Source organism: Pseudorca crassidens, chromosome 6, assembly GCF_039906515.1.
Source record: "Pseudorca crassidens isolate mPseCra1 chromosome 6, mPseCra1.hap1, whole genome shotgun sequence".
Classification (NCBI taxonomy): domain Eukaryota; kingdom Metazoa; phylum Chordata; class Mammalia; order Artiodactyla; family Delphinidae; genus Pseudorca; species Pseudorca crassidens.
The window spans coordinates 110280890-110352978 of NC_090301.1; positions in this window are offsets into that span (position 1 = coordinate 110280890).

Here is a 72089-nt window from a genome sequence, read left to right on the forward strand (position 1 = left end):
AAAGAGGCACAACGTCCACAATGATGCACTTGGCCAAAAAGGGCGTATGCTTTTTTTCCTGAATATATTCAGGAAAAAACGCATACGCCCTTTTTGGCCAACCAAGCAAGCTTGCAAAGGAAATCTGCACTACAATGAAGTCTCACTTCCCCTCGGTCAAAAGGGCCATCTGAAAAAAGTGTAAAATCCAGAAAGGCAGGACAGGCCATGGAGAACTGGGAGCCTTGATATGCTGATGGGCGGGATGTAAATTGCCAACAGACACTCGGGAGAAGTGTATGGTGTTTCCTGAAACATCTAAAAAACAAAGCAACAGAGCCTAGGGCACTTCCACTTATGGTCCTATAGCTTAGGGAAATTAAAATCAAAAAGACACAGCCACCCCAAAGTTTGGGACGCCTCTGTTTACAAGAACCTCGTTTACAGTACAAGTTCAACATCGCAGAAAGTGAAAAATGGATAAAGAAGTTGTGGTATTTACTTACAAAGCAATATCACTCAGCAATGAAATCTATGTCATCAGGCCCTTAGCAGCACAATGAGTGGATTCAGGTATGATGATTCTAACTGAAATAAGTCACATAGAAAAAGAAACATCATAAGATATCAGTAATACACGGAATGTAAACTTGGCTACACAGGAACTGAATTACAGAATAGAACAGGGTCTCAAATTTAGAAAACCAACTTATGCTTGCTTAAGGGGAAAGGTGAGTTGGGGTGCTGTATAAAACCAGAGATTGAAATGAGCACAGATAAAGTTCCTTAAGCCAAATATGGAATAGACAAGAGCTACTCCTTGCTCAACGAAATGGACTCAACACCGCATATTAAACGCCTAAGAATGTACCTGACTAGTAAGTATCTTAAAACCTATGGATTGCTATGTCTCCGAAAGAGAATCAAGCGTGTGTACAGGGGCATAAACGCAGCAGTGATAGGATTGGAGAGGTTCGGTGAGCAAATGAAGACCCTTTGAAGTCATATTGCATGGTACCCATTCCTCGGGTTTCAACTACCCAGGTTTAACGTATTCTTCCTTCAGCTAAAACATGCATGTGGAACCTAGAGTATGATCAACCATGTGATCGGGAGACGTGTTCAAATATGTCTCAGTTTTCGTACCCTGGTACTCGGGTGCAACATTCCAGACGCTTTACTAACACTCTCCCGACTTGGAGAGTCAGTCCCTTTAACCTCCTGTTTGGCCCAGTTTGCAATTTCTGCGGAAGATGAACAGGAATAGGGAGAACCAATGAGAGACTAGCTGGAGGTGTCTGGACGGGCAAATTTAACTCTCATTTCCCACCAGGAAGAGGAAATAACCAAAGGCTCAGCGTGCCGTGCCGGAACCAGATTAGGGCCTGAAGCCATCCTGCGGTGTTGCGGCCAGCTCAACAGAAAGCGAGTTGAAGAAAGGAGCTCAGGGGCACTGTAATTCACAAACCTGCAGAGTTATAAATGACAGCTATCGTCCAAAAATATACTGAAGTAAGGCTGCCAAGAGGACTTGAAAGCGGGGCAGAATTGCAGGAAACCGATTTCAGGAGGTAGACTGGAATTGCATTGAAAGCATAGGAAAAGAGGCACAACGTCCACAATGATGCACTTGGCCAAAAAGGGCGTATGCTTTTTTTCCTGAATATATTCAGGAAAAAACGCATACGCCCTTTTTGGCCAACCAAGCAAGCTTGCAAAGGAAATCTGCACTACAATGAAGTCTCACTTCCCCTCGGTCAAAAGGGCCATCTGAAAAAAGTGTAAAATCCAGAAAGGCAGGACAGGCCATGGAGAACTGGGAGCCTTGATATGCTGATGGGCGGGATGTAAATTGCCAACAGACACTCGGGAGAAGTGTATGGTGTTTCCTGAAACATCTAAAAAACAAAGCAACAGAGCCTAGGGCACTTCCACTTATGGTCCTATAGCTTAGGGAAATTAAAATCAAAAAGACACAGCCACCCCAAAGTTTGGGACGCCTCTGTTTACAAGAACCTCGTTTACAGTACAAGTTCAACATCGCAGAAAGTGAAAAATGGATAAAGAAGTTGTGGTATTTACTTACAAAGCAATATCACTCAGCAATGAAATCTATGTCATCAGGCCCTTAGCAGCACAATGAGTGGATTCAGGTATGATGATTCTAACTGAAATAAGTCACATAGAAAAAGAAACATCATAAGATATCAGTAATACACGGAATGTAAACTTGGCTACACAGGAACTGAATTACAGAACGGAACAGGGTCTCAAATTTAGAAAACCAACTTATGCTTGCTTAAGGGGAAAGGTGAGTTGGGGTGCTGCATAAAACCAGAGATTGAAATGAGCACAGATAAAGTTCCTTAAGCCAAATATGGAATAGACAAGAGCTACTCCTTGCTCAACGAAATGGACTCAACACCGCATATTAAACGCCTAAGAATGTACCTGACTAGTAAGTATCTTAAAACCTATGGATTGCTATGTCTCCGAAAGAGAATCAAGCGTGTGTACAGGGGCATAAACGCAGCAGTGATAGGATTGGAGAGGTTCGGTGAGCAAATGAAGACCCTTTGAAGTCATATTGCATGGTACCCATTCCTCGGGTTTCAACTACCCAGGTTTAAGGTATTCTTCCTTCAGCTAAAACATGCATGTGGAACCTAGAGTATGATCAACCATGTGATCGGGAGACGTGTTCAAATATGTCTCAGTTTTCGTACCCTGGTACTCGGGTGCAACATTCCAGACGCTTTACTAACACTCTCCCGACTTGGAGAGTCAGTCCCTTTAACCTCCTGTTTGGCCCAGTTTGCAATTTCTGCGGAAGATGAACAGGAATAGCGAGAACCAATGAGAGACTAGCTGGAGGTGTCTGGACGGGCAAATTTAACTCTCATGTCCCACCAGGAAGAGGAAATAACCAAAGGCTCAGCGTGCCGTGCCGGAACCAGATTAGGGCCTGAAGCCATCCTGCGGTGTTGCGGCCAGGTCACAAGAAAGCGAGTTGAAGAAAGGAGCTCAGGGGCACTGTAATTCACAAACCTGCAGAGTTATAAATGACAGCTAACGTCCAAAAATATACTGAAGTAAGGCTGCCTAGAAGACTTGAAAGCGGGGCAGAATTGCAGGAAACCGATTTCAGGAGGTAGACTGGAATTGCATTGAAAGCATAGGAAAAGAGGCAGAACGTCCACAATGATGCACTTGGCCAAAAAGGGCGTATGCGTTTTTTCCTGAATATATTCAGGAAAAAACGCATACGCCCTTTTTGGCCAACCAAGCAAACTTGCAAAGGAAATCTGCACTACAATGAAGTCTCACTTCCCCCCGGTCAAAAGGGCCATCTGAAAAAAGTGTAAAATCCAGAAAGGCAGGACAGTCCATGGAGAACTGGGAGCCTTGTTATGCTGATGGGCGGGATGTAAATTGCCAACAGACACTCGGGAGAAGTGTATGGTGTTTCCTGAAACATCTAAAAAACAAAGCAACAGAGCCTAGGGCACTTCCACTTATGGTCCTATAGCTTAGGGAAATTAAAATCAAAAAGACACAGCCACCCCAAAGTTTGGGACGCCTCTGTTTACAAGAACCTCGTTTACCGTACAAGTTCAATATCACAGAAAGTGAAAAATGGATAAAGAACTTGTGGTACTTACGTACAATGCAGTATCACTCAGCAATGAAATCTATGTCATCAGGCCCGTAGCAGCATAATGAGTGGATTCAGGTACGATGATTCTAACTGAAATAAGTCACACAGAAAAAGAAACATCATAAGATATCACTAATACACGGAATGTAAACTTGGCTACACAGGAACTGAATTACAGAACAGAACAGGGTCTCAAATTTAGAAAACCAACTTATGCTTGCTTAAGGGGAAAGGTGAGTTGGGGTGCTGCATAAAACCAGAGATTGAAATGAGCACAGATAAAGTTCCTTAAGCCAAATATGGAATAGACAAGAGCTACTCCTTGCTCAACGAAATGGACTCAACACCGCATATTAAACGCCTAAGAATGTACCTGACTAGTAAGTATCTTAAAACCTATGGATTGCTATGTCTCCGAAAGAGAATCAAGCGTGTGTACAGGGGCATAAACGCAGCAGTGATAGGATTGGAGAGGTTCGGTGAGCAAATGAAGACCCTTTGAAGTCATATTGCATGGTACCCATTACACGGGTCTCAACTCTCCAGGTTTAAGGTATTCTTCCTTCAGCTAAAACATGCATGTGCAACCCAGAGGATGATCAACTGTGTGAACGGGAGACGTGTTCAAATATGTCTCAGTTTTCCTCCCCTGGTACTCGGGTGCAACATTCCAGACGCTTTACTAACACTCTCCCGACTTGGAGAGTCAGTCCCTTTAACCTCCTGTTTGGCCCAGTTTTCAATTTCTGTGGAAGATGAACAGGAATAGGGAGAACCAATGAGAGACTAGCTGGAGGTGTCTGGACGGGCAAATTTAACTCTCATGTCCCACCAGAAAGAGGAAATAACCAAAGGCTCAGCGTGCCGTGCCGGAACCAGATTAGGGCCTGAAGCCATCCTGCGGTGTTGCGGCCAGCTCAAAAGAAAGCGAGTTGAAGAAAGGAGCTCAGGGGCACTGTAATTCACAAACCTGCAGAGTTATAAATGACAGCTATCGTCCAAAAATATACTGAAGTAAGGCTGCCAAGAGGACTTGAAAGCGGGGCAGAATTGCAGGAAACCGATTTCAGGAGGTAGACTGGAATTGCATTGAAAGCATAGGAAAAGAGGCACAACGTCCACAATGATGCACTTGGCCAAAAAGGGCGTATGCTTTTTTTCCTGAATATATTCAGGAAAAAACGCATACGCCCTTTTTGGCCAACCAAGCAAGCTTGCAAAGGAAATCTGCACTACAATGAAGTCTCACTTCCCCCCGGTCAAAAGGGCCATCTGAAAAAAGTGTAAAATCCAGAAAGGCAGGACAGGCCATGGAGAACTGGGAGCCTTGATATGCTGATGGGCGGGATGTAAATTGCCAACAGACACTCGGGAGAAGTGTATGGTGTTTCCTGAAACATCTAAAAAACAAAGCAACAGAGCCTAGGGCACTTCCACTTATGGTCCTATAGCTTAGGGAAATTAAAATCAAAAAGACACAGCCACCCCAAAGTTTGGGACGCCTCTGTTTACAAGAACCTCGTTTACAGTACAAGTTCAACATCGCAGAAAGTGAAAAATGGATAAAGAAGTTGTGGTATTTACTTACAAAGCAATATCACTCAGCAATGAAATCTATGTCATCAGGCCCTTAGCAGCACAATGAGTGGATTCAGGTATGATGATTCTAACTGAAATAAGTCACATAGAAAAAGAAACATCATAAGATATCAGTAATACACGGAATGTAAACTTGGCTACACAGGAACTGAATTACAGAATAGAACAGGGTCTCAAATTTAGAAAACCAACTTATGCTTGCTTAAGGGGAAAGGTGAGTTGGGGTGCTGTATAAAACCAGAGATTGAAATGAGCACAGATAAAGTTCCTTAAGCCAAATATGGAATAGACAAGAGCTACTCCTTGCTCAACGAAATGGACTCAACACCGCATATTAAACGCCTAAGAATGTACCTGACTAGTAAGTATCTTAAAACCTATGGATTGCTATGTCTCCGAAAGAGAATCAAGCGTGTGTACAGGGGCATAAACGCAGCAGTGATAGGATTGGAGAGGTTCGGTGAGCAAATGAAGACCCTTTGAAGTCATATTGCATGGTACCCATTCCTCGGGTTTCAACTACCCAGGTTTAACGTATTCTTCCTTCAGCTAAAACATGCATGTGGAACCTAGAGTATGATCAACCATGTGATCGGGAGACGTGTTCAAATATGTCTCAGTTTTCGTACCCTGGTACTCGGGTGCAACATTCCAGACGCTTTACTAACACTCTCCCGACTTGGAGAGTCAGTCCCTTTAACCTCCTGTTTGGCCCAGTTTGCAATTTCTGCGGAAGATGAACAGGAATAGGGAGAACCAATGAGAGACTAGCTGGAGGTGTCTGGACGGGCAAATTTAACTCTCATTTCCCACCAGGAAGAGGAAATAACCAAAGGCTCAGCGTGCCGTGCCGGAACCAGATTAGGGCCTGAAGCCATCCTGCGGTGTTGCGGCCAGCTCAACAGAAAGCGAGTTGAAGAAAGGAGCTCAGGGGCACTGTAATTCACAAACCTGCAGAGTTATAAATGACAGCTATCGTCCAAAAATATACTGAAGTAAGGCTGCCAAGAGGACTTGAAAGCGGGGCAGAATTGCAGGAAACCGATTTCAGGAGGTAGACTGGAATTGCATTGAAAGCATAGGAAAAGAGGCACAACGTCCACAATGATGCACTTGGCCAAAAAGGGCGTATGCTTTTTTTCCTGAATATATTCAGGAAAAAACGCATACGCCCTTTTTGGCCAACCAAGCAAGCTTGCAAAGGAAATCTGCACTACAATGAAGTCTCACTTCCCCTCGGTCAAAAGGGCCATCTGAAAAAAGTGTAAAATCCAGAAAGGCAGGACAGGCCATGGAGAACTGGGAGCCTTGATATGCTGATGGGCGGGATGTAAATTGCCAACAGACACTCGGGAGAAGTGTATGGTGTTTCCTGAAACATCTAAAAAACAAAGCAACAGAGCCTAGGGCACTTCCACTTATGGTCCTATAGCTTAGGGAAATTAAAATCAAAAAGACACAGCCACCCCAAAGTTTGGGACGCCTCTGTTTACAAGAACCTCGTTTACAGTACAAGTTCAACATCGCAGAAAGTGAAAAATGGATAAAGAAGTTGTGGTATTTACTTACAAAGCAATATCACTCAGCAATGAAATCTATGTCATCAGGCCCTTAGCAGCACAATGAGTGGATTCAGGTATGATGATTCTAACTGAAATAAGTCACATAGAAAAAGAAACATCATAAGATATCAGTAATACACGGAATGTAAACTTGGCTACACAGGAACTGAATTACAGAACGGAACAGGGTCTCAAATTTAGAAAACCAACTTATGCTTGCTTAAGGGGAAAGGTGAGTTGGGGTGCTGCATAAAACCAGAGATTGAAATGAGCACAGATAAAGTTCCTTAAGCCAAATATGGAATAGACAAGAGCTACTCCTTGCTCAACGAAATGGACTCAACACCGCATATTAAACGCCTAAGAATGTACCTGACTAGTAAGTATCTTAAAACCTATGGATTGCTATGTCTCCAAAAGAGAATCAAGCGTGTGTACAGGGGCATAAACGCAGCAGTGATAGGATTGGAGAGGTTCGGTGAGCAAATGAAGACCCTTTGAAGTCATATTGCATGGTACCCATTACACGGGTCTCAACTCTCCAGGTTTAAGGTATTCTTCCTTCAGCTAAAACATGCATGTGGAACCTAGAGTATGATCAACCATGTGATCGGGAGACGTGTTCAAATATGTCTCAGTTTTCGTACCCTGGTACTCGGGTGCAACATTCCAGACGCTTTACTAACACTCTCCCGACTTGGAGAGTCAGTCCCTTTAACCTCCTGTTTGGCCCAGTTTGCAATTTCTGCGGAAGATGAACAGGAATAGCGAGAACCAATGAGAGACTAGCTGGAGGTGTCTGGACGGGCAAATTTAACTCTCATTTCCCACCAGGAAGAGGAAATAACCAAAGGCTCAGCGTGCCGTGCCGGAACCAGATTAGGGCCTGAAGCCATCCTGCGGTGTTGCGGCCAGGTCACAAGAAAGCGAGTTGAAGAAAGGAGCTCAGGGGCACTGTAATTCACAAACCTGCAGAGTTATAAATGACAGCTAACGTCCAAAAATATACTGAAGTAAGGCTGCCTAGAAGACTTGAAAGCGGGGCAGAATTGCAGGAAACCGATTTCAGGAGGTAGACTGGAATTGCATTGAAAGCATAGGAAAAGAGGCAGAACGTCCACAATGATGCACTTGGCCAAAAAGGGCGTATGCGTTTTTTCCTGAATATATTCAGGAAAAAACGCATACGCCCTTTTTGGCCAACCAAGCAAACTTGCAAAGGAAATCTGCACTACAATGAAGTCTCACTTCCCCCCGGTCAAAAGGGCCATCTGAAAAAAGTGTAAAATCCAGAAAGGCAGGACAGTCCATGGAGAACTGGGAGCCTTGTTATGCTGATGGGCGGGATGTAAATTGCCAACAGACACTCGGGAGAAGTGTATGGTGTTTCCTGAAACATCTAAAAAACAAAGCAACAGAGCCTAGGGCACTTCCACTTATGGTCCTATAGCTTAGGGAAATTAAAATCAAAAAGACACAGCCACCCCAAAGTTTGGGACGCCTCTGTTTACAAGAACCTCGTTTACCGTACAAGTTCAATATCACAGAAAGTGAAAAATGGATAAAGAACTTGTGGTACTTACGTACAATGCAGTATCACTCAGCAATGAAATCTATGTCATCAGGCCCGTAGCAGCATAATGAGTGGATTCAGGTACGATGATTCTAACTGAAATAAGTCACACAGAAAAAGAAACATCATAAGATATCACTAATACACGGAATGTAAACTTGGCTACACAGGAACTGAATTACAGAACAGAACAGGGTCTCAAATTTAGAAAACCAACTTATGCTTGCTTAAGGGGAAAGGTGAGTTGGGGTGCTGCATAAAACCAGAGATTGAAATGAGCACAGATAAAGTTCCTTAAGCCAAATATGGAATAGACAAGAGCTACTCCTTGCTCAACGAAATGGACTCAACACCGCATATTAAACGCCTAAGAATGTACCTGACTAGTAAGTATCTTAAAACCTATGGATTGCTATGTCTCCGAAAGAGAATCAAGCGTGTGTACAGGGGCATAAACGCAGCAGTGATAGGATTGGAGAGGTTCGGTGAGCAAATGAAGACCCTTTGAAGTCATATTGCATGGTACCCATTACACGGGTCTCAACTCTCCAGGTTTAAGGTATTCTTCCTTCAGCTAAAACATGCATGTGCAACCCAGAGGATGATCAACTGTGTGAACGGGAGACGTGTTCAAATATGTCTCAGTTTTCCTCCCCTGGTACTCGGGTGCAACATTCCAGACGCTTTACTAACACTCTCCCGACTTGGAGAGTCAGTCCCTTTAACCTCCTGTTTGGCCCAGTTTTCAATTTCTGTGGAAGATGAACAGGAATAGGGAGAACCAATGAGAGACTAGCTGGAGGTGTCTGGACGGGCAAATTTAACTCTCATGTCCCACCAGAAAGAGGAAATAACCAAAGGCTCAGCGTGCCGTGCCGGAACCAGATTAGGGCCTGAAGCCATCCTGCGGTGTTGCGGCCAGCTCAAAAGAAAGCGAGTTGAAGAAAGGAGCTCAGGGGCACTGTAATTCACAAACCTGCAGAGTTATAAATGACAGCTATCGTCCAAAAATATACTGAAGTAAGGCTGCCAAGAGGACTTGAAAGCGGGGCAGAATTGCAGGAAACCGATTTCAGGAGGTAGACTGGAATTGCATTGAAAGCATAGGAAAAGAGGCAGAACGTCCACAATGATGCACTTGGCCAAAAAGGGCGTATGCGTTTTTTCCTGAGTATATTCAGGAAAAAACGCATACGCCCTTTTTGGCCAACCAAGCAAGCTTGCAAAGGAAATCTGCACTACAATGAAGTCTCACTTCCCCCCGGTCAAAAGGGCCATCTGAAAAAAGTGTAACATCCAGAAAGGCAGGACAGGCAATGGAGAACTGGGAGCCTTGTTATGCTGATGGGCGGGATGTAAATTGCCAACAGACACTCGAGAGAAGTGTATGGTGTTTCCTGAAACATCTAAAAAACAAAGCAACAGAGCCTAGGGCACTTCCACTTATGGTCCTATAGCTTAGGGAAATTAAAATCAAAAAGACACAGCCACCCCAAAGTTTGGGACGCCTCTGTTTACAAGAACCTCGTTTACAGTACAAGTTCAACATCGCAGAAAGTGAAAAATGGATAAAGAACTTGTGGTATTTACTTACAAAGCAATATCACTCAGCAATGAAATCTATGTCATCAGGCCCTTAGCAGCACAATGAGTGGATTCAGGTACGATGATTGTAACTGAAATAAGTCACACAGAAAAATAAACATCATAAGATATCAGTAATACACGGAATGTAAACTTGGCTACACAGGAACTGAATTATAGAACAGAACAGGGTCTCAAATTTAGAAAACCAACTTATGCTTGCTTAAGGGTAAAGGTGAGTTGGGGTGCTGCATAAAACCAGAGATTGAAATGAGCACAGATAAAGTTCCTTAAGCCAAATACGGAATACACAAGAGCTACTCCTTGCTCAACGAAATGGACTCAACACCGCATATTAAACGCCTAAGAATGTACCTGACTAGTAAGTATCTTAAAACCTATGGATTGCTATGTCTCCAAAAGAGAATCAAGCGTGTGTACAGGGGCATAAACGCAGCAGTGATAGGATTGGAGAGGTTCGGTGAGCAAATGAAGACCCTTTGAAGTCATATTGCATGGTACCCATTCCACGGGTCTCAACTCTCCAGGTTTAAGGTATTCTTCCTTCAGCTAAAACATGCATGTGGAACCCAGAGTATGATCAACTGTGTGAACGGGAGACGTGTTCAAATATGTCTCAGTTTTCCTCCCCTGGTACTCGGGTGCAACATTCCAGACGCTTTACTAACACTCTCCCGACTTGGAGAGTCAGTCCCTTTAACCTCCTGTTTGGCCCAGTTTTCAATTTCTGTGGAAGATGAACAGGAATAGGGAGAACCAATGAGAGACTAGCTGGAGGTGTCTGGACGGGCAAATTTAACTCTCATGACCCACCAGGAAGAGGAAATAACCAAAGGCTCAGCGTGCCGTGCCGGAACCAGATTAGGGCCTGAAGCCATCCTGCGGTGTTGCGGCCAGCTCAAAAGAAAGCGAGTTGAAGAAAGGAGCTCAGGGACACTGTAATTCACAAACCTGCAGAGTTATAAATGACAGCTATCGTCCAAAAATATACTGAAGGAAGGCTGCCAAGAGGACTTGAAAGCGGGGCAGAATTGCAGGAAACCGATTTCAGGAGGTAGACTGGAATTGCATTGAAAGCATAGGAAAAGAGGCAGAACGTCCACAATGATGCACTTGGCCAAAAAGGGCGTATGCGTTTTTTCCTGAATATATTCAGGAAAAAACGTATACGCCCTTTTTGGCCAACCAAGCAAGCTTGCAAAGGAAATCTGCACTACAATGAAGTCTCACTTCCCCCCGGTCAAAAGGGCAATCTGACAAAAGTGTAAAATCCAGAAAGGCAGGACAGGCCATGGAGAACTGGGAGCCTTGTTATGCTGATGGGCGGGATGTAAATTGCCAACAGACACTCGGGAGAAGTGTATGGTGTTTCCTGAAACATCTAAAAAACAAAGCAACAGAGCCTAGGGCACTTCCACTTATGGTCCTATAGCTTAGGGAAATTAAAATCAAAAAGACACAGCCACCCCAAAGTTTGGAACGGCTCTGTTTACAAGAACCTCGTTTACAGTACAAGTTCAACATCGCAGAAAGTGAAAAATGGATAAAGAACTTGTGGTATTTACTTACAAAGCAATATCACTCAGCAATGAAATCTATGTCATCAGGCACTTAGCAGCACAATGAGTGGATTCAGGTACGATGATTCTAACTGAAATAAGTCACACAGAAAAAGAAACATCATAAGATATCAGTAATACACGGAATGTAAACTTGGCTACACAGGAACTGAATTATAGAACAGAACAGGGTCTCAAATTTAGAAAACCAACTTATGCTTGCTTAAGGGGAAAGGTGAGTTGGGGTGCTGCATAAAACCAGAGATTGAAATGAGCACAGATAAAGTTCCTTAAGCCAAATACGGAATACACAAGAGCTACTCCTTGCTCAACGAAATGGACTCAACACCGCATATTAAACGCCTAAGAATGTACCTGACTAGTAAGTATCTTAAAACCTATGGATTGCTATGTCTCCAAAAGAGAATCAAGCGTGTGTACAGGGGCATAAACGCAGCAGTGATAGGATTGGAGAGGTTCGGTGAGCAAATGAAGACCCTTTGAAGTCATATTGCATGGTACCCATTACACGGGTCTCAACTCTCCAGGTTTAAGGTATTCTTCCTTCAGCTAAAACATGCATGTGGAACCCAGAGTATGAACAACTGTGTGAACGGGAGACGTGTTCAAATATGTCTCAGTTTTCCTCCCCTGGTACTCGGGTGCAACATTCCAGACGCTTTACTAACACTCTCCCGACTTGGAGAGTCAGTCCCTTTAACCTCCTGTTTGGCCCAGTTTTCAATTTCTGTGGAAGATGAACAGGAATAGGGAGAACCAATGAGAGACTAGCTGGAGGTGTCTGGACGGGCAAATTTAACTCTCATGTCCCACCAGGAAGAGGAAATAACCAAAGGCTCAGCGTGCCGTGCCGGAACCAGATTAGGGCCTGAAGCCATCCTGCGGTGTTGCGGCCAGCTCACAAGAAAGCGAGTTGAAGAAAGGAGCTCAGGGGCACTGTAATTCACAAACATGCAGAGTTATAAATGACAGCTATCGTCCAAAAATATACTGAAGTAAGGCTGCCAAGAGGACTTGAAAGCGGGGCAGAATTGCAGGAAACCGATTTCAGGAGGTAGACTGGAATTGCATTGAAAGCATAGGAAAAGAGGCAGAACGTCCACAATGATGCACTTGGCCAAAAAGGGCGTATGCGTTTTTTCCTGAATATATTCAGGAAAAAACGCATACGCCCTTTTTGGCCAACCAAGCAAGCTTGCAAAGGAAATCTGCACTACAATGAAGTCTCACTTCCCCCCGGTCAAAAGGGCCATCTGACAAAAGTGTAAAATCCAGAAAGGCAGGACAGGCCATGGAGAACTGGGAGCCTTGTTATGCTGATGGGCGGGATGTAAATTGCCAACAGACACTCGGGAGAAGTGTATGGTGTTTCCTGAAACATCTAAAAAACAAAGCAACAGAGCCTAGGGCACTTCCACTTATGGTCCTATAGCTTAGGGAAATTAAAATCAAAAAGACACAGCCACCCCAAAGTTTGAGACGCCTCTGTTTACAAGAACCTCGTTTACCGTACAAGTTCAATATCACAGAAAATGAAAAATGGATAAAGAACTTGTGGTACTTACGTACAATGCAGTATCACTCAGCAATGAAATCTATGTCATCAGGCCCGTAGCAGCACAATGAGTGGATTCAGGTACGATGATTGTAACTGAAATAAGTCACACAGAAAAATAAACATCATAAGATATCAGTAATACACGGAATGTAAACTTGGCTACACAGGAACTGAATTACAGAACAGAACAGGGTCTCAAATTTAGAAAACCAACTTATGCTTGCTTAAGGGGAAAGGTGAGTTGGGGTGCTGCATAAAACCAGAGATTGAAATGAGCACAGATAAAGTTCCTTAAGCCAAATACGGAATACACAAGAGCTACTCCTTGCTCAACGAAATGGACTCAACACCGCATATTAAACGCCTAAGAATGTACCTGACTAGTAAGTATCTTAAAACCTATGGATTGCTATGTCTCCAAAAGAGAATCAAGCGTGTGTACAGGGGCATAAACGCAGCAGTGATAGGATTGGAGAGGTTCGGTGAGCAAATGAAGACCCTTTGAAGTCATATTGCATGGTACCCATTACACGGGTCTCAACTCTCCAGGTTTAAGGTATTCTTCCTTCAGCTAAATCATGCATGTGGAACCCAGAGTATGATCAACTGTGTGAACGGGAGACGTGTTCAAATATGTCTCAGTTTTCCTCCCCTGGTACTCGGGTGCAACATTCCAGACGCTTTACTAACACTCTCCCGACTTGGAGAGTCAGTCCCTTTAACCTCCTGTTTGGCCCAGTTTTCAATTTCTGTGGAAGATGAACAGGAATAGGGAGAACCAATGAGAGACTAGCTGGAGGTGTCTGGACGGGCAAATTTAACTCTCATTTCCCACCAGGAAGAGGAAATAACCAAAGGCTCAGCGTGCCGTGCCGGAACCAGATTAGGGCCTGAAGCCATCCTGCGGTGTTGCGGCCAGCTCAAAAGAAAGCGAGTTGAAGAAAGGAGCTCAGGGGCACTGTAATTCACAAACCTGCAGAGTTATAAATGACAGCTATCGTCCAAAAATATACTGAAGTAAGGCTGCCAAGAGGACTTGAAAGCGGGGCAGAATTGCAGGAAACCGATTTCAGGAGGTAGACTGGAATTGCATTGAAAGCATAGGGAAAGAGGCAGAACGTCCACAATGATGCACTTGGACAAAAAGGGCGTATGCGTTTTTTCCTGAATATATTCAGGAAAAAACGCATACGCCCTTTTTGGCCAACCAAGCAAGCTTGCAAAGGAAATCTGCACTACAATGAAGTCTCACTTCCCCCCGGTCAAAAGGGCCATCTGACAAAAGTGTAAAATCCAGAAAGGCAGGACAGGCCATGGAGAACTGGGAGCCTTGTTATGCTGATGGGCGGGATGTAAATTGCCAACAGACACTCGGGAGAAGTGTATGGTGTTTCCTGAAACATCTAAAAAACAAAGCAACAGAGCCTAGGGCACTTCCACTTATGGTCCTATAGCTTAGGGAAATTAAAATCAAAAAGACACAGCCACCCCAAAGTTTGGGACGCCTCTGTTTACAAGAACCTCGTTTACCGTACAAGTTCAATATCACAGAAAGTGAAAAATGGATAAAGAACTTGTGGTACTTACGTACAATGCAGTATCACTCAGCAATGAAATCTATGTCATCAGGCACTTAGCAGCACAATGAGTGGATTCAGGTACGATGATTGTAACTGAAATAAGTCACACAGAAAAATAAACATCATAAGATATCAGTAATACACGGAATGTAAACTTGGCTACACAGGAACTGAATTATAGAACAGAACAGGGTCTCAAATTTAGAAAACCAACTTATGCTTGCTTAAGGGGAAAGGTGAGTTGGGGTGCTGCATAAAACCAGAGATTGAAATGAGCACAGATAAAGTTCCTTAAGCCAAATACGGAATACACAAGAGCTACTCCTTGCTCAACGAAATGGACTCAACACCGCATATTAAACGCCTAAGAATGTACCTGACTAGTAAGTATCTTAAAACCTATGGATTGCTATGTCTCCAAAAGAGAATCAAGCGTGTGTACAGGGGCATAAACGCAGCAGTGTTAGGATTGGAGAGGTTCGGTGAGCAAATGAAGACCCTTTGAAGTCATATTGCATGGTACCCATTACACGGGTCTCAACTCTCCAGGATTAAGGTATTCTTCCTTCAGCTAAAACATGCATGTGGAACCCAGAGTATGATCAACTGTGTGAACGGGAGACGTGTTCAAATATGTCTCAGTTTTCCTCCCCTGGTACTCGGGTGCAACATTCCAGACGCTTTACTAACACTCTCCCCACTTGGAGAGTCAGCGCCTTTAACCTCCTGTTTGGCGCAGTTTGCAATTTCTGTGGAAGATAAACAGGAATAGGGAGAACCAATGAGAGACTAGCTGGAGGTGTCTGGACGGGCAAATTTAACTCTCATTTCCCACCAGGAAGAGGAATTAAACAAAGGCTCAGCGTGCCGTGCCGGAACCAGATTAGGGCCTGAAGCCATCCTGCGGTGTTGCGGCCAGCTCAAAAGAAAGCGAGTTGAAGAAAGGAGCTCAGGGGCACTGTAATTCACAAACCTGCAGAGTTATAAATGACAGCTATCGTCCAAAAATATACTGAAGTAAGGCTGCCAAGAGGACTTGAAAGCGGGGCAGAATTGCAGGAAACCGATTTCAGGAGGTAGACTGGAATTGCATTGAAAGCATAGGAAAAGAGGCAGAACGTCCACAATGATGCACTTGGCCAAAAAGGGCGTATGCGTTTTTTCCTGAATATATTCAGGAAAAAACGCATACGCCCTTTTTGGCCAACCAAGCAAACTTGCAAAGGAAATCTGCACTACAATGAAGTCTCACTTCCCCCCGGTCAAAAGGGCCATCTGAAAAAAGTGTAAAATCCAGAAAGGCAGGACAGTCCATGGAGAACTGGGAGTCTTGTTATGCTGATGGGCGGGATGTAAATTGCCAACAGACACTCGGGAGAAGTGTATGGTGTTTCCTGAAACATCTAAAAAACAAAGCAACAGAGCCTAGGGCACTTCCACTTATGGTCCTATAGCTTAGGGAAATTAAAATCAAAAAGACACAGCCACCCCAAAGTTTGGGATGCCTCTGTTTACAAGAACCTCGTTTACAGTACAAGTTCAACATCGCAGAAAGTGAAAAATGGATAAAGAAGTTGTGGTATTAACTTACAAAGCAATATCACTCAGCAATGAAATCTATGTCATCAGGCCCTTAACAGCACAATGAGTGGATTCAGGTATGATGATTCTAACTGAAATAAGTCACACAGAAAAAGAAACATCATAAGATATCAGTAATACACGGAATGTAAACATGGCTACACAGGAACTGAATTACAGAACAGAACAGGGTCTCAAATTTAGAAAACCAACTTATGCTTGCTTAAGGGGAAAGGTGAGTTGGGGTGCTGCATAAAACCAGAGATTGAAATGAGCACAGATAAAGTTCCTTAAGCCAAATATGGAATAGACAAGAGCTACTCCTTGCTCAACGAAATGGACTCAACACCGCATATTAAACGCCTAAGAATGTACCTGACTAGTAAGTATCTTAAAACCTATGGATTGCTATGTCTCCGAAAGAGAATCAAGCGTGTGTACAGGGGCATAAACGCAGCAGTGATAGGATTGGAGAGGTTCGGTGAGCAAATGAAGACCCTTTGAAGTCATATTGCATGGTACCCATTACACGGGTCTCAACTCTCCAGGTTTAAGGTATTCTTCCTTCAGCTAAAACATGCATGTGGAACCTAGAGTATGATCAACCATGTGATCGGGAGACGTGTTCAAATATGTCTCAGTTTTCGTACCCTGGTACTCGGGTGCAACATTCCAGACGCTTTACTAACACTCTCCCCACTTGGAGAGTCAGTCCCTTTAACCTCCTGTTTGGCCCAGTTTGCAATTTCTGCGGAAGATGAACAGGAATAGCGAGAACCAATGAGAGACTAGCTGGAGGTGTCTGGACGGGCAAATTTAACTCTCATGTCCCACCAGGAAGAGGAAATAACCAAAGGCTCAGCGTGCCGTGCCGGAACCAGATTAGGGCCTGAAGCCATCCTGCGGTGTTGCGGCTAGCTCAAAAGAAAGCGAGTTGAAGAAAGGAACTCAGGGGCACTGTAATTCACAAACCTGCAGAGTTATAAATGACAGCTATCGTCCAAAAATATACTGAAGGAAGGCTGCCAAGAGGACTTGAAAGCGGGGCAGAATTGCAGGAAACCGATTTCAAGAGGTAGACTGGAATTGCATTGAAAGCATAGGAAAAGAGGCAGAACGTCCACAATGATGCACTTGGCCAAAAAGGGCGTATGCGTTTTTTCCTGAATATATTCAGGAAAAAACGCATACGCACTTTTTGGCCAACCAAGCAAACTTGCAAAGGAAATCTGCACTACAATGAAGTCTCACTTCCCCCCGGTCAAAAGGGCCATCTGAAAAAAGTGTAAAATCCAGAAAGGCAGGACAGGCCATGGAGAACTGGGAGCCTTGTTATGCTGATGGGCGGGATGTAAATTGCCAACAGACACTCGGGAGAAGTGTATGGTGTTTCCTGAAACATCTAAAAAACAAAGCAACAGAGCCTAGGGCACTTCCACTTATGGTCCTATAGCTTAGGGAAATTAAAATCAAAAAGACACAGCCACCCCAAAGTTTGGGACGCCTCTGTTTACAAGAACCTCGTTTACCGTACAAGTTCAATATCACAGAAAGTGAAAAATGGATAAAGAACTTGTGGTACTTACGTACAATGCAGTATCACTCAGCAATGAAATCTATGTCATCAGGCCCGTAGCAGCATAATGAGTGGATTCAGGTACGATGATTCTAACTGAAATAAGTCACACAGAAAAAGAAACATCATAAGATATCACTAATACACGGAATGTAAACTTGGCTACACAGGAACTGAATTCCAAAACAGAACAGGGTCTCAAATTTAGAAAACCAACTTATGCTTGCTTAAGGGGAAAGGTGAGTTGGGGTGCTGCATAAAACCAGAGATTGAAATGAGCACAGATAAAGTTCCTTAAGCCAAATATGGAATAGACAAGAGCTACTCCTTGCTCAACGAAATGGACTCAACACCGCATATTAAACGCCTAAGAATGTACCTGACTAGTATCTTAAAACCTATGGATTGCTATGTCTCCGAAAGAGAATCAAGCGTGTGTACAGCGGCATAAACGCAGCAGTGATAGGATTGGAGAGGTTCGGTGAGTAAATGAAGACCCTTTGAAGTCATATTGCATGGTACCCATTCCACGGGTCTCAACTCTCCAGGTTTAAGGTATTCTTCCTTCAGCTAAAACATGCATGTGGAACCCAGAGTATGATCAACCGTGTGAAAGGGAGACGTGTTCAAATATGTCTCAGTTTTCGTACCCTGGTACTCGGGTGCAACATTCCAGACGCTTTACTAACACTCTCCCCACTTGGAGAGTCAGCGCCTTTAACCTCCTGTTTGGCCCAGTTTGCAATTTCTGCGGAAGATGAACAGGAATAGGGAGAACCAATGAGAGACTAGCTGGAGGTGTCTGGACGGGCAAATTTAACTCTCATTTCCCACCAGGAAGAGGAATTAACCAAAGGCTCAGCGTGCCGTGCCGGAACCAGATTAGGGCCTGAAGCCATCCTGCGGTGTTGCGGCCAGGTCACAAGAAAGCGAGTTGAAGAAAGGAGCTCAGGGGCACTGTAATTCAAAAACCTGCAGAGTTATAAATGACAGCTATCGTCCAAAAATATACTGAAGTAAGGCTGCCAAGAGGACTTGAAAGCGGGGCAGAATTGCAGGAAACCGATTTCAGGAGGTAGACTGGAATTGCATTGAAAGCATAGGAAAAGAGGCAGAACGTCCACAATGATGCACTTGGCCAAAAAGGGCGTATGCGTTTTTTCCTGAATATATTCAGGAAAAAACGCATACGCCCTTTTTGGCCAACCAAGCAAGCTTGCAAAGGAAATCTGCACTACAATGAAGTCTCACTTCCCCCCGGTCAAAAGAGCCATCTGAAAAAAGTGTAACATCCAGAAAGGGAGGACAGGCCATGGAGAACTGGGAGCCTTGTTATGCTGATGGGCGGGATGTAAATTGCCAACAGACACTCGAGAGAAGTGTATGGTGTTTCCTGAAACATCTAAAAAACAAAGCAACAGAGCCTAGGGCACTTCCACTTATGGTCCTATAGCTTAGGGAAATTAAAATCAAAAAGACACAGCCAACCCAAAGTTTGGAACGGCTCTGTTTACAAGAACCTCGTTTACAGTACAAGTTCAACATCGCAGAAAGTGAAAAATGGATAAAGAACTTGTGGTATTTACTTACAAAGCAATATCACTCGGCAATGAAATCTATGTCATCAGGCCCTTAGCAGCACAATGAGTGGATTCAGGTACGATGATTCTAACTGAAATAAGTCACACAGAAAAAGAAACATCATAAGATATCAGTAATACACGGAATGTAAACTTGGCTACACAGGAACTGAATTATAGAACAGAACAGGGTCTCAAATTTAGAAAACCAACTTATGCTTGCTTAAGGGTAAAGGTGAGTTGGGGTGCTGCATAAAACCAGAGATTGAAATGAGCACAGATAAAGTTCCTTAAGCCAAATACGGAATACACAAGAGCTACTCCTTGCTCAACGAAATGGACTCAACACCGCATATTAAACGCCTAAGAATGTACCTGACTAGTAAGTATCTTAAAACCTATGGATTGCTATGTCTCCGAAAGAGAATCAAGCGTGTGTACAGGGGCATAAACGCAGCAGTGTTAGGATTGGAGAGGTTCGGTGAGCAAATGAAGACCCTTTGAAGTCATATTGCATGGTACCCATTACACGGGTCTCAACTCTCCAGGTTTAAGGTATTCTTCCTTCAGCTAAAACATGCATGTGGAACCCAGAGTATGATCAACTGTGTGAACGGGAGACGTGTTCAAATATGTCTCAGTTTTCCTCCCCTGGTACTCGGGTGCAACATTCCAGACGCTTTACTAACACTCTCCCCACTTGGAGAGTCAGCGCCTTTAACCTCCTGTTTGGCGCAGTTTGCAATTTCTGTGGAAGATAAACAGGAATAGGGAGAACCAATGAGAGACTAGCTGGAGGTGTCTGGACGGGCAAATTTAACTCTCATTTCCCACCAGGAAGAGGAATTAAACAAAGGCTCAGCGTGCCGTGCCGGAACCAGATTAGGGCCTGAAGCCATCCTGCGGTGTTGCGGCCAGCTCAAAAGAAAGCGAGTTGAAGAAAGGAGCTCAGGGGCACTGTAATTCACACACCCGCAGAGTTATAAATGACAGCTATCGTCCAAAAATATACTGAAGTAAGGCTGCCAAGAGGACTTGAAAGCGGGGCAGAATTGCAGGAAACCGATTTCAGGAGGTAGACTGGAATTGCATTGAAAGCATAGGAAAAGAGGCAGAACGTCCACAATGATGCACTTGGCGAAAAAGGGCGTATGCGTTTTTTCCTGAATATATTCAGGAAAAAACGCATACGCCCTTTTTGGCCAACCAAGCAAACTTGCAAAGGAAATCTGCACTACAATGAAGTCTGACTTCCCCCAGGTCAAAAGGGCCATCTGAAAAAAGTGTAAAATCCAGAAAGGCAGGACAGTCCATGGAGAACTGGGAGCCTTGTTATGCTGATGGGCGGGATGTAAATTGCCAACAGACACTCGGGAGAAGTGTATGGTGTTTCCTGAAACATCTAAAAAACAAAGCAACAGAGCCTAGGGCACTTCCACTTATGGTCCTATAGCTTAGGGAAATTAAAATCAAAAAGACACAGCCACCCCAAAGTTTGGGACGCCTCTGTTTACAAGAACCTCGTTTACAGTACAAGTTCAACATCGCAGAAAGTGAAAAATGGATAAAGAAGTTGTGGTATTTACTTACAAAGCAATATCACTCAGCAATGAAATCTATGTCATCAGGCCCTTAGCAGCACAATGAGTGGATTCAGGTATGATGATTCTAACTGAAATAAGTCACACAGAAAAAGAAACATCATAAGATATCAGTAATACACGGAATGTAAACTTGGCTACACAGGAACTGAATTACAGAACAGAACAGGGTCTCAAATTTAGAAAACCAACTTATGCTTGCTTAAGGGGAAAGGTGAGTTGGGGTGCTGCATAAAACCAGAGATTGAAATGAGCACAGATAAAGTTCCTTAAGCCAAATATGGAATAGACAAGAGCTACTCCTTGCTCAACGAAACGGACTCAACACCGCATATTAAACGCCTAAGAATGTACCTGACTTGTAAGTATCTTAAAACCTATGGATTGCTATGTCTCCGAAAGAGAATCAAGCATGTGTACAGGGGCATAAACGCAGCAGTGATAGGATTGGAGAGGTTCGGTGAGCAAATGAAGACCCTTTGAAGTCATATTGCATGGTACCCATTCCACGGGTCTCAACTCTCCAGGTTTAAGGTATTCTTCCTTCAGCTAAAACATGCATGTGGAACCCAGAGTATGATCAACCATGTGATCGGGAGACTTGTTTCAATATATCTCCGTTCTCGTCCCCTGGTACTCGGGTGCAACATTCCAGACGCTTTACTAACACTCTCCCGACTTGGAGAGTCAGTGCCTTTAACCTCCTGTTTGGCCCAGTTTGCAATTTCTGCGGAAGATGAACAGGAATAGGGAGAACCAATGAGAGACTAGCTGGAGGTGTCTGGACGGGCAAATTTAACTCTCATTTCCCACCAGGAAGAGGAATTAACCAAAGGCTCAGCGTGCCGTGCCGGAACCAGATTAGGGCCTGAAGCAATCTTGCGGTGTTGGGGTCAGCTCACAAGAAAGCGAGTTGAAGAAAGGAGCTCAGGGGCACTGTAATTCACAAACCTGCAGAGTTATAAATGACAGCTATCGTCCAAAAATATACTGAAGGAAGGCTGCCAAGAGGACTTGAAAGCGGGGCAGAATTGCAGGAAACCGATTTCAGGAGGTAGACTGGAATTGCATTGAAAGCATAGGAAAAGAGGCAGAGCGTCCACAATGATGCACCTGGCCAAAAAGGGCGTATGCGTTTTTTCCTGAATATATTCAGGAAAAAACGCATACGCCCTTTTTGGCCAACCAAGCAAGCTTGCAAAGGAAATCTGCACTACAATGAAGTCTCACTTCCCCCCGGTCAAACGGGCCATCTGAAAAAAGTGTAAAATCCAGAAAGGCAGGACAGGCCATGGAGAACTGGGAGCCTTGTTATGCTGATGGGCGGGATGTAAATTGCCAACAGACACTCGGGAGAAGTGTATGGTGTTTCCTGAAACATCTAAAAAACAAAGCAACAGAGCCTAGGGCACTTCCACTTATGGTCCTATAGCTTAGGGAAATTAAAATCAAAAAGACACAGCCACCCCAAAGTTTGGGACGCCTCTCTTTACAAGAACCTCGTTTACCGGACAAGTTCAGTATCACAGAAAGTGAAAAATGGATAAAGAACTTGTGGTACTTATGTACAATGCAGTATCACTCAGCAATGAAATCTATGTCATCAGGCCCGTAGCAGCATAATGAGTGGATTCAGGTACGATGATTCTAACTGAAATAAGTCACACAGAAAAAGAAACATCATAAGATATCACTAATACACGGAATGTAAACTTGGCTACACAGGAACTGAATTCCAAAACAGAACAGGGTCTCAAATTTAGAAAACCAACTTATGCTTGCTTAAGGGGAAAGGTGAGTTGGGGTGCTGCATAAAACCAGAGATTGAAATGAGCACAGATAAAGTTCCTTAAGCCAAATATGGAATAGACAAGAGCTACTCCTTGCTCAACGAAATGGACTCAACACCCCATATTAAACACCTAAGAATGTACCTGACTAGTAAGTATCTTAAAACCTATGGATTGCTATGTCTCCAAAAGAGAATCAAGCGTGTGTACAGGGGCATAAACGCAGCAGTGATAGGATTGGAGAGGTTCGGTGAGCAAATGAAGACCCTTTGAAGTCATATTGCATGGTACCCATTCCATGGGTTTCAACTACCCAGGTTTAAGGTATTCTTCCTTCAGCTAAAACATGCATGTGGAACCCAGAGTATGATCAACCGTGTGAAAGGGAGACGTGTTCAAATATGTCTCAGTTTTCGTACCCTGGTACTCGGGTGCAACATTCCAGACGCTTTACTAACACTCTCCCGACTTGGAGAGTCAGTCCCTTTAACCTCCTGTTTGGCCCAGTTTGCAATTTCTGCGGAAGATGAACAGGAATAGCGAGAACCAATGAGAGACTAGCTGGAGGTGTCTGGACGGGCAAATTTAACTCTCATTTCCCACCAGGAAGAGGAATTAACCAAAGGCTCAGCGTGCCGTGCCGGAACCAGATTAGGGCCTGAAGCCATCCTGCGGTGCTGCGGCCAGCTCAAAAGAAAGCGAGTTGAAGAAAGGAACTCAGGGGCACTGTAATTCACAAACTTGCAGAGTTATAAATGACAGCTATTGTCCAAAAATATACTGAAGTAAGGCTGCCAAGAGGACTTGAAAGCGGGGCAGAATTGCAGGAAACCGATTTCAGGAGGTAGACTGGAATTGCATTGAAAGCATAGGAAAAGAGGCAGAGCGTCCACAATGATGCACCTGGCCAAAAAGGGCATATGCGTTTTTTCCTGAATATATTCAGGAAAAAACGCATACGCCCTTTTTGGCCAACCAAGCAAGCTTGCAAAGGAAATCTGCACTACAATGAAGTCTCACTTCCCCCCGGTCAAACGGGCCATCTGAAAAAAGTGTAAAATCCAGAAAGGCAGGACAGGCCATGGAGAAATGGGAGCCTTGTTATGCTGATGGGCGGGATGTAAATTGCCAACAGACACTGGAGAGAAGTGTATGGTGTTTCCTGAAACATCTAAAAAACAAAGCAACAGAGCCTAGGGCACTTCCACTTATGGTCCTATAGCTTAGGGAAATTAAAATCAAAAAGACACAGCCACCCCAAAGTTTGGGACGCCTCTCTTTACAAGAACCTCGTTTACCGGACAAGTTCAGTATCACAGAAAGTGAAAAATGGATAAAGAACTTGTGGTACTTATGTACAATGCAGTATCACTCAGCAATGAAATCTATGTCATCAGGCCCGTAGCAGCATAATGAGTGGATTCAGGTACGATGATTCTAACTGAAATAAGTCACACAGAAAAAGAAACATCATAAGATATCACTAATACACGGAATGTAAACTTGGCTACACAGGAACTGAATTATAGAACAGAACAGGGTCTCAAATTTAGAAAACCAACTTATGCTTGCTTAAGGGTAAAGGTGAGTTGGGGTGCTGCATAAAACCAGAGATTGAAATGAGCACAGATAAAGTTCCTTAAGCCAAATACGGAATACACAAGAGCTACTCCTTGCTCAACGAAATGGACTCAACACCGCATATTAAACGCCTAAGAATGTACCTGACTAGTAAGTATCTTAAAACCTATGGATTGCTATGTCTCCAAAAGAGAATCAAGCGTGTGTACAGGGGCATAAACGCAGCAGTGATAGGATTGGAGAGGTTCGGTGAGCAAATGAAGACCCTTTGAAGTCATATTGCATGGTACCCATTCCACGGGTCTCAACTCTCCAGGTTTAAGGTATTCTTCCTTCAGCTAAAACATGCATGTGGAACCCAGAGTATGATCAACTGTGTGAACGGGAGACGTGTTCAAATATGTCTCAGTTTTCCTCCCCTGGTACTCGGGTGCAACATTCCAGACGCTTTACTAACACTCTCCCGACTTGGAGAGTCAGTCCCTTTAACCTCCTGTTTGGCCCAGTTTTCAATTTCTGTGGAAGATGAACAGGAATAGGGAGAACCAATGAGAGACTAGCTGGAGGTGTCTGGACGGGCAAATTTAACTCTCATGACCCACCAGGAAGAGGAAATAACCAAAGGCTCAGCGTGCCGTGCCGGAACCAGATTAGGGCCTGAAGCCATCCTGCGGTGTTGCGGCCAGCTCAAAAGAAAGCGAGTTGAAGAAAGGAGCTCAGGGACACTGTAATTCACAAACCTGCAGAGTTATAAATGACAGCTATCGTCCAAAAATATACTGAAGGAAGGCTGCCAAGAGGACTTGAAAGCGGGGCAGAATTGCAGGAAACCGATTTCAGGAGGTAGACTGGAATTGCATTGAAAGCATAGGAAAAGAGGCAGAACGTCCACAATGATGCACTTGGCCAAAAAGGGCGTATGCGTTTTTTCCTGAATATATTCAGGAAAAAACGTATACGCCCTTTTTGGCCAACCAAGCAAGCTTGCAAAGGAAATCTGCACTACAATGAAGTCTCACTTCCCCCCGGTCAAACGGTCCATCTGAAAAAAGTGTAAAATCCAGAAAGGCAGGACAGGCCATGGAGAACTGGGAGCCTTGTTATGCTGATGGGCGGGTTGTAAATTGCCAACAGACACTCGGGACAAGTGTATGGTGTTTCCTGAAACATCTAAAAAACAAAGCAACAGAGCCTAGGGCACTTCCACTTATGGTCCTATAGCTTAGGGAAATTAAAATCAAAAAGACACAGCCACCCCAAAGTTTGGAACGGCTCTGTTTACAAGAACCTCGTTTACAGTACAAGTTCAACATCGCAGAAAGTGAAAAATGGATAAAGAACTTGTGGTATTTACTTACAAAGCAATATCACTCAGCAATGAAATCTATGTCATCAGGCACTTAGCAGCACAATGAGTGGATTCAGGTACGATGATTCTAACTGAAATAAGTCACACAGAAAAAGAAACATCATAAGATATCAGTAATACACGGAATGTAAACTTGGCTACACAGGAACTGAATTATAGAACAGAACAGGGTCTCAAATTTAGAAAACCAACTTATGCTTGCTTAAGGGGAAAGGTGAGTTGGGGTGCTGCATAAAACCAGAGATTGAAATGAGCACAGATAAAGTTCCTTAAGCCAAATACGGAATACACAAGAGCTACTCCTTGCTCAACGAAATGGACTCAACACCGCATATTAAACGCCTAAGAATGTACCTGACTAGTAAGTATCTTAAAACCTATGGATTGCTATGTCTCCAAAAGAGAATCAAGCGTGTGTACAGGGGCATAAACGCAGCAGTGATAGGATTGGAGAGGTTCGGTGAGCAAATGAAGACCCTTTGAAGTCATATTGCATGGTACCCATTACACGGGTCTCAACTCTCCAGGTTTAAGGTATTCTTCCTTCAGCTAAAACATGCATGTGGAACCCAGAGTATGAACAACTGTGTGAACGGGAGACGTGTTCAAATATGTCTCAGTTTTCCTCCCCTGGTACTCGGGTGCAACATTCCAGACGCTTTACTAACACTCTCCCGACTTGGAGAGTCAGTCCCTTTAACCTCCTGTTTGGCCCAGTTTTCAATTTCTGTGGAAGATGAACAGGAATAGGGAGAACCAATGAGAGACTAGCTGGAGGTGTCTGGACGGGCAAATTTAACTCTCATGTCCCACCAGGAAGAGGAAATAACCAAAGGCTCAGCGTGCCGTGCCGGAACCAGATTAGGGCCTGAAGCCATCCTGCGGTGTTGCGGCCAGCTCAAAAGAAAGCGAGTTGAAGAAAGGAGCTCAGGGGCACTGTAATTCACAAACCTGCAGAGTTATAAATGACAGCTATCGTCCAAAAATATACTGAAGTAAGGCTGCCAAGAGGACTTGAAAGCGGGGCAGAATTGCAGGAAACCGATTTCAGGAGGTAGACTGGAATTGCATTGAAAGCATAGGAAAAGAGGCAGAACGTCCACAATGATGCACTTGGCCAAAAAGGGCGTATGCGTTTTTTCCTGAATATATTCAGGAAAAAACGCATACGCCCTTTTTGGCCAACCAAGCAAGCTTGCAAAGGAAATCTGCACTACAATGAAGTCTCACTTCCCCCCGGTCAAAAGGGCCATCTGACAAAAGTGTAAAATCCAGAAAGGCAGGACAGGCCATGGAGAACTGGGAGCCTTGTTATGCTGATGGGCGGGATGTAAATTGCCAACAGACACTCGGGAGAAGTGTATGGTGTTTCCTGAAACATCTAAAAAACAAAGCAACAGAGCCTAGGGCACTTCCACTTATGGTCCTATAGCTTAGGGAAATTAAAATCAAAAAGACACAGCCACCCCAAAGATTGAGACGCCTCTGTTTACAAGAACCTCGTTTACCGTACAAGTTCAATATCACAGAAAATGAAAAATGGATAAAGAACTTGTGGTACTTACGTACAATGCAGTATCACTCAGCAATGAAATCTATGTCATCAGGCCCGTAGCAGCACAATGAGTGGATTCAGGTACGATGATTGTAACTGAAATAAGTCACACAGAAAAATAAACATCATAAGATATCAGTAATACACGGAATGTAAACTTGGCTACACAGGAACTGAATTACAGAACAGAACAGGGTCTCAAATTTAGAAAACCAACTTATGCTTGCTTAAGGGGAAAGGTGAGTTGGGGTGCTGCATAAAACCAGAGATTGAAATGAGCACAGATAAAGTTCCTTAAGCCAAATACGGAATACACAAGAGCTACTCCTTGCTCAACGAAATGGACTCAACACCGCATATTAAACGCCTAAGAATGTACCTGACTAGTAAGTATCTTAAAACCTATGGATTGCTATGTCTCCAAAAGAGAATCAAGCGTGTGTACAGGGACATAAACGCAGCAGTGATAGGATTGGAGAGGTTCGGTGAGCAAATGAAGACCCTTTGAAGTCATATTGCATGGTACCCATTACACGGGTCTCAACTCTCCAGGTTTAAGGTATTCTTCCTTCAGCTAAATCATGCATGTGGAACCCAGAGTATGATCAACTGTGTGAACGGGAGACGTGTTCAAATATGTCTCAGTTTTCCTCCCCTGGTACTCGGGTGCAACATTCCAGACGCTTTACTAACACTCTCCCGACTTGGAGAGTCAGTCCCTTTAACCTCCTGTTTGGCCCAGTTTTCAATTTCTGTGGAAGATGAACAGGAATAGGGAGAACCAATGAGAGACTAGCTGGAGGTGTCTGGACGGGCAAATTTAACTCTCATTTCCCACCAGGAAGAGGAAATAACCAAAGGCTCAGCGTGCCGTGCCGGAACCAGATTAGGGCCTGAAGCCATCCTGCGGTGTTGCGGCCAGCTCAAAAGAAAGCGAGTTGAAGAAAGGAGCTCAGGGGCACTGTAATTCACAAACCTGCAGAGTTATAAATGACAGCTATCGTCCAAAAATATACTGAAGTAAGGCTGCCAAGAGGACTTGAAAGCGGGGCAGAATTGCAGGAAACCGATTTCAGGAGGTAGACTGGAATTGCATTGAAAGCATAGGGAAAGAGGCAGAACGTCCACAATGATGCACTTGGCCAAAAAGGGCGTATGCGTTTTTTCCTGAATATATTCAGGAAAAAACGCATACGCCCTTTTTGGCCAACCAAGCAAGCTTGCAAAGGAAATCTGCACTACAATGAAGTCTCACTTCCCCCCGGTCAAAAGGGCCATCTGACAAAAGTGTAAAATCCAGAAAGGCAGGACAGGCCATGGAGAACTGGGAGCCTTGTTATGCTGATGGGCGGGATGTAAATTGCCAACAGACACTCGGGAGAAGTGTATGGTGTTTCCTGAAACATCTAAAAAACAAAGCAACAGAGCCTAGGGCACTTCCACTTATGGTCCTATAGCTTAGGGAAATTAAAATCAAAAAGACACAGCCACCCCAAAGTTTGGGACGCCTCTGTTTACAAGAACCTCGTTTACCGTACAAGTTCAATATCACAGAAAGTGAAAAATGGATAAAGAACTTGTGGTACTTACGTACAATGCAGTATCACTCAGCAATGAAATCTATGTCATCAGGCACTTAGCAGCACAATGAGTGGATTCAGGTACGATGATTGTAACTGAAATAAGTCACACAGAAAAATAAACATCATAAGATATCAGTAATACACGGAATGTAAACTTGGCTACACAGGAACTGAATTATACAACAGAACAGGGTCTCAAATTTAGAAAACCAACTTATGCTTGCTTAAGGGGAAAGGTGAGTTGGGGTGCTGCATAAAACCAGAGATTGAAATGAGCACAGATAAAGTTCCTTAAGCCAAATACGGAATACACAAGAGCTACTCCTTGCTCAACGAAATGGACTCAACACCGCATATTAAACGCCTAAGAATGTACCTGACTAGTAAGTATCTTAAAACCTATGGATTGCTATGTCTCCAAAAGAGAATCAAGCGTGTGTACAGGGGCATAAACGCAGCAGTGATAGGATTGGAGAGGTTCGGTGAGCAAATGAAGACCCTTTGAAGTCATATTGCATGGTACCCATTACACGGGTCTCAACTCTCCAGGATTAAGGTATTCTTCCTTCAGCTAAAACATGCATGTGGAACCCAGAGTATGATCAACTGTGTGAACGGGAGACGTGTTCAAATATGTCTCAGTTTTCGTACCCTGGTACTCGGGTGCAACATTCCAGACGCTCTACTAACACTCTCCCCACTTGGAGAGTAAGCGCCTTTAACCTCCTGTTTGGCGCAGTTTGCAATTTCTGTGGAAGATGAACAGGAATAGGGAGAACCAATGAGAGACTAGCTGGAGGTGTCTGGACGGGCAAATTTAACTCTCATTTCCCACCAGGAAGAGGAATTAAACAAAGGCTCAGCGTGCCGTGCCGGAACCAGATTAGGGCCTGAAGCCATCCTGCGGTGTTGCGGCCAGCTCAAAAGAAAGCGAGTTGAAGAAAGGAGCTCAGGGGCACTGTAATTCACAAACCTGCAGAGTTATAAATGACAGCTATCGTCCAAAAATATACTGAAGTAAGGCTGCCAAGAGGACTTGAAAGCGGGGCAGAATTGCAGGAAACCGATTTCAGGAGGTAGACTGGAATTGCATTGAAAGCATAGGAAAAGAGGCAGAACGTCCACAATGATGCACTTGGCCAAAAAGGGCGTATGCGTTTTTTCCTGAATATATTCAGGAAAAAACGCATACGCCCTTTTTGGCCAACCAAGCAAACTTGCAAAGGAAATCTGCACTACAATGAAGTCTCACTTCCCCCCGGTCAAAAGGGCCATCTGAAAAAAGTGTAAAATCCAGAAAGGCAGGACAGTCCATGGAGAACTGGGAGTCTTGTTATGCTGATGGGCGGGATGTAAATTGCCAACAGACACTCGGGAGAAGTGTATGGTGTTTCCTGAAACATCTAAAAAACAAAGCAACAGAGCCTAGGGCACTTCCACTTATGGTCCTATAGCTTAGGGAAATTAAAATCAAAAAGACACAGCCACCCCAAAGTTTGGGATGCCTCTGTTTACAAGAACCTCGTTTACAGTACAAGTTCAACATCGCAGAAAGTGAAAAATGGATAAAGAAGTTGTGGTATTAACTTACAAAGCAATATCACTCAGCAATGAAATCTATGTCATCAGGCCCTTAGCAGCACAATGAGTGGATTCAGGTATGATGATTCTAACTGAAATAAGTCACACAGAAAAAGAAACATCATAAGATATCAGTAATACACGGAATGTAAACATGGCTACACAGGAACTGAATTACAGAACAGAACAGGGTCTCAAATTTAGAAAACCAACTTATGCTTGCTTAAGGGGAAAGGTGAGTTGGGGTGCTGCATAAAACCAGAGATTGAAATGAGCACAGATAAAGTTCCTTAAGCCAAATATGGAATAGACAAGAGCTACTCCTTGCTCAACGAAATGGACTCAACACCGCATATTAAACGCCTAAGAATGTACCTGACTAGTAAGTATCTTAAAACCTATGGATTGCTATGTCTCCGAAAGAGAATCAAGCGTGTGTACAGGGGCATAAACGCAGCAGTGATAGGATTGGAGAGGTTCGGTGAGCAAATGAAGACCCTTTGAAGTCATATTGCATGGTACCCATTACACGGGTCTCAACTCTCCAGGTTTAAGGTATTCTTCCTTCAGCTAAAACATGCATGTGGAACCTAGAGTATGATCAACCATGTGATCGGGAGACGTGTTCAAATATGTCTCAGTTTTCGTACCCTGGTACTCGGGTGCAACATTCCAGACGCTTTACTAACACTCTCCCCACTTGGAGAGTCAGTCCCTTTAACCTCCTGTTTGGCCCAGTTTGCAATTTCTGCGGAAGATGAACAGGAATAGCGAGAACCAATGAGAGACTAGCTGGAGGTGTCTGGACGGGCAAATTTAACTCTCATGTCCCACCAGGAAGAGGAAATAACCAAAGGCTCAGCGTGCCGTGCCGGAACCAGATTAGGGCCTGAAGCCATCCTGCGGTGTTGCGGCTAGCTCAAAAGAAAGCGAGTTGAAGAAAGGAGCTCAGGGGCACTGTAATTCACAAACCTGCAGAGTTATAAATGACAGCTATCGTCCAAAAATATACTGAAGGAAGGCTGCCAAGAGGACTTGAAAGCGGGGCAGAATTGCAGGAAACCGATTTCAAGAGGTAGACTGGAATTGCATTGAAAGCATAGGAAAAGAGGCAGAACGTCCACAATGATGCACTTGGCCAAAAAGGGCGTATGCGTTTTTTCCTGAATATATTCAGGAAAAAACGCATACGCCCTTTTTGGCCAACCAAGCAAACTTGCAAAGGAAATCTGCACTACAATGAAGTCTCACTTCCCCCCGGTCAAAAGGGCCATCTGAAAAAAGTGTAAAATCCAGAAAGGCAGGACAGGCCATGGAGAACTGGGAGCCTTGTTATGCTGATGGGCGGGATGTAAATTGCCAACAGACACTCGGGAGAAGTGTATGGTGTTTCCTGAAACATCTAAAAAACAAAGCAACAGAGCCTAGGGCACTTCCACTTATGGTCCTATAGCTTAGGGAAATTAAAATCAAAAAGACACAGCCACCCCAAAGTTTGGGACGCCTCTGTTTACAAGAACCTCGTTTACCGTACAAGTTCAATATCACAGAAAGTGAAAAATGGATAAAGAACTTGTGGTACTTACGTACAATGCAGTATCACTCAGCAATGAAATCTATGTCATCAGGCCCGTAGCAGCATAATGAGTGGATTCAGGTACGATGATTCTAACTGAAATAAGTCACACAGAAAAAGAAACATCATAAGATATCACTAATACACGGAATGTAAACTTGGCTACACAGGAACTGAATTCCAAAACAGAACAGGGTCTCAAATTTAGAAAACCAACTTATGCTTGCTTAAGGGGAAAGGTGAGTTGGGGTGCTGCATAAAACCAGAGATTGAAATGAGCACAGATAAAGTTCCTTAAGCCAAATATGGAATAGACAAGAGCTACTCCTTGCTCAACGAAATGGACTCAACACCGCATATTAAACGCCTAAGAATGTACCTGACTAGTATCTTAAAACCTATGGATTGCTATGTCTCCGAAAGAGAATGAAGCGTGTGTACAGCGGCATAAACGCAGCAGTGATAGGATTGGAGAGGTTCGGTGAGTAAATGAAGACCCTTTGAAGTCATATTGCATGGTACCCATTCCACGGGTCTCAACTCTCCAGGTTTAAGGTATTCTTCCTTCAGCTAAAACATGCATGTGGAACCCAGAGTATGATCAACCGTGTGAAAGGGAGACGTGTTCAAATATGTCTCAGTTTTCCTCCCCTGGTACTCGGGTGCAACATTCCAGACGCTTTACTAACACTCTCCCCACTTGGAGAGTCAGCGCCTTTAACCTCCTGATTGGCCCAGTTTGCAATTTCTGCGGAAGATGAACAGGAATAGGGAGAACCAATGAGAGACTAGCTGGAGGTGTCTGGACGGGCAAATTTAACTCTCATTTCCCACCAGGAAGAGGAATTAACCAAAGGCTCAGCGTGCCGTGCCGGAACCAGATTAGGGCCTGAAGCCATCCTGCGGTGTTGCGGCCAGGTCACAAGAAAGCGAGTTGAAGAAAGGAGCTCAGGGGCACTGTAATTCACAAACCTGCAGAGTTATAAATGACAGCTATCGTCCAAAAATATACTGAAGTAAGGCTGCCAAGAGGACTTGAAAGCGGGGCAGAATTGCAGGAAACCGATTTCAGGAGGTAGACTGGAATTGCATTGAAAGCATAGGAAAAGAGGCAGAACGTCCACAATGATGCACTTGGCCAAAAAGGGCGTATGCGTTTTTTCCTGAATATATTCAGGAAAAAACGCATACGCCCTTTTTGGCCAACCAAGCAAGCTTGCAAAGGAAATCTGCACTACAATGAAGTCTCACTTCCCCCCGGTCAAAAGAGCCATCTGAAAAAAGTGTAACATCCAGAAAGGCAGGACAGGCCATGGAGAACTGGGAGCCTTGTTATGCTGATGGGCGGGATGTAAATTGCCAACAGACACTCGAGAGAAGTGTATGGTGTTTCCTGAAACATCTAAAAAACAAAGCAACAGAGCCTAGGGCACTTCCACTTATGGTCCTATAGCTTAGGGAAATTAAAATCAAAAAGACACAGCCAACCCAAAGTTTGGAACGGCTCTGTTTACAAGAACCTCGTTTACAGTACAAGTTCAACATCGCAGAAAGTGAAAAATGGATAAAGAACTTGTGGTATTTACTTACAAAGCAATATCACTCGGCAATGAAATCTATGTCATCAGGCCCTTAGCAGCACAATGAGTGGATTCAGGTACGATGATTCTAACTGAAATAAGTCACACAGAAAAAGAAACATCATAAGATATCAGTAATACACGGAATGTAAACTTGGCTACACAGGAACTGAATTATAGAACAGAACAGGGTCTCAAATTTAGAAAACCAACTTATGCTTGCTTAAGGGTAAAGGTGAGTTGGGGTGCTGCATAAAACCAGAGATTGAAATGAGCACAGATAAAGTTCCTTAAGCCAAATACGGAATACACAAGAGCTACTCCTTGCTCAACGAAATGGACTCAACACCGCATATTAAACGCCTAAGAATGTACCTGACTAGTAAGTATCTTAAAACCTATGGATTGCTATGTCTCCGAAAGAGAATCAAGCGTGTGTACAGGGGCATAAACGCAGCAGTGTTAGGATTGGAGAGGTTCGGTGAGCAAATGAAGACCCTTTGAAGTCATATTGCATGGTACCCATTACACGGGTCTCAACTCTCCAGGTTTAAGGTATTCTTCCTTCAGCTAAAACATGCATGTGGAACCCAGAGTATGATCAACTGTGTGAACGGGAGACGTGTTCAAATATGTCTCAGTTTTCCTCCCCTGGTACTCGGGTGCAACATTCCAGACGCTTTACTAACACTCTCCCCACTTGGAGAGTCAGCGCCTTTAACCTCCTGTTTGGCGCAGTTTGCAATTTCTGTGGAAGATAAACAGGAATAGGGAGAACCAATGAGAGACTAGCTGGAGGTGTCTGGACGGGCAAATTTAACTCTCATTTCCCACCAGGAAGAGGAATTAAACAAAGGCTCAGCGTGCCGTGCCGGAACCAGATTAGGGCCTGAAGCCATCCTGCGGTGTTGCGGCCAGCTCAAAAGAAAGCGAGTTGAAGAAAGGAGCTCAGGGGCACTGTAATTCACACACCCGCAGAGTTATAAATGACAGCTATCGTCCAAAAATATACTGAAGTAAGGCTGCCAAGAGGACTTGAAAGCGGGGCAGAATTGCAGGAAACCGATTTCAGGAGGTAGACTGGAATTGCATTGAAAGCATAGGAAAAGAGGCAGAACGTCCACAATGATGCACTTGGCCAAAAAGGGCGTATGCGTTTTTTCCTGAATATATTCAGGAAAAAACGCATACGCCCTTTTTGGCCAACCAAGCAAACTTGCAAAGGAAATCTGCACTACAATGAAGTCTGACTTCCCCCCGGTCAAAAGGGCCATCTGAAAAAAGTGTAAAATCCAGAAAGGCAGGACAGTCCATGGAGAACTGGGAGCCTTGTTATGCTGATGGGCGGGATGTAAATTGCCAACAGACACTCGGGAGAAGTGTATGGTGTTTCCTGAAACATCTAAAAAACAAAGCAACAGAGCCTAGGGCACTTCCACTTATGGTCCTATAGCTTAGGGAAATTAAAATCAAAAAGACACAGCCACCCCAAAGTTTGGGACGCCTCTGTTTACAAGAACCTCGTTTACAGTACAAGTTCAACATCGCAGAAAGTGAAAAATGGATAAAGAAGTTGTGGTATTTACTTACAAAGCAATATCACTCAGCAATGAAATCTATGTCATCAGGCCCTTAGCAGCACAATGAGTGGATTCAGGTATGATGATTCTAACTGAAATAAGTCACACAGAAAAAGAAACATCATAAGATATCAGTAATACACGGAATGTAAACTTGGCTACACAGGAACTGAATTACAGAACAGAACAGGGTCTCAAATTTAGAAAACCAACTTATGCTTGCTTAAGGGGAAAGGTGAGTTGGGGTGCTGCATAAAACCAGAGATTGAAATGAGCACAGATAAAGTTCCTTAAGCCAAATATGGAATAGACAAGAGCTACTCCTTGCTCAACGAAACGGACTCAACACCGCATATTAAACGCCTAAGAATGTACCTGACTTGTAAGTATCTTAAAACCTATGGATTGCTATGTCTCCGAAAGAGAATCAAGCATGTGTACAGGGGCATAAACGCAGCAGTGATAGGATTGGAGAGGTTCGGTGAGCAAATGAAGACCCTTTGAAGTCATATTGCATGGTACCCATTCCACGGGTCTCAACTCTCCAGGTTTAAGGTATTCTTCCTTCAGCTAAAACATGCATGTGGAACCCAGAGTATGATCAACCATGTGATCGGGAGACTTGTTCCAATATATCTCCGTTCTCGTCCCCTGGTACTCGGGTGCAACATTCCAGACGCTTTACTAACACTCTCCCGACTTGGAGAGTCAGTGCCTTTAACCTCCTGTTTGGCCCAGTTTGCAATTTCTGCGGAAGATGAACAGGAATAGGGAGAACCAATGAGAGACTAGCTGGAGGTGTCTGGACGGGCAAATTTAACTCTCATTTCCCACCAGGAAGAGGAATTAACCAAAGGCTCAGCGTGCCGTGCCAGAACCAGATTAGGGCCTGAAGCAATCTTGCGGTGTTGGGGTCAGCTCACAAGAAAGCGAGTTGAAGAAAGGAGCTCAGGGGCACTGTAATTCACAAACCTGCAGAGTTATAAATGACAGCTATCGTCCAAAAATATACTGAAGGAAGGCTGCCAAGAGGACTTGAAAGCGGGGCAGAATTGCAGGAAACCGATTTCAGGAGGTAGACTGGAATTGCATTGAAAGCATAGGAAAAGAGGCAGAGCGTCCACAATGATGCACCTGGCCAAAAAGGGCGTATGCGTTTTTTCCTGAATATATTCAGGAAAAAACGCATACGCCCTTTTTGGCCAACCAAGCAAGCTTGCAAAGGAAATCTGCACTACAATGAAGTCTCACTTCCCCCCGGTCAAACGGGCCATCTGAAAAAAGTGTAAAATCCAGAAAGGCAGGACAGGCCATGGAGAACTGGGAGCCTTGTTATGCTGATGGGCGGGATGTAAATTGCCAACAGACACTCGGGAGAAGTGTATGGTGTTTCCTGAAACATCTAAAAAACAAAGCAACAGAGCCTAGGGCACTTCCACTTATGGTCCTATAGCTTAGGGAAATTAAAATCAAAAAGACACAGCCACCCCAAAGTTTGGGACGCCTCTCTTTACAAGAACCTCGTTTACCGGACAAGTTCAGTATCACAGAAAGTGAAAAATGGATAAAGAACTTGTGGTACTTATGTACAATGCAGTATCACTCAGCAATGAAATCTATGTCATCAGGCCCGTAGCAGCATAATGAGTGGATTCAGGTACGATGATTCTAACTGAAATAAGTCACACAGAAAAAGAAACATCATAAGATATCACTAATACACGGAATGTAAACTTGGCTACACAGGAACTGAATTCCAAAACAGAACAGGGTCTCAAATTTAGAAAACCAACTTATGCTTGCTTAAGGGGAAAGGTGAGTTGGGGTGCTGCATAAAACCAGAGATTGAAATGAGCACAGATAAAGTTCCTTAAGCCAAATATGGAATAGACAAGAGCTACTCCTTGCTCAACGAAATGGACTCAACACCCCATATTAAACACCTAAGAATGTACCTGACTAGTAAGTATCTTAAAACCTATGGATTGCTATGTCTCCAAAAGAGAATCAAGCGTGTGTACAGGGGCATAAACGCAGCAGTGATAGGATTGGAGAGGTTCGGTGAGCAAATGAAGACCCTTTGAAGTCATATTGCATGGTACCCATTCCATGGGTTTCAACTACCCAGGTTTAAGGTATTCTTCCTTCAGCTAAAACATGCATGTGGAACCCAGAGTATGATCAACCGTGTGAAAGGGAGACGTGTTCAAATATGTCTCAGTTTTCGTACCCTGGTACTCGGGTGCAACATTCCAGACGCTTTACTAACACTCTCCCGACTTGGAGAGTCAGTCCCTTTAACCTCCTGTTTGGCCCAGTTTGCAATTTCTGCGGAAGATGAACAGGAATAGCGAGAACCAATGAGAGACTAGCTGGAGGTGTCTGGACGGGCAAATTTAACTCTCATTTCCCACCAGGAAGAGGAATTAACCAAAGGCTCAGCGTGCCGTGCCGGAACCAGATTAGGGCCTGAAGCCATCCTGCGGTGCTGCGGCCAGCTCAAAAGAAAGCGAGTTGAAGAAAGGAACTCAGGGGCACTGTAATTCACAAACTTGCAGAGTTATAAATGACAGCTATTGTCCAAAAATATACTGAAGTAAGGCTGCCAAGAGGACTTGAAAGCGGGGCAGAATTGCAGGAAACCGATTTCAGGAGGTAGACTGGAATTGCATTGAAAGCATAGGAAAAGAGGCAGAGCGTCCACAATGATGCACCTGGCCAAAAAGGGCATATGCGTTTTTTCCTGAATATATTCAGGAAAAAACGCATACGCCCTTTTTGGCCAACCAAGCAAGCTTGCAAAGGAAATCTGCACTACAATGAAGTCTCACTTCCCCCCGGTCAAACGGGCCATCTGAAAAAAGTGTAAAATCCAGAAAGGCAGGACAGGCCATGGAGAAATGGGAGCCTTGTTATGCTGATGGGCGGGATGTAAATTGCCAACAGACACTGGAGAGAAGTGTATGGTGTTTCCTGAAACATCTAAAAAACAAAGCAACAGAGCCTAGGGCACTTCCACTTATGGTCCTATAGCTTAGGGAAATTAAAATCAAAAAGACACAGCCACCCCAAAGTTTGGGACGCCTCTCTTTACAAGAACCTCGTTTACCGGACAAGTTCAGTATCACAGAAAGTGAAAAATGGATAAAGAACTTGTGGTACTTATGTACAATGCAGTATCACTCAGCAATGAAATCTATGTCATCAGGCCCGTAGCAGCATAATGAGTGGATTCAGGTACGATGATTCTAACTGAAATAAGTCACACAGAAAAAGAAACATCATAAGATATCACTAATACACGGAATGTAAACTTGGCTACACAGGAACTGAATTCCAAAACAGAACAGGGTCTCAAATTTAGAAAACCAACTTATGCTTGCTTAAGGGGAAAGGTGAGTTGGGGTGCTGCATAAAACCAGAGATTGAAATGAGCACAGATAAAGTTCCTTAAGCCAAATATGGAATAGACAAGAGCTACTCCTTGCTCAACGAAATGGACTCAACACCCCATATTAAACGCCTAAGAATGTACCTGACTAGTAAGTATCTTAAAACCTATGGATTGCTATGTCTCCAAAAGAGAATCAAGCGTGTGTACAGGGGCATAAACGCAGCAGTGATAGGATTGGAGAGGTTCGGTGAGCAAATGAAGACCCTTTGAAGTCATATTGCATGGTACCCATTCCATGGGTTTCAACTACCCAGGTTTAAGGTATTCTTCCTTCAGCTAAAACATGCATGTGGAACCCAGAGTATGATCAACCGTGTGAAAGGGAGACGTGTTCAAATATGTCTCAGTTTTCGTACCCTGGTACTCGGGTGCAACATTCCAGACGCTTTACTAACACTCTCCCGACTTGGAGAGTCAGTCCCTTTAACCTCCTGTTTGGCCCAGTTTGCAATTTCTGCGGAAGATGAACAGGAATAGCGAGAACCAATGAGAGACTAGCTGGAGGTGTCTGGACGGGCAAATTTAACTCTCATTTCCCACCAGGAAGAGGAATTAACCAAAGGCTCAGCGTGCCGTGCCGGAACCAGATTAGGGCCTGAAGCCATCCTGCGGTGTTGCGGCCAGCTCACAAGAAAGCGAGTTGAAGAAAGGAACTCAGGGGCACTGTAATTCACAAACTTGCAGAGTTATAAATGACAGCTATCGTCCAAAAATATACTGAAGTAAGGCTGCCAAGAGGACTTGAAAGCGGGGCAGAATTGCAGGAAACCGATTTCAGGAGGTAGACTGGAATTCCATTGAAAGCATAGGAAAAGAGGCAGAGCGTCCACAATGATACACCTGGCCAAAAAGGGCGTATGCGTTTTTTCCTGAATATATTCAGGAAAAAACGCATACGCCCTTTTTGGCCAACCAAGCAAGCTTGCAAAGGAAATCTGCACTACAATGAAGTCTCACTTCCCCCCGGTCAAACGGTCCATCTGAAAAAAGTGTAAAATCCAGAAAGGCAGGACAGGCCATGGAGAACTGGGAGCCTTGTTATGCTGATGGGCAGGATGTAAATTGCCAACAGACACTCGGGAGAAGTGTATGGTGTTTCCTGAAACATCTAAAAAACAAAGCAACAGAGCCTAGGGCACTTCCACTTATGGTCCTATAGCTTAGGGAAATTAAAATCAAAAAGACACAGCCACCCCAAAGTTTGGGACGCCTCTCTTTACAAGAACCTCGTTTACCGGACAAGTTCAGTATCACAGAAAGTGAAAAATGGATAAAGAACTTGTGGTACTTATGTACAATGCAGTATCACTCAGCAATGAAATCTATGTCATCAGGCCCGTAGCAGCATAATGAGTGGATTCAGGTACGATGATTCTAACTGAAATAAGTCACACAGAAAAAGAAACATCATAAGATATCACTAATACACGGAATGTAAACTTGGCTACACAGGAACTGAATTACAGAACAGAACAGGGTCTCAAATTTAGAAAACCAACTTATGCTTGCTTAAGGGGAAAGGTGAGTTGGGGTGCTGCATAAAACCAGAGATTGAAATGAGCACAGATAAAGTTCCTTAAGCCAAATATGGAATAGACAAGAGCTACTCCTTGCTCAATGAAATGGACTCAACACCCCATATTAAACGCCTAAGAATGTACCTGACTAGTAAGTATCTTAAAACCTATGGATTGCTATGTCTCCAAAAGAGAATCAAGCGTGTGTACAGGGGCATAAACGCAGCAGTGATAGGATTGGAGAGGTTCGGTGAGCAAATGAAGACCCTTTGAAGTCATATTGCATGGTACCCATTCCACGGGTTTCAACTACCCAGGTTTAAGGTATTCTTCCTTCAGCTAAAACATACATGTGGAACCCAGAGTATGATCAACCGTGTGAAAGGGAGACGTGTTCAAATATGTCTCAGTTTTTGTACCCTGGTACTCGGGTGCAACATTCCAGACGCTTTACTAACACTCTCCTGACTTGGAGAGTCAGTCCCTTTAACCTCCTGTTTGGCCCAGTTTGCAATTTCTGCGGAAGATGAACAGGAATAGCGAGAACCAATGAGAGACTAGCTGGAGGTGTCTGGACGGGCAAATTTAACTCTCATTTCCCACCAGGAAGAGGAATTAACCAAAGGCTCAGCGTGCCGTGCCGGAACCAGATTAGGGCCTGAAGCCATCCTGCGGTGTTGCGGCCAGCTCACAAGAAAGCGAGTTGAAGAAAGGAACTCAGGGGCACTGTAATTCACAAACTTGCAGAGTTATAAATGACAGCTATCGTCCAAAAATATACTGAAGTAAGGCTGCCAAGAGGACTTGAAAGCGGGGCAGAATTGCAGGAAACCGATTTCAGGAGGTAGACTGGAATTCCATTGAAAGCATAGGAAAAGAGGCAGAGCGTCCACAATGATACACCTGGCCAAAAAGGGCGTATGCGTTTTTTCCTGAATATATTCAGGAAAAAACGCATACGCCCTTTTTGGCCAACCAAGCAAGCTTGCAAAGGAAATCTGCACTACAATGAAGTCTCACTTCCCCCTGGTCAAAAGGGCCATCTGAAAAAAGTGTAAAATCCAGAAAGGCAGGACAGGCCATGGAGAACTGGGAGCCTTGTTATGCTGATGGGCGGGATGTAAATTGCCAACAGACACTCATGAGAAGTATATGGTGTTTCCTGAAACATCTAAGAAACAAAGCAACAGAGCCTAGGGCACTTCCACTTATGGTCGTATAGCTTAGGGAAATTAAAATCAAAAAGACACAGCCACCCCAAAGTTTGGGAAGCCTCTGTTTACAAGAACCTCGTTTACCGTACAAGTTCAGTATCACAGAAAGTGAAAAATGGATAAAGAACTTGTGGTACTTACGTACAATGCAGTATCACTCAGCAATGAAATCTATGTCATCAGGCCCATAGCAGCATAATGAGTGGATTCAGGTACGATGATTCTAACTGAAATAAGTCACACAGAAAAAGAAACATCATAATATATCTCTAATACACGGAATGTAAACTTGGCTACACAGGAACTGAATTCCAAAACAGAACAGGGTCTCAAATTTAGAAAATCAACTTATGCTTGCTTAAGGGGAAAGGTGAGTTGGGGTGCTGCATAAAACCAGAGATTGAAATGAGCACAGATAAAGTTCCTTAAGCCAAATATGGAATAGACAAGAGCTACTCCTTGCTCAACGAAATGGACTCAACACCCCATATTAAACGCCTAAGAATGTACCTGACTAGTAAGTATCTTAAAACCTATGGATTGCTATGTCTCCAAAAGAGAATCAAGCGTGTGTACAGGGGCATAAACGCAGCAGTGATAGGATTGGAGAGGTTCTGTGAGCAAATGAAGACCCTTTGAAGTCATATTGCATGGTACCCATTCCACGGGTTTCAACTACCCAGGTTTAAGGTATTCTTCCTTCAGCTAAAATATGCATGTGGAACCCAGAGTATGATCAACTGTGTGAACGGGAGATGTGTTCAAATATGTCTCAGTTTTCCTCCTCTGATACTCGGTTGCAATATTCCAGACGCTTTACTAACACTCTCCCCACTTGGAGAGTCAGCGCCTTTAACCTCCTGTTTGGCCCAGTTTGCAATTTCTGCGTAGATGAACAGGAATAGCGAGAACCAATGAGAGACTAGCTGGAGGTGTCTGGACAGGCAAATTTCACTCTCATTTCCCACCAGGAAGAGGAAATAACCAAAGGCTCAGCGTGCCGTGCCAGAACCAGATTAGGGCCTGAAGCCATCCTGCGGTGTTGCGGCCAGCTCAACAGAAAGCGAGTTGAAGAAAGGAGCTCAGGGGCACTGTAATTCACAAACCTGCAGAGTTATAAATGACAGCTATCGTCCAAAAATATACTGAAGGAAGGCTGCCAAGAGGACTTGAAAGCAGGGCAGAATTGCAGGAAACCGATTTCAGGAGGTAGACTGGAATTGCATTGAAAGCATAGGAAAAGAGGCAGAACGTCCACAATGATGCACTTGGCCAAAAAGGGCGTATGCGTTTTTTCCTGAATATATTCAGGAAAAAACGCATACGCCCTTTTTGGCCAACCAAGCAAGCTTGAAAAGGAAATCTGCACTACAATGAAGTCTCACTTCCCCCCGGTCAAACGGGCCATCTGAAAAAAGTGTAAAATCCAGAAAGGCAGGACAGGCCATGGAGAACTGGGAGCCTTGTTATGCTGATGGGCGGGATGTAAATTGCCAACAGACACTCGGGACAAGCGTATGGTGTTTCCTGAAACATCTAAAAAACAAAGCAACAGAGCCTAGGGCACTTCCACTTATGGTCCTATAGCTTAGGGAAATTAAAATCAAAAAGACACAGCCACCCCAAAGTTTGGGACGCCTCTGTTTACAAGAACCTCGTTTACATTACAAGTTCAACATCGCAGAAAGTGAAAAATGGATAAAGAAGTTGTGGTATTTACTTACAAAGCAATATCACTCAGCAATGAAATCTATGTCATCAGGCCCGTAGCAGCACAATGAGTGGATTCAGGTATGATGATTCTAACTGAAATAAGTCACACAGAAAAAGAAACATCATAAGATATCACTAATACACGGAATGTAAACTTGGCTACACAGGAACTGAATTACAGAACAGAACAGGGTCTCAAATTTAGAAAACCAACTTATGCTTGCTTAAAGGTAAAGGTGAGTTGGGGTCCTGCATAAAACCAGAGATTGAAATGAGCACAGATAAAGTTCCTTAAGCCAAATATGGAATAGACAAGAGCTACTCCTTGCTCAACGAAATGGACTCAACACCGCATATTAAACGCCTAAGAATGTACCTGACTAGTAAGTATCTTAAAACCTATGGATTGCTATGTCTCCAAAAGAGAATCAAGCATGTGTACAGGGGCATAAACGCAGCAGTGATAGGATTGGAGAGGTTCGGTGAGCAAATGAAGCCCCTTTGAAGTCATATTTTATGGTACCCATTCCATGGGTTTCAACTACCCAGGTTTAAGGTATTCTTCCTTCAGCTAAAACATGCATGTGGAACCTAGAGTATGATCAACCATGTGATCGGGAGACGTGTTCAAATATGTCTCAGTTTTCGTACCCTGGTACTCGGGTGCAACATTCCAGACGCTTTACTAACACTCTCCCGACTTGGAGAGTCAGTCCCTTTAACCTCCTGTTTGGCCCAGTTTGCAATTTCTGCGGAAGATGAACAGGAATAGCGAGAACCAATGAGAGACTAGCTGGAGGTGTCTGGACGGGCAAATTTAACTCTCATTTCCCACCAGGAAGAGGAATTAACCAAAGGCTCAGCGTGCCGTGCCGGAACCAGATTAGGGCCTGAAGCCATCCTGCGGTGTTGCGGCCAGCTCAAAAGAAAGCGAGTTGAAGAAAGGAACTCAGGGGCACTGTAATTCACAAACTTGCAGAGTTATAAATGACAGCTATCGTCCAAAAATATACTGAAGTAAGGCTGCCAAGAGGACTTGAAAGCGGGGCAGAATTGCAGGAAACCGATTTCAGGAGGTAGACTGGAATTGCATTGAAAGCATAGGAAAAGAGGCAGAGCGTCCACAATGATGCACTTGGCCAAAAAGGGCGTATGTATTTTTTCCTGAATATATTCAGGAAAAAACGCATACGCCCTTTTTGGCCAACCAAGCAAGCTTGCAAAGGAAATCTGCACTACAATGAAGTCTCATTTCCCCCCGGTCAAACGGTCCATCTGAAAAAAGTGTAAAATCCAGAAAGGCAGGACAGGCCATGGAGAACTGGGAGCCTTGTTATGCTGATGGGCGGGATGTAAATTGCCAACAGACACTCGGGAGAAGTGTATGGTGTTTCCTGAAACATCTAAAAAACAAAGCAACAGAGCCTAGGGCACTTCCACTTATGGTCCTATAGCTTAGGGAAATTAAAATCAAAAAGACACAGCCACCCCAAAGTTTGGGACGCCTCTCTTTACAAGAACCTCGTTTATCGGACAAGTTCAGTATCACAGAAAGTGAAAAATGGATAAAGAACTTGTGGTACTTATGTACAATGCAGTATCACTCAGCAATGAAATCTATGTCATCAGGCCCGTAGCAGCATAATGAGTGGATTCAGGTACGATGATTCTAACTGAAATAAGTCACACAGAAAAAGAAACATCATAAGATATCACTAATACACGGAATGTAAACTTGGCTACACAGGAACTGAATTCCAAAACAGAACAGGGTATCAAATTTAGAAAACCAACTTATGCTTGCTTAAGGGGAAAGGTGAGTTGGGGTGCTGCATAAAACCAGAGATTGAAATTAGCACAGATAAAGTTCCTTAAGCCAAATATGGAATAGACAAGAGCTACTCCTTGCTCAACGAAATGGACTCAACACCCCATATTAAACGCCTAAGAATGTACCTGACTAGTAAGTATCTTAAAACCTATGGATTGCTATGTCTCCAAAAGAGAATCAAGCGTGTGTACAGGGGCATAAACGCAGCAGTGATAGGATTGGAGAGGTTCGGTGAGCAAATGAAGACCCTTTGAAGTCATATTGCATGGTACCCATTCCACGGGTTTCAACTACCCAGGTTTAAGGTATTCTTCCTTCAGCTAAAACATGCATGTGGAACCCAGAGTATGATCAACCGTGTGAAAGGGAGACGTGTTCAAATATGTCTCAGTTTTCGTACCCTGGTACTCGGGTGCAACATTCCAGACGCTTTACTAACACTCTCCCGACTTGGAGAGTCAGTCCCTTTAACCTCCTGTTTGGCCCAGTTTGCAATTTCTGCGGAAGATGAACAGGAATAGCGAGAACCAATGAGAGACTAGCTGGAGGTGTCTGGACGGGCAAATTTAACTCTCATTTGCCACCAGGAAGAGGAATTAACCAAAGGCTCAGCGTGCAGTGCCGGAACCAGATTAGGGCCTGAAGCCATCCTGCGGTGTTGCGGCCAGGTCACAAGAAAGCGAGTTGAAGAAAGGAACTCAGGGGCACTGTAATTCACAAACTTGCAGAGTTATAAATGACAGCTATCGTCCAAAAATATACTGAAGTAAGGCTGCCAAGAGGACTTGAAAGTGGGGCAGAATTGCAGGAAACCGATTTCAGGAGGTAGACTGGAATTCCATTGAAAGCATAGGAAAAGAGGCAGAGCGTCCACAATGATACACCTGGCCAAAAAGGGCGTATGCGTTTTTTCCTGAATATATTCAGGAAAAAACGCATACGCCCTTTTTGGCCAACCAAGCAAGCTTGCAAAGGAAATCTGCACTACAATGAAGTCTCACTTCCCCCCGGTCAAAAGGGCCATCTGAAAAAAGTGTAAAATCCAGAAAGGCAGGACAGGCCATGGAGAACTGGGAGCCTTGTTATGCTGATGGGCGGGATGTAAATTGCCAACAGACACTCATGAGAAGTATATGGTGTTTCCTGAAACATCTAAGAAACAAAGCAACAGAGCCTAGGGCACTTCCACTTATGGTCGTATAGCTTAGGGAAATTAAAATCAAAAAGACACAGCCACCCCAAAGTTTGGGAAGCCTCTGTTTACAAGAACCTCGTTTACCGTACAAGTTCAGTATCACAGAAAGTGAAAAATGGATAAAGAACTTGTGGTACTTACGTACAATGCAGTATCACTCAGCAATGAAATCTATGTCATCAGGCCCATAGCAGCATAATGAGTGGATTCAGGTACGATGATTCTAACTGAAATAAGTCACACAGAAAAAGAAACATCATAAGATATCACTAATACACGGAATGTAAACTTGGCTACACAGGAACTGAATTCCAAAACAGAACAGGGTCTCAAATTTAGAAAATCAACTTATGCTTGCTTAAGGGGAAAGGTGAGTTGGGGTGCTGCATAAAACCAGAGATTGAAATGAGCACAGATAAAGTTCCTTAAGCCAAATATGGAATAGACAAGAGCTACTCCTTGCTCAACGAAATGGACTCAACACCCCATATTAAACGCCTAAGAATGTACCTGACTAGTAAGTATCTTAAAACCTATGGATTGCTATGTCTCCAAAAGAGAATCAAGCGTGTGTACAGGGGCATAAACGCAGCAGTGATAGGATTGGAGAGGTTCGGTGAGCAAATGAAGACCCTTTGAAGTCATATTGCATGGTACCCATTCCACGGGTTTCAACTACCCAGGTTTAAGGTATTCTTCCTTCAGCTAAAATATGCATGTGGAACCCAGAGTATGATCAACTGTGTGAACGGGAGATGTGTTCAAATATGTCTCAGTTTTCCTCCTCTGATACTCGGTTGCAATATTCCAGACGCTTTACTAACACTCTCCCCACTTGGAGAGTCAGCGCCTTTAACCTCCTGTTTGGCCCAGTTTGCAATTTCTGCGGAAGATGAACAGGAATAGGGAGAACCAATGAGAGACTAGCTGGAGGTGTCTGGACAGGCAAATTTCACTCTCATTTCCCACCAGGAAGAGGAAATAACCAAAGGCTCAGCGTGCCGTGCCAGAACCAGATTAGGGCCTGAAGCCATCCTGCGGTGTTGCGGCCAGCTCACAAGAAAGCGAGTTGAAGAAAGGAGCTCAGGGGCACTGTAATTCACAAACCTGCAGAGTTATAAATGACAGCTATCGTCCAAAAATATACTGAAGTAAGGCTGCCAAGAGGACTTGAAAGCGGGGCAGAATTGCAGGAAACCGATTTCAGGAGGTAGACTGGAATTGCATTGAAAGCATAGGAAAAGAGGCAGAACGTCCACAATGATGCACTTGGCCAAAAAGGGCGTATGCGTTTTTTCCTGAATATATTCAGGAAAAAACGCATACGCCCTTTTTGGCCAACCAAGCAAGCTTGCAAAGGAAATCTGCACTACAATGAAGTCTCACTTCCCCCCGGTCAAACGGGCCATCTGAAAAAAGTGTAAAATCCAGAAAGGCAGGACAGGCCATGGAGAACTGGGAGCCTTGTTATGCTGATGGGCGGGATGTAAATTGCCAACAGACACTCGGGACAAGTGTATGGTGTTTCCTGAAACATCTAAAAAACAAAGCAACAGAGCCTAGGGCACTTCCACTTATGGTCCTATAGCTTAGGGAAATTAAAATCAAAAAGACACAGCCACCCCAAAGTTTGGGACGCCTCTCTTTACAAGAAACTCGTTTACCGGACAAGTTCAGTATCACAGAAAGTGAAAAATGGATAAAGAACTTGTGGTACTTATGTACAATGCAGTATCACTCAGCAATGAAATCTATGTCATCAGGCCCGTAGCAGCATAATGAGTGGATTCAGGTACGATGATTCTAACTGAAATAAGTCACACAGAAAAAGAAACATCATAAGATATCACTAATACACGGAATGTAAACTTGGCTACACAGGAACTGAATTACAGAACAGAACAGGGTCTCAAATTTAGAAAACCAACTTATGCTTGCTTAAGGGGAAAGGTGAGTTGGGGTGCTGCATAAAACCAGAGATTGAAATGAGCACAGATAAAGTTCCTTAAGCCAAATATGGAATAGACAAGAGCTACTCCTTGCTCAATGAAATGGACTCAACACCCCATATTAAACGCCAAAGAATGTACCTGACTAGTAAGTATCTTAAAACCTATGGATTGCTATGTCTCTAAAAGAGAATCAAGCGTGTGTACAGGGGCATAAACGCAGCAGTGATAGGATTGGAGAGGTTCGGTGAGCAAATGAAGACCCTTTGAAGTCATATTGCATGGTACCCATTCCACGGGTTTCAACTACCCAGGTTTAAGGTATTCTTCCTTCAGCTAAAACATGCATGTGGAACCCAGAGTATGATCAACCGTGTGAAAGGGAGACGTGTTCAAATATGTCTCAGTTTTCGTACCCTGGTACTCGGGTGCAACATTCCAGACGCTTTACTAACACTCTCCCGACTTGGAGAGTCAGTCCCTTTAACCTCCTGTTTGGCCCAGTTTGCAATTTCTGCGGAAGATGAACAGGAATAGCGAGAACCAATGAGAGACTAGCTGGAGGTGTCTGGACGGGCAAATTTAACTCTCATTTGCCACGAGGAAGAGGAATTAACCAAAGGCTCAGCGTGCCGTGCCGGAACCAGATTAGGGCCTGAAGCCATCCTGCGGTGTTGCGGCCAGGTCACAAGAAAGCGAGTTGAAGAAAGGAACTCAGGGGCACTGTAATTCACAAACTTGCAGAGTTATAAATGACAGCTATCGTCCAAAAATATACTGAAGTAAGGCTGCCAAGAGGACTTGAAAGCGGGGCAGAATTGCAGGAAACCGATTTCAGGAGGTAGACTGGAATTGCATTGAAAGCATAGGAAAAGAGGCAGAGCGTCCACAATGATACACCTGGCCAAAAAGGGCGTATGCGTTTTTTCCTGAATATATTCAGGAAAAAACGCATACGCCCTTTTTGGCCAACCAAGCAAGCTTGCAAAGGAAATCTGCACTACAATGAAGTCTCACTTCCCCCCGGTCAAAAGGGCCATCTGAAAAAAGTGTAAAATCCAGAAAGGCAGGACAGGCCATGGAGAACTGGGAGCCTTGTTATGCTGATGGGCGGGATGTAAATTGCCAACAGACACTCGGGAGAAGTGTATGGTGTTTCCTGAAACATCTAAAAAACAAAGCAACAGAGCCTAGGGCACTTCCACTTATGGTCCTATAGCTTAGGGAAATTAAAATCAAAAAGACACAGCCACCCCAAAGTTTGGGACGCCTCTCTTTACAAGAAACTCGTTTACCGGACAAGTTCAGTATCACAGAAAGTGAAAAATGGATAAAGAACTTGTGGTACTTATGTACAATGCAGTATCACTCAGCAATGAAATCTATGTCATCAGGCCCGTAGCAGCATAATGAGTGGATTCAGGTACGATGATTCTAACTGAAATAAGTCACACAGAAAAAGAAACATCATAAGATATCACTAATACACGGAATGTAAACTTGGCTACACAGGAACTGAATTACAGAACAGAACAGGGTCTCAAATTTAGAAAACCAACTTATGCTTGCTTAAGGGGAAAGGTGAGTTGGGGTGCTGCATAAAACCAGAGATTGAAATGAGCACAGATAAAGTTCCTTAAGCCAAATATGGAATAGACAAGAGCTACTCCTTGCTCAATGAAATGGACTCAACACCCCATATTAAACGCCAAAGAATGTACCTGACTAGTAAGTATCTTAAAACCTATGGATTGCTATGTCTCTAAAAGAGAATCAAGCGTGTGTACAGGGGCATAAACGCAGCAGTGATAGGATTGGAGAGGTTCGGTGAGCAAATGAAGACCCTTTGAAGTCATATTGCATGGTACCCATTCCACGGGTTTCAACTACCCAGGTTTAAGGTATTCTTCCTTCAGCTAAAACATGCATGTGGAACCCAGAGTATGATCAACCGTGTGAAAGGGAGACGTGTTCAAATATGTCTCAGTTTTCGTACCCTGGTACTCGGGTGCAACATTCCAGACGCTTTACTAACACTCTCCCGACTTGGAGAGTCAGTCCCTTTAACCTCCTGTTTGGCCCAGTTTGCAATTTCTGCGGAAGATGAACAGGAATAGCGAGAACCAATGAGAGACTAGCTGGAGGTGTCTGGACGGGCAAATTTAACTCTCATTTGCCACGAGGAAGAGGAATTAACCAAAGGCTCAGCGTGCCGTGCCGGAACCAGATTAGGGCCTGAAGCCATCCTGCGGTGTTGCGGCCAGGTCACAAGAAAGCGAGTTGAAGAAAGGAACTCAGGGGCACTGTAATTCACAAACTTGCAGAGTTATAAATGACAGCTATCGTCCAAAAATATACTGAAGTAAGGCTGCCAAGAGGACTTGAAAGCGGGGCAGAATTGCAGGAAACCGATTTCAGGAGGTAGACTGGAATTGCATTGAAAGCATAGGAAAAGAGGCAGAGCGTCCACAATGATACACCTGGCCAAAAAGGGCGTATGCGTTTTTTCCTGAATATATTCAGGAAAAAACGCATACGCCCTTTTTGGCCAACCAAGCAAGCTTGCAAAGGAAATCTGCACTACAATGAAGTCTCACTTCCCCCCGGTCAAAAGGGCCATCTGAAAAAAGTGTAAAATCCAGAAAGGCAGGACAGGCCATGGAGAACTGGGAGCCTTGTTATGCTGATGGGCGGGATGTAAATTGCCAACAGACACTCATGAGAAGTATATGGTGTTTCCTGAAACATCTAAGAAACAAAGCAACAGAGCCTAGGGCACTTCCACTTATGGTCGTATAGCTTAGGGAAATTAAAATCAAAAAGACACAGCCACCCCAAAGTTTGGGAAGCCTCTGTTTACAAGAACCTCGTTTACCGTACAAGTTCAGTATCACAGAAAGTGAAAAATGGATAAAGAACTTGTGGTACTTACGTACAATGCAGTATCACTCAGCAATGAAATCTATGTCATCAGGCCCATAGCAGCATAATGAGTGGATTCAGGTACGATGATTCTAACTGAAATAAGTCACACAGAAAAAGAAACATCATAAGATATCACTAATACACGGAATGTAAACTTGGCTACACAGGAACTGAATTCCAAAACAGAACAGGGTCTCAAATTTAGAAAATCAACTTATGCTTGCTTAAGGGGAAAGGTGAGTTGGGGTGCTGCATAAAACCAGAGATTGAAATGAGCACAGATAAAGTTCCTTAAGCCAAATATGGAATAGACAAGAGCTACTCCTTGCTCAACGAAATGGACTCAACACCCCATATTAAACGCCTAAGAATGTACCTGACTAGTAAGTATCTTAAAACCTATGGATTGCTATGTCTCCAAAAGAGAATCAAGCGTGTGTACAGGGGCATAAACGCAGCAGTGATAGGATTGGAGAGGTTCTGTGAGCAAATGAAGACCCTTTGAAGTCATATTGCATGGTACCCATTCCACGGGTTTCAACTACCCAGGTTTAAGGTATTCTTCCTTCAGCTAAAATATGCATGTGGAACCCAGAGTATGATCAACTGTGTGAACGGGAGATGTGTTCAAATATGTCTCAGTTTTCCTCCTCTGATACTCGGTTGCAATATTCCAGACGCTTTACTAACACTCTCCCCACTTGGACAGTCAGCGCCTTTAACCTCCTGTTTGGCCCAGTTTGCAATTTCTGCGGAAGATGAACAGGAATAGGGAGAACCAATGAGAGACTAGCTGGAGGTGTCTGGACAGGCAAATTTCACTCTCATTTCCCACCAGGAAGAGGAAATAACCAAAGGCTCAGCGTGCCGTGCCGGAACCAGATTAGGGCCTGAAGCCATCCTGCGGTGTTGCGGCCAGCTCACAAGAAAGCGAGTTGAAGAAAGGAGCTCAGGGGCACTGTAATTCACAAACCTGCAGAGTTATAAATGACAGCTATCGTCCAAAAATATACTGAAGTAAGGCTGCCAAGAGGACTTGAAAGTGGGGCAGAATTGCAGGAAACCGATTTCAGGAGGTAGACTGGAATTGCATTGAAAGCATAGGAAAAGAGGCAGAACGTCCACAATGATGCACTTGGCGAAAAAGGGCGTATGCGTTTTTTCCTGAATATATTCAGGAAAAAACGCATACGCACTTTTTGGCCAACCAAGCAAGCTTGAAAAGGAAATCTGCACTACAATGAAGTCTCACTTCCCCCCGGTCAAACGGGCCATCTGAAAAAAGTGTAAAATCCAGAAAGGCAGGACAGGCCATGGAGAACTGGGAGCCTTGTTATGCTGATGGGCGGGATGTAAATTGCCAACAGACACTCGGGACAAGTGTATGGTGTTTCCTGAAACATCTAAAAAACAAAGCAACAGAGCCTAGGGCACTTCCACTTATGGTCCTATAGCTTAGGGAAATTAAAATCAAAAAGACACAGCCACCCCAAAGTTTGGAATGGCTCTGTTTACAAGAACCTCGTTTACAGTACAAGTTCAACATCGCAGAAAGTGAAAAATGGATAAAGAAGTTGTGGTATTTACTTACAAAGCAATATCACTCAGCAATGAAATCTATGTCATCAGGCCCTTAGCAGCACAATGAGTGGATTCAGGTATGATGATTCTAACTGAAATAAGTCACACAGAAAAAGAAACATCATAAGATATCACTAATACACGGAATGTAAACTTGGCTACACAGGAACTGAATTACAGAACAGAACAGGGTCTCAAATTTAGAAAACCAACTTATGCTTGCTTAAAGGTAAAGGTGAGTGGGGTCCTGCATAAAACCAGAGATTGAAATGAGCACAGATAAAGTTCCTTAAGCCAAATATGGAATAGACAAGAGCTACTCCTTGCTCAACGAAATGGACTCAACACCGCATATTAAACGCCTAAGAATGTACCTGACTAGTAAGTATCTTAAAACCTATGGATTGCTATGTCTCCAAAAGAGAATCAAGCTTGTGTACAGGGGCATAAACGCAGCAGTGATAGGATTGGAGAGGTTCGGTGAGCAAATGAAGACCCTTTGAAGTCATATTGCATGGTACCCATTCCACGGGTTTCAACTACCCAGGTTTAAGGTATTCTTCCTTCAGCTAAAACATGCATGTGGAACCCAGAGTATGATCAACCGTGTGAAAGGGAGACGTGTTCAAATATGTCTCAGTTTTCGTACCCTGGTACTCGGGTGCAACATTCCAGACGCTTTACTAACACTCTCCCGACTTGGAGAGTCAGTCCCTTTAACCTCCTGTTTGGCCCAGTTTGCAATTTCTGCGGAAGATGAACAGGAATAGCGAGAACCAATGAGAGACTAGCTGGAGGTGTCTGGACGGGCAAATTTAACTCTCATTTCCCACCAGGAAGAGGAATTAACCAAAGGCTCAGCGTGCCGTGCCGGAACCAGATTAGGGCCTGAAGCCATCCTGCGGTGTTGCGGCCAGCTCACAAGAAAGCGAGTTGAAGAAAGGAACTCAGGGGCACTGTAATTCATAAAATTGCAGAGTTATAAATGACAGCTATCGTCCAAAAATATACTGAAGTAAGGCTGCCAAGAGGACTTGAAAGCGGGGCAGAATTGCAGGAAACCGATTTCAGGAGGTAGACTGGAATTGCATTGAAAACATAGGAAAAGAGGCAGAGCGTCCACAATGATGCACCTGGCCAAAAAGGGCGTATGCGTTTTTTCCTGAATATATTCAGGAAAAAACGCATACGCCCTTTTTGGCCAACCAAGCAAGCTTGCAAAGGAAATCTGCACTACAATGAAGTCTCACTTCCCCCCGGTCAAACGGTCCATCTGAAAAAAGTGTAAAATCCAGAAAGGCAGGACAGGCCATGGAGAACTGGGAGCCTTGTTATGCTGATGGGCGGGATGTAAATTGCCAACAGACACTCGGGAGAAGTGTATGGTGTTTCCTGAAACATCTAAAAAACAAAGCAACAGAGCCTAGGGCACTTCCACTTATGGTCCTATAGCTTAGGGAAATTAAAATCAAAAAGACACAGCCACCCCAAAGTTTGGGACGCCTCTCTTTACAAGAACCTCGTTTACCGGACAAGTTCAGTATCACAGAAAGTGAAAAATGGATAAAGAACTTGTGGTATTATGTACAATGCAGTATCACTCAGCAATGAAATCTATGTCATCAGGCCCGTAGCAGCATAATGAGTGGATTCAGGTACGATGATTCTAACTGAAATAAGTCACACAGAAAAAGAAACATCATAAGATATCACTAATACACGGAATGTAAACTTGGCTACACAGGAACTGAATTCCAAAACAGAACAGGGTATCAAATTTAGAAAACCAACTTATGCTTGCTTAAGGGGAAAGGTGAGTTGGGGTGCTGCATAAAACCAGAGATTGAAATTAGCAGAGATAAAGTTCCTTAAGCCAAATATGGAATAGACAAGAGCTACTCCTTGCTCAACGAAATGGACTCAACACCCCATATTAAACGCCTAAGAATGTACCTGACTAGTAAGTATCTTAAATCCTATGGATTGCTATGTCTCCAAAAGAGAATCAAGCGTGTGTACAGGGGCATAAACGCAGCAGTGATAGGATTGGAGAGGTTCGGTGAGCAAATGAAGACCCTTTGAAGTCATATTGCATGGTACCCATTCCACGGGTTTCAACTACCCAGGTTTATGGTATTCTTCCTTCAGCTAAAACATGCATGTGGAACCCAGATTATGATCAACCGTGTGAAACGAAGACGTGTTCAAATATGTCTCAGTTTTCGTACCCTGGTACTCGGGTGCAACATTCCAGACGCTTTACTAACACTCTCCCGACTTGGAGAGTCAGTCCCTTTAACCTCCTGTTTGGCCCAGTTTGCAGTTTCTGCGGAAGATGAACAGGAATAGGGAGAACCAATGAGAGACTAGCTGGAGGTGTCTGGACGGGCAAATTTAACTCTCATTTGCCACGAGGAAGAGGAATTAACCAAAGGCTCAGCGTGCCGTGCCGGAACCAGACTAGGGCCTGAAGCCATCCTGCGGTGTTGCGGCCAGCTCACAAGAAAGCGAGTTGAAGAAAGGAACTCAGGGGCACTGTAATTCACAAACTTGCAGAGTTATAAATGACAGCTATCGTCCAAAAATATACTGAAGTAAGGCTGCCAAGAGGACTTGAAAGCGGGGCAGAATTGCAGGAAACCGATTTCAGGAGGTAGACTGGAATTGCATTGAAAGCATAGGAAAAGAGGCAGAGCGTCCACAATGATACACCTGGCCAAAAAGGGCGTATGCGTTTTTTCCTGAATATATTCAGGAAAAAACGCATACGCCCTTTTTGGCCAACCAAGCAAGCTTGCAAAGGAAATCTGCACTACAATGAAGTCTCACTTCCCCCCGGTCAAAAGAGCCATCTGAAAAAAGTGTAAAATCCAGAAAGGCAGGACAGGCCATGGAGAACTGGGAGCCTTGTTATGCTGATGGGCGGGATGTAAATTGCCAACAGACACTCATGAGAAGTATATGGTGTTTCCTGAAACATCTAAGAAACAAAGCAACAGAGCCTAGGGCACTTCCACTTATGGTCGTATAGCTTAGGGAAATTAAAATCAAAAAGACACAGCCACCCCAAAGTTTGGGAAGGCTCTGTTTACAAGAACCTCGTTTACCGTACAAGTTCAGTATCACAGAAAGTGAAAAATGGATAAAGAACTTGTGGTACTTACGTACAATGCAGTATCACTCAGCAATGAAATCTATGTCATCAGGCCCGTAGCAGCATAATGAGTGGATTCAGGTACGTTGATTCTAACTGAAATAAGTCACACAGAAAAAGAAACATCATAAGATATCACTAATACACGGAATGTAAACTTGGCTACACAGGAACTGAATTCCAAAACAGAACAGGGTGTCAAATTTAGAAAACCAACTTATGCTTGCTTAAGGGGAAAGGTGAGTTGGGGTGCTGCATAAAACCAGAGATTGAAATGAGCACAGATAAAGTTCCTTAAGCCAAATATGGAATAGACAAGAGCTACTCCTTGCTCAACGAAATGGACTCAACACCCCATATTAAACGCCTAAGAATGTACCTGACTAGTAAGTATCTTAAAACCTATGGATTGCTATGTCTCCAAAAGAGAATCAAGCGTGTGTACAGCAGCATAAACGCAGCAGTGATAGGATTGGAGAGGTTCGGTGAGCAAATGAAGACCCTTTGAAGTCATATTGCATGGTACCCATTACACGGGTCTCAACTCTCCAGGTTTAAGGTATTCTTCCTTCAGCTAAAACATGCATGTGGAACCCAGAGTATGATCAACCGTGTGAATGGGAGACGTGTTCAAATAAGTCTCAGTTTTCCTCCCCTGGTACTCGGGTGCAACATTCCAGACGCTTTACTAACACTCTCCCCAGTTGGAGAGTCAGCGCCTTTAACCTCCTGTTTGGCCCAGTTTGCAATTTCTGCGGAAGATGAACAGGAATAGGGAGAACCAATGAGAGACTAGCTGGAGGTGTCTGGACGGGCATATTTAACTCTCATTTCCCACCAGGAAGAGGAATTAACCAAAGGCTCAGTGTGCCATCCCGGAAACAGATTAGGGCCTGAAGCCATCCTGCGGTGTTGCGGCCAGGTCACAAGAAAGCGAGTTGAAGAAAGGAGCTCAGTGGCACTGTAATTCACAAACCTGCAGAGTTATAAATGACAGCTATCGTCCAAAAATATACTGAAGTAAGGCTGCCAAGAGGACTTGAAAGCGGGGCAGAATTGCAGGAAACCGATTTCAGGAGGTAGAGTGGAATTGCATTGAAAGCATAGGAAAAGAGGCAGAACGTCCACAATGATGCACTTGGCCAAAAAGTGCGTATGCGTTGTTTCCTGAATATATTCAGGAAAAAACGCATACGCCCTTTTTGGCCAACCAAGCAAGCTTGCAAAGGAAATCTGCACTACAATGAAGTCTCACTTCCCCCCGGTCAAAAGGGCCATCTGAAAAAAGTGTAAAATCCAGAAAGGCAGGACAGGCCATGGAGAACTGGGAGCCTTGTTATGCTGATGGGCGGGATGTAAATTGCCAACAGACACTCGGGAGAAGTGTATGGTGTTTCCTGAAACATCTAAAAAACAAAGCAACAGAGCCTAGGGCACTTCCACTTATGGTCCTATAGCTTAGGGAAATTAAAATCAAAAAGACACAGCCACCCCAAAGTTTGGGACGCCTCTGTTTACAAGAACCTCGTTTACCGTACAAGTTCAGTATCACAGAAAGTGAAAAATGGATAAAGAACTTGTGGTATTTACTTACAAAGCAATATCACTCAGCAATGAAATCTATGTCATCAGGCCCTTAGCAGCAAAATGAGTGGATTCAGGTACGATGATTCTAACTGAAATAAGTCACACAGAAAAAGAAACATCATAAGATATCACTAATACACGGAATGTAAACTTGGCTACACACGAACTGAATTACAGAACAGAACAGGGTCTCAAATTTAGAAAACCAACTTATGCTTGCTTAAGGGGAAAGGTGAGTTGGGGTGCTGCATAAAACCAGAGATTGAAATGAGCACAGATAAAGTTCCTTAAGCCAAATATGGAATAGACAAGAGCTACTCCTTGCTCAACGAAATGGACTCAACACCCCATATTAAACGCCTAAGAATGTACCTGACTAGTAAGTATCTTAAAACCTATGGATTGCTATGTCTCCAAAAGAGAATCAAGCGTGTGTACAGGGGCATAAACGCAGCAGTGATAGGATTGGAGAGGTTCGGTGAGCAAATGAAGACCCTTTGAAGTCATATTGCATGGTACCCATTCCACGGGTTTCAACTACCCAGGTTTAAGGTATTCTTCCTTCAGCTAAAACATGCATGTGGAACCCAGAGTATGATCAACCGTGTGAAAGGGAGACGTGTTCAAATATGTCTCAGTTTTCGTACCCTGGTACTCGGGTGCAACATTCCAGACGCTTTACTAACACTCTCCCGACTTGGAGAGTCAGTCCCTTTAACCTCCTGTTTGGCCCAGTTTGCAATTTCTGCGGAAGATGAACAGGAATAGCGAGAACCAATGAGAGACTAGCTGGAGGTGTCTGGACGGGCAAATTTAACTCTCATTTCCCACCAGGAAGAGGAATTAACCAAAGGCTCAGCGTGCCGTGCCGGAACCAGATTAGGGCCTGAAGCCATCCTGCGGTGTTGCGGCCAGCTCACAAGAAAGCGAGTTGAAGAAAGGAACTCAGGGGCACTGTAATTCACAAACTTGCAGAGTTATAAATGACAGCTATCGTCCAAAAATATACTGAAGTAAGGCTGCCAAGAGGACTTGAAAGCGGGGCAGAATTGCAGGAAACCGATTTCAGGAGGTAGACTGGAATTGCATTGAAAGCATAGGAAAAGAGGCAGAGCGTCCACAATGATGCACCTGGCCAAAAAGGGCGTATGCGTTTTTTCCTGAATATATTCAGGAAAAAACGCATACGCCCTTTTTGGCCAACCAAGCAAGCTTGCAAAGGAAATCTGCACTACAATGAAGTCTCACTTCCCCCCGGTCAAACGGGCCATCTGAAAAAAGTGTAAAATCCAGAAAGGCAGGACAGGCCATGGAGAACTGGGAGCCTTGTTATGCTGATGGGCGGGATGTAAATTGCCAACAGACACTCCGGAGAAGTGTATGGTGTTTCCTGAAACATCTAAAAAACAAAGCAACAGAGCCTAGGGCACTTCCACTTATGGTCCTATAGCTTAGGGAAATTAAAATCAAAAAGACACAGCCACCCCAAAGTTTGGGACGCCTCTCTTTACAAGAACCTCATTTACCGGACAAGTTCAGTATCACAGAAAGTGAAAAATGGATAAAGAACTTGTGGTACTTATGTACAATGCAGTATCACTCAGCAATGAAATCTATGTCATCAGGCCCGTAGCAGCATAATGAGTGGATTCAGGTACGATGATTCTAACTGAAATAAGTCACACAGAAAAAGAAACATCATAAGATATCACTAATACACAGAATGTAAACTTGGCTACACAGGAACTGAATTCCAAAACAGAACAGGGTGTCAAATTTAGAAAACCAACTTATGCTTGCTTAAGGGGAAAGGTGAGTTGGGGTGCTGCATAAAACCAGAGATTGAAATGAGCACAGATAAAGTTCCTTAAGCCAAATATGGAATAGACAAGAGCTACTCCTTGCTCAACGAAATGGACTCAACACCCCATATTAAACGCCTAAGAATGTACCTGACTAGTAAGTATCTTAAAACCTATGGATTGCTATGTCTCCAAAAGAGAATCAAGCGTGTGTACAGGGGCATAAACGCAGCAGTGATAGGATTGGAGAGGTTCGGTGAGCAAATGAAGACCCTTTGAAGTCATATTGCATGGTACCCATTCCACGGGTTTCAACTACCCAGGTTTAAGGTATTCTTCCTTCAGCTAAAACATGCATGTGGAACCCAGATTATGATCAACCGTGTGAAACGAAGACGTGTTCAAATATGTCTCAGTTTTCGTACCCTGGTACTCGGGTGCAACATTTCAGATGCTTTACTAACACTCTCCCGACTTGGAGAGTCAGTCCCTTTAACCTCCTGTTTGGCCCAGTTTGCAATTTCTGCGGAAGATGAACAGGAATAGGGAGAACCAATGAGAGACTAGCTGGAGGTGTCTGGACGGGCAAATTTAACTCTCATTTGCCACGAGGAAGAGGAATTAACCAAAGGCTCAGCGTGCCGTGCCGGGACCAGACTAGGGCCTGAAGCCATCCTGCGGTGTTGCGGCCAGGTCACAAGAAAGCGAGTTGAAGAAAGGAACTCAGGGGCACTGTAATTCACAAACTTGCAGAGTTATAAAAGACAGCTATCGTCCAAAAATATACTGAAGTAAGGCTGCCAAGAGGACTTGAAAGCGGGGCAGAATTGCAGGAAACCGATTTCAGGAGGTAGACTGGAATTGCATTGAAAGCATAGGAAAAGAGGCAGAACGTCCACAATGATGCACTTGGCCAAAAAGGGCGTATGCGTTTTTTCCTGAATATATTCAGGAAAAAACACATACGCCCTTTTTGGCCAACCAAGCAAGCTTGCAAAGGAAATCTGCACTACAATGAAGTCTCACTTCCCCCCGGTCAAAAGGGCCATCTGAAAAAAGTGTAAAATCCAGAAAGGCAGGACAGGCCATGGAGAACTGGGAGCCTTGTTATGCTGATGGGCGGGATGTAAATTGCCAACAGACACTCGGGACAAGTGTATGGTGTTTCCTGAAACATCTAAAAAACAAAGCAACAGAGCCTAGGGCACTTCCACTTATGGTCCTATAGCTTAGGGAAATTAAAATCAAAAAGACACAGCCACCCCAAAGTTTGGAACGGCTCTGTTTACAAGAACCTCGTTTACAGTACAAGTTCAACATCGCAGAAAGTGAAAAATGGATAAAGAAGTTGTGGTATTTACTTACAAAGCAATATCACTCAGCAATGAAATCTATGTCATCAGGCCCTTAGCAGCACAATGAGTGGATTCAGGTATGATGATTCTAACTGAAATAAGTCACACAGAAAAAGAAACATCATAAGATATCACTAATACACGGAATGTAAACTTGGCTACACAGGAACTGAATTACAGAACAGAACAGGGTCTCAAATTTAGAAAACCAACTTATGCTTGCTTAAAGGTAAAGGTGAGTTGGGGTGCTGCATAAAACCAGAGATTGAAATGAGCACAGATAAAGTTCCTTAAGCCAAATATGGAATAGACAAGAGCTACTCCTTGCTCAACGAAATGGACTCAACACCCCATATTAAACGCCTAAGAATGTACCTGACTAGTAAGTATCTTAAAACCTATGGATTGCTATGTCTCCAAAAGAGAATCAAGCGTGTGTACAGGGGCATAAACGCAGCAGTGGTAGGATTGGAGAGGTTCGGTGAGCAAATGAAGACCCTTTGAAGTCATATTGCATGGTACCCATTCCACGGGTTTCAACTACCCAGGTTTAAGGTATTCTTCCTTCAGCTAAAATATGCAGGTGGAACCCAGAGTATGATCAACCATGTGAACGGGAGATGTGTTCAAATATGTCTCAGTTTTCCTCCTCTGATACTCGGGTGCAATATTCCAGACGCTTTACTAACACTCTCCCCACTTGGACAGTCAGCGCCTTTAACCTCCTGTTTGGCCCAGTTTGCAATTTCTGCGGAAGATGAACAGGAATAGGGAGAACCAATGAGAGACTAGCTGGAGGTGTCTGGACAGGCAAATTTAACTCTCATTTCCCACCAGGAAGAGGAAATAACCAAAGGCTCAGCGTGCCGTGCCAGAACCAGATTAGGGCCTGAAGCCATCCTGCGGTGTTGCGGCCAGCTCACAAGAAAGCGAGTTGAAGAAAGGAACTCAGGGGCACTGTAATTCACAAACCTGCAGAGTTATAAATGACAGCTATCGTCCAAAAATATACTGAAGTAAGGCTGCCAAGAGGACTTGAAAGCGGGGCAGAATTGCAGGAAACCGATTTCAGGAGGTAGACTGGAATTGCATTGAAAGCATAGGAAAAGAGGCAGAACGTCCACAATGATGCACTTGGCCAAAAAGGGCGTATGCGTTTTTTCCTGAATATATTCAGGAAAAAACGCATACGCCCTTTTTGGCCAACCAAGCAAGCTTGCAAAGGAAATCTGCACTACAATGAAGTCTCACTTCCCCCCGGTCAAAAGGGCCATCTGAAAAAAGTGTAAAATCCAGAAAGGCAGGACAGGCCATGGAGAACTGGGAGCCTTGTTATGCTGATGGGCGGGATGTAAATTGCCAACAGACACTCGGGACAAGTGTATGGTGTTTCCTGAAACATCTAAAAAACAAAGCAACAGAGCCTAGGGCACTTCCACTTATGGTCCTATAGCTTAGGGAAATTAAAATCAAAAAGACACAGCCACCCTAAAGTTTGGAACGGCTCTGTTTACAAGAACCTCGTTTACAGTACAAGTTCAACATCGCAGAAAGTGAAAAATGGATAAAGAAGTTGTGGTATTTACTTACAAAGCAATATCACTCAGCAATGAAATCTATGTCATCAGGCCCTTAGCAGCACAATGAGTGGATTCAGGTATGATGATTCTAACTGAAATAAGTCACACAGAAAAAGAAACATCATAAGATATCACTAATACACGGAATGTAAACTTGGCTACACAGGAACTGAATTACAGAACAGAACAGGGTCTCAAATTTAGAAAACAAACTTATGCTTGCTTAAAGGTAAAGGTGAGTTGGGGTCCTGCATAAAACCAGAGATTGAAATGAGCACAGATAAAGTTCCTTAAGCCAAATATGGAATAGACAAGAGCTACTCCTTGCTCAACGAAATGGACTCAACACCCCATATTAAACGCCTAAGAATGTACCTGACTAGTAAGTATCTTAAAACCTATGGATTGCTATGTCTCCAAAAGAGAATCAAGCGTGTGTACAGGGGCATAAACGCAGCAGTGATAGGATTGGAGAGGTTCGGTGAGCAAATGAAGACCCTTTGAAGTCATATTGCATGGTACCCATTCCATGGGTTTCAACTACCCAGGTTTAAGGTATTCTTCCTTCAGCTAAAACATGCATGTGGAACCCAGAGTATGATCAACCGTGTGAAAGGGAGACGTGTTCAAATATGTCTCAGTTTTCGTACCCTGGTACTCGGGTGCAACATTCCAGACGCTTTACTAACACTCTCCCGACTTGGAGAGTCAGTCCCTTTAACCTCCTGTTTGGCCCAGTTTGCAATTTCTGCGGAAGATGAACAGGAATAGCGAGAACCAATGAGAGACTAGCTGGAGGTGTCTGGACGGGCAAATTTAACTCTCATTTCCCACCAGGAAGAGGAATTAACCAAAGGCTCAGCGTGCCGTGCCGGAACCAGATTAGGGCCTGAAGCCATCCTGCGGTGTTGCGGCCAGCTCACAAGAAAGCGAGTTGAAGAAAGGAACTCAGGGGCACTGTAATTCACAAACTTGCAGAGTTATAAATGACAGCTATCGTCCAAAAATATACTGAAGTAAGGCTGCCAAGAGGACTTGAAAGCGGGGCAGAATTGCAGGAAACCGATTTCAGGAGGTAGACTGGAATTGCATTGAAAGCATAGGAAAAGAGGCAGAGCGTCCACAATGATGCACCTGGCCAAAAAGGGCGTATGCGTTTTTTCCTGAATATATTCAGGAAAAAACGCATACGCCCTTTTTGGCCAACCAAGCAAGCTTGCAAAGGAAATCTGCACTACAATGAAGTCTCACTTCCCCCCGGTCAAAAGGGCCATCTGAAAAAAGTGTAAAATCCAGAAAGGCAGGACAGGCCATGGAGAACTGGGAGCCTTGTTATGCTGATGGGCGGGATGTAAATTGCCAAAAGACACTCGAGAGAAGTGTATGGTGTTTCCTGAAACATCTAAAAAACAAAGCAACAGAGCCTAGGGCACTTCCACTTATGGTCCTATAGCTTAGGGAAATTAAAATCAAAAAGACACAGCCACCCCAAAGTTTGGGACGCCTCTCTTTACAAGAACCTCGTTTACCGGACAAGTTCAGTATCAGAGAAAGTGAAAAATGGATAAAGAACTTGTGGTACTTATGTACAATGCAGTATCACTCAGCAATGAAATCTATGTCATCAGGCCCGTAGCAGCATAATGAGTGGATTCAGGTACGATGATTCTAACTGAAATAAGTCACACAGAAAAAGAAACATCATAAGATATCACTAATACACGGAATGTAAACTTGGCTACACAAGAACTGAATTCCAAAACAGAACAGGGTCTCAAATTTAGAAAACCAACTTATGCTTGCTTAAGGGGAAAGGTGAGTTGGGGTGCTGCATAAAACCAGAGATTGAAATGAGCACAGATAAAGTTCCTTAAGCCAAATATGGAATAGACAAGAGCTACTCCTTGCTCAACGAAATGGACTCAACACCCCATATTAAACGCCTAAGAATGTACCTGACTAGTAAGTATCTTAAAACCTATGGATTGCTATGTCTCCAAAAGAGAATCAAGCGTGTGTACAGGGGCATAAACGCAGCAGTGATAGGATTGGAGAGGTTCGGTGAGCAAATGAAGACCCTTTGAAGTCATATTGCATGGTACCCATTCCATGGGTTTCAACTACCCAGGTTTAAGGTATTCTTCCTTCAGCTAAAACATGCATGTGGAACCCAGAGTATGATCAACCGTGTGAAAGGGAGACGTGTTCAAATATGTCTCAGTTTTCGTACCCTGGTACTCGGGTGCAACATTCCAGACGCTTTACTAACACTCTCCCGACTTGGAGAGTCAGTCCCTTTAACCTCCTGTTTGGCCCAGTTTGCAATTTCTGGGTAAGATGAACAGGAATAGCGAGAACCAATGAGAGACTAGCTGGAGGTGTCTGGACGGGCAAATTTAACTCTCATTTCCCACCAGGAAGAGGAATTAACCAAAGGCTCAGCGTGCCGTGCCGGAACCAGATTAGGGCCTGAAGCCATCCTGCGGTGTTGCGGCCAGCTCACAAGAAAGCGAGTTGAAGAAAGGAACTCAGGGGCACTGTAATTCACAAACTTGCAGAGTTATAAATGACAGCTATCGTCCAAAAATATACTGAAGTAAGGCTGCCAAGAGGACTTGAAAGCGGGGCAGAATTGCAGGAAACCGATTTCAGGAGGTAGACTGGAATTGCATTGAAAGCATAGGAAAAGAGGCAGAGCGTCCACAATGATGCACCTGGCCAAAAAGGGCGTATGCGTTTTTTCCTGAATATATTCAGGAAAAAACGCATACGCCTTTTTGGCCAACCAAGCAAGCTTGCAAAGGAAATCTGCACTACAATGAAGTCTCACTTCCCCCCGGTCAAACGGGCCATCTGAAAAAAGTGTAAAATCCAGAAAGGCAGGACAGGCCATGGAGAACTGGGAGCCTTGTTATGCTGATGGGCGGGATGTAAATTGCCAACAGACACTCGGGAGAAGTGTATGGTGTTTCCTGAAACATCTAAAAAACAAAGCAACAGAGCCTAGGGCACTTCCACTTATGGTCCTATAGCTTAGGGAAATTAAAATCAAAAAGACACAGCCACCCCAAAGTTTGGGACGCCTCTCTTTACAAGAACCTCATTTACCGGACAAGTTCAGTATCACAGAAAGTGAAAAATGGATAAAGAACTTGTGGTACTTATGTACAATGCAGTATCACTCAGCAATGAAATCTATGTCATCAGGCCCGTAGCAGCATAATGAGTGGATTCAGGTACGATGATTCTAACTGAAATAAGTCACACAGAAAAAGAAACATCATAAGATATCACTAATACACAGAATGTAAACTTGGCTACACAGGAACTGAATTCCAAAACAGAACAGGGTCTCAAATTTAGAAAACCAACTTATGCTTGCTTAAGGGGAAAGGTGAGTTGGGGTGCTGCATAAAACCAGAGATTGAAATGAGCACAGATAAAGTTCCTTAAGCCAAATATGGAATAGACAAGAGCTACTCCTTGCTCAACGAAATGGACTCAACACCCCATATTAAACGCCTAAGAATGTACCTGACTAGTAAGTATCTTAAAACCTATGGATTGCTATGTCTCCAAAAGAGAATCAAGCGTGTGTACAGGGGCATAAACGCAGCAGTGATAGGATTGGAGAGGTTCGGTGAGCAAATGAAGACCCTTTGAAGTCATATTGCATGGTACCCATTCCACGGGTTTCAACTACCCAGGTTTAAGGTATTCTTCCTTCAGCTAAAACATGCATGTGGAACCCAGATTATGATCAACCGTGTGAAACGAAGACGTGTTCAAATATGTCTCAGTTTTCGTACCCTGGTACTCGGGTGCAACATTCCAGACGCTTTACTAACACTCTCCCGACTTGGAGAGTCAGTCCCTTTAACCTCCTGTTTGGCCCAGTTTGCAATTTCTGTGGAAGATGAACAGGAATAGGGAGAACCAATGAGAGACTAGCTGGAGGTGTCTGGACGGGCAAATTTAACTCTCATTTGCCACGAGGAAGAGGAATTAACCAAAGGCTCAGCGTGCCGTGCCGGAACCAGACTAGGGCCTGAAGCCATCCTGCGGTGTTGCGGCCAGGTCACAAGAAAGCGAGTTGAAGAAAGGAACTCAGGGGCACTGTAATTCACAAACTTGCAGAGTTATAAAAGACAGCTATCGTCCAAAAATATACTGAAGTAAGGCTGCCAAGAGGACTTGAAAGCGGGGCAGAATTGCAGGAAACCGATTTCAGGAGGTAGACTGGAATTGCATTGAAAGCATAGGAAAAGAGGCAGAGCGTCCACAATGATACACCTGGCCAAAAAGGGCGTATGCGTTTTTTCCTGAATATATTCAGGAAAAAACGCATACGCCCTTTTTGGCCAACCAAGCAAGCTTGCAAAGGAAATCTGCACTACAATGAAGTGTCACTTCCCCCCGGTCAAAAGGGCCATCTGAAAAAAGTGTAAAATCCAGAAAGGCAGGACAGGCCATGGAGAACTGGGAGCCTTGTTATGCTGATGGGCGGGATGTAAATTGCCAACAGACACTCATGAGAAGTATATGGTGTTTCCTGAAACATCTAAGAAACAAAGCAACAGAGCCTAGGGCACTTCCACTTATGGTCGTATAGCTTAGGGAAATTAAAATCAAAAAGACACAGCCACCCCAAAGTTTGGGAAGCCTCTGTTTACAAGAACCTCGTTTACCGTACAAGTTCAGTATCACAGAAAGTGAAAAATGGATAAAGAACTTGTGGTACTTACGTACAATGCAGTATCACTCAGCAATGAAATCTATGTCATCAGGCCCATAGCAGCATAATGAGTGGATTCAGGTACGATGATTCTAACTGAAATAAGTCACACAGAAAAAGAAACATCATAAGATATCACTAATACACGGAATGTAAACTTGGCTACACAGGAACTGAATTCCAAAACAGAACAGGGTCTCAAATTTAGAAAACCAACTTACGCTTGCTTATGGGGAAAGGTGAGTTGGGGTGCTGCATAAAACCAGAGATTGAAATGAGCACAGATAAAGTTCCTTAAGCCAAATATGGAATAGACAAGAGCTACTCCTTGCTCAACGAAATGGACTCAACACCCCATATTAAACGCCTAAGAATGTACCTGACTAGTAAGTATCTTAAAACCTATGGATTGCTATGTCTCCAAAAGAGAATCAAGCGTGTGTACAGGGGCATAAACGCAGCAGTGGTAGGATTGGAGAGGTTCGGTGAGCAAATGAAGACCCTTTGAAGTCATATTGCATGGTACCCATTCCACGGGTTTCAACTACCCAGGTTTAAGGTATTCTTCCTTCAGCTAAAATATGCAGGTGGAACCCAGAGTATGATCAACCGTGTGAACGGGAGATGTGTTCAAATATGTCTCAGTTTTCCTCCTCTGATACTCGGGTGCAATATTCCAGACGCTTTACTAACACTCTCCCCACTTGGACAGTCAGCGCCTTTAACCTCCTGTTTGGCCCAGTTTGCAATTTCTGCGGAAGATGAACAGGAATAGGGAGAACCAATGAGAGACTAGCTGGAGGTGTCTGGACAGGCAAATTTAACTCTCATTTCCCACCAGGAAGAGGAAATAACCAAAGGCTCAGCGTGCCGTGCCAGAACCAGATTAGGGCCTGAAGCCATCCTGCGGTGTTGCGGCCAGCTCACAAGAAAGCGAGTTGAAGAAAGGAGCTCAGGGGCACTGTAATTCACAAACCTGCAGAGTTATAAATGACAGCTATCGTCCAAAAATATACTGAAGTAAGGCTGCCAAGAGGACTTGAAAGCGGGGCAGAATTGCAGGAAACCGATTTCAGGAGGTAGACTGGAATTGCATTGAAAGCATAGGAAAAGAGGCAGAACGTCCACAATGATGCACTTGGCCAAAAAGGGCGTATGCGTTTTTTCCTGAATATATTCAGGAAAAAACACATACGCCCTTTTTGGCCAACCAAGCAAGCTTGCAAAGGAAATCTGCACTACAATGAAGTCTCACTTCCCCCCGGTCAAAAGGGCCATCTGAAAAAAGTGTAAAATCCAGAAAGGCAGGACAGGCCATGGAGAACTGGGAGCCTTGTTATGCTGATGGGCGGGATGTAAATTGCCAACAGACACTCGGGACAAGTGTATGGTGTTTCCTGAAACATCTAAAAAACAAAGCAACAGAGCCTAGGGCACTTCCACTTATGGTCCTATAGCTTAGGGAAATTAAAATCAAAAAGACACAGCCACCCCAAAGTTTGGAACGGCTCTGTTTACAAGAACCTCGTTTACAGTACAAGTTCAACATCGCAGAAAGTGAAAAATGGATAAAGAAGTTGTGGTATTTACTTACAAAGCAATATCACTCAGCAATGAAATCTATGTCATCAGGCCCTTAGCAGCACAATGAGTGGATTCAGGTATGATGATTCTAACTGAAATAAGTCACACAGAAAAAGAAACATCATAAGATATCACTAATACACGGAATGTAAACTTGGCTACACAGGAACTGAATTACAGAACAGAACAGGGTCTCAAATTTAGAAAACCAACTTATGCTTGCTTAAAGGTAAAGGTGAGTTGGGGTGCTGCATAAAACCAGAGATTGAAATGAGCACAGATAAAGTTCCTTAAGCCAAATATGGAATAGACAAGAGCTACTCCTTGCTCAACGAAATGGACTCAACACCCCATATTAAACGCCAAGAATGTACCTGACTAGTAAGTATCTTAAAACCTATGGATTGCTATGTCTCCAAAAGAGAATCAAGCGTTTGTACAGGGGCATAAATGCAGCAGTGATAGGATTGGAGAGGTTCGGTGAGCAAATGAAGACCCTTTGAAGTCATATTGCATGGTACCCATTCCACGGGTTTCAACTACCCAGGTTTAAGGTATTCTTCCTTCAGCTAAAACATGCATGTGGAACCCAGAGTATGATCAACCGTGTGAACGGGAGACGTGTTCAAATATATCTCAGTTTTCGTACCCTGGTACTCGGGTGCAACATTCCAGACGCTTTACTAACACTCTCCCGACTTGGAGAGTCAGTCCCTTTAACCTCCTGTTTGGCCCAGTTTGCAATTTCTGCGGAAGATGAACAGGAATAGCGAGAACCAATGAGAGACTAGCTGGAGGTGTCTGGACGGGCAAATTTAACTCTCATTTGCCACGAGGAAGAGGAATTAACCAAAGGCTCAGCGTGCCGTGCCGGAACCAGATTAGGGCCTGAAGCCATCCTGCGGTGTTGCGGCCAGGTCACAAGAAAGCGAGTTGAAGAAAGGAACTCAGGGGCACTGTAATTCACAAACTTGCAGAGTTATAAATGACAGCTATCGTCCAAAAATATACTGAAGTAAGGCTGCCAAGAGGACTTGAAAGCGGGGCAGAATTGCAGGAAACCGATTTCAGGAGGTAGACTGGAATTGCATTGAAAGCATAGGAAAAGAGGCAGAGCGTCCACAATGATACACCTGGCCAAAAAGGGCGTATGCGTTTTTTCCTGAATATATTCAGGAAAAAACGCATACGCCCTTTTTGGCCAACCAAGCAAGCTTGCAAAGGAAATCTGCACTACAATGAAGTCTCACTTCCCCCCGGTCAAAAGGGCCATCTGAAAAAAGTGTAAAATCCAGAAAGGCAGGACAGGCCATGGAGAACTGGGAGCCTTGTTATGCTGATGGGCGGGATGTAAATTGCCAACAGACACTCATGAGAAGTATATGGTGTTTCCTGAAACATCTAAGAAACAAAGCAACAGAGCCTAGGGCACTTCCACTTATGGTCGTATAGCTTAGGGAAATTAAAATCAAAAAGACACAGCCACCCCAAAGTTTGGGAAGCCTCTGTTTACAAGAACCTCGTTTACCGTACAAGTTCAGTATCACAGAAAGTGAAAAATGGATAAAGAACTTGTGGTACTTACGTACAATGCAGTATCACTCAGCAATGAAATCTATGTCATCAGGCCCGTAGCAGCATAATGAGTGGATTCAGGTACGATGATTCTAACTGAAATAAGTCACACAGAAAAAGAAACATCATAAGATATCACTAATACACGGAATGTAAACTTGGCTACACAGGAACTGAATTCCAAAACAGAACAGGGTCTCAAATTTAGAAAACCAACTTATGCTTGCTTATGGGGAAAGGTGAGTTGGGGTGCTGCATAAAACCAGAGATTGAAATGAGCACAGATAAAGTTCCTTAAGCCAAATATGGAATAGACAAGAGCTACTCCTTGCTCAACGAAATGGACTCAACACCCCATATTAAACGCCTAAGAATGTACCTGACTAGTAAGTATCTTAAAACCTATGGATTGCTATGTCTCCAAAAGAGAATCAAGCGTGTGTACAGGGGCATAAACGCAGCAGTGGTAGGATTGGAGAGGTTCGGTGAGCAAATGAAGACCCTTTGAAGTCATATTGCATGGTACCCATTCCACGGGTTTCAACTACCCAGGTTTAAGGTATTCTTCCTTCAGCTAAAATATGCATGTGGAACCCAGAGTATGATCAACCGTGTGAAAGGGAGACGTGTTCAAATATGTCTCAGTTTTCGTACCCTGGTACTCGGGTGCAACATTCCAGACGCTTTACTAACACTCTCCCGACTTGGAGAGTCAGTCCCTTTAACCTCCTGTTTGGCCCAGTTTGCAATTTCTGCGGAAGATGAACAGGAATAGCGAGAACCAATGAGAGACTAGCTGGAGGTGTCTGGACGGGCAAATTTAACTCTCATTTCCCACCAGGAAGAGGAATTAACCAAAGGCTCAGCGTGCCGTGCCGGAACCAGATTAGGGCCTGAAGCCATCCTGCGGTGTTGCGGCCAGCTCACAAGAAAGCGAGTTGAAGAAAGGAACTCAGGGGCACTGTAATTCACAAACTTGCAGAGTTATAAATGACAGCTATCGTCCAAAAATATACTGAAGTAAGGCTGCCAAGAGGACTTGAAAGCGGGGCAGAATTGCAGGAAACCGATTTCAGGAGGTAGACTGGAATTGCATTGAAAGCATAGGAAAAGAGGCAGAGCGTCCACAATGATGCACCTGGCCAAAAAGGGCGTATGCGTTTTTTCCTGAATATATTCAGGAAAAAACGCATACGCCCTTTTTGGCCAACCAAGCAAGCTTGCAAAGGAAATCTGCACTACAATGAAGTCTCACTTCCCCCCGGTCAAACGGGCCATCTGAAAAAAGTGTAAAATCCAGAAAGGCAGGACAGGCCATGGAGAACTGGGAGCCTTGTTATGCTGATGGGCGGGATGTAAATTGCCAAAAGACACTCGAGAGAAGTGTATGGTGTTTCCTGAAACATCTAAAAAACAAAGCAACAGAGCCTAGGGCACTTCCACTTATGGTCCTATAGCTTAGGGAAATTAAAATCAAAAAGACACAGCCACCCCAAAGTTTGGGACGCCTCTCTTTACAAGAACCTCGTTTACCGGACAAGTTCAGTATCAGAGAAAGTGAAAAATGGATAAAGAACTTGTGGTACTTATGTACAATGCAGTATCACTCAGCAATGAAATCTATGTCATCAGGCCCGTAGCAGCATAATGAGTGGATTCAGGTACGATGATTCTAACTGAAATAAGTCACACAGAAAAAGAAACATCATAAGATATCACTAATACACGGAATGTAAACTTGGCTACACAAGAACTGAATTCCAAAACAGAACAGGGTCTCAAATTTAGAAAACCAACTTATGCTTGCTTAAGGGGAAAGGTGAGTTGGGGTGCTGCATAAAACCAGAGATTGAAATGAGCACAGATAAAGTTCCTTAAGCCAAATATGGAATAGACAAGAGCTACTCCTTGCTCAACGAAATGGACTCAACACCCCATATTAAACGCCTAAGAATGTACCTGACTAGTAAGTATCTTAAAACCTATGGATTGCTATGTCTCCAAAAGAGAATCAAGCGTGTGTACAGGGGCATAAACGCAGCAGTGATAGGATTGGAGAGGTTCGGTGAGCAAATGAAGACCCTTTGAAGTCATATTGCATGGTACCCATT